Below are 58,553 nucleotides of genomic sequence, written 5' to 3' on the forward strand. Positions count from 1 at the left end.
AAGGAATTTTCAAGGAATTGCGGGGAAAATTGGAAACCTCATATAGGCTAAAGCAGCCCACTGTTAGGAAGGTAAATTTATAAAAATTGTATTTTTATTTGCTGCTTTTATTGTAAGAAATAGAGCTAAACAACTGACAGGGGAGGGAATGAAAGTTGGCTTGGTTTTTGGAAATGCTGGGTTCAAACACACATCCATCCACGCCACCTCTCGCATGGCTGCTACGTCCCTAATCCAGCAGGCAAAGGAGAAGGGAATGGAAGCCCTGAAAGATGGGTACTGCTTTGGGACTAAGCCTGGAGCCTCGCCACTGCTGCTATCCTGTGGTTGGCCAGGCTAGGGTTCAGTCAGCCCTCAGGTTGTACAAAGAAGGACAGGCACGTTGGATGCCTCTTCCTCTTCCCCCTTTTACTAAGAACTCTGGTCAGCAAACTACCACTCACAAACAGCCCATGGACCACATAAGGCCTATTTTCCCTCTTAGGTATAGTTCTCCAATGGAGTGCAAAGTGTGGGCGCTGCCTCAATAGGGAAGGTGCCTACATATATTTTAAATTTAAAATTAGCTCTTAAAAAATTCAGTTATTATACTGTTAATAATTGGCTCTATTAACTAATAGGTTTTCCGACCACTAGGTTAGGAATAGTGACTTATTGTCCCCCCCCCACTATTGTGTAAACAGTATTTTCCATATTGAAATGTATATGTTATTTCAAAGGCCTTTTGTTAATTCTTCTATTTGCTGTTTTATAGCCCTGTGATATTGAAATCTTAGTTTAAATACTAGAAATTGTTAATATATTTTATATAATGTTTAGTTTATCATTTTGCAACAATATTATTCAATGCTAGGAAATATAAGAAAAAGAGTTCTTTCCTGAAACTCCTGCAAATCTATTTTATCATGCTTTTGTTAAAATTTCTTTTGAATGCTAATGTACTGAGTTATTCAGCAGTGAAGAGACTCTGGAATTCTAAAGGAGACACCAAAACCTGTTTTTCTTGATTTAATCCAGCTAATAATGATTCTTTTGTCTTTTTCCGAAAGTTATATAGACAGAAAAGGACCCTTAAGCCCCTCAGCAAGATCTTCTGAGCATGGCTTTTAAGGTCTATAATGACCAAGAAAAGAAACAGAAAAGGCAAGTGGAGCCCAAAAGAGATCAGGAAAATACCAGCTTTTGGCATATACCTTTAAAGGCTTCAGTGCCCCAAAGGGGCTTCATAGGATTCCATCAGGGCTGTGCTTCAAGAGTGGAAAGAAAGGTCATTGAGCTGAGGCCTGCCAGGTTTCTCGGCCTCACCAGGGGATATGCCTTTGCTGTGGAAAAAGGGACATGAGAAGGTAAGCTTCCCCCTTGCTCCACGGAGGGAGGGTTCAGTTTCTTCCAACCCTTTCCACCTACCTGTGACCTAACCTTGCCCAACCTACTGGGACCTGCCACTGAAGGATTAAAGGTGCCCAAAGCCGTTGGCCCCATCTCACGACACCATGGATGAGCCTAGGGAATTTTTTCCAAGTAGCAGATAAACTGATCTCATTTCTTGTAAACACAAGAGGCCATTTACTATGCCTTGCCTGAATATTTAAGTTTTATTTATCCCTCGAAGATCTCTACTGTGGGTATTAGTCTAATTTCTGTCACTTTGTTTAATGTATAGTGTCTTCTTTATTCTTCTTGTCTCAATACCTCATGACTATTTTAGGCTGGGACCTGCTCCTTATTCCAGCTAGAAACATTAATCATTAGGACTTAAGACTCTAGCTGCAAAGTGTAGAAATGTGACCACAGTTCCAAAAGCCTTGTAGACTTTTCCTGAATATGTGTGACTCATGCTCTTTAGGACATTTCTCAGACTGAAATAGAAATTAGGTTACATTTGTAAATAATATAAAGCAGAAATAGTGTCAACATAGACTTAGTGAAATTATGTTAACATGTTAAGAACATTTGTAACTGTAAGAATTTTATTTTGGATCCTGTTATATTAGTTAGAATTTTATTTTTGTTTAATAATCTAGTAGGCTTTAGTCACTTTATTGCATTAAGACACTTGTTATAGTATTTGTTAACATTAGCTATTTCAGCTTTATTGTTCATTTTATATTTTTCCAGTCTGCCTCAAAATTGGGACATAAGAATTCAAATAGATAGAAAGATGCCACCCAAAACCAGTGGGGTCTTGGGACCCTTATTGCCAAAGGTTTATTCAAAACCAATTAGAAAAAGATTTTGAAAACAGGAAAAGAATAATTAGAAAAGCCAAACTTAGAATCTATTGCAGAAGGCATAATATCTGAGTATTTAGTTTGATCCAAGTGAATACTAAGCAAAATAAGGAAATTAAAAGAAACAAGAAAAAGGCTTTCCCAGGTAAACTTTTAAAATAGACTTTATTTAATAAAATAATTGAAAGTTGTTAAAAAGTTACTGTGTAGATTTCTTTCCAGTTTTAGCTTGCCCATTCTGGTGTTGGACCTACATTTGTATCCACAGTCTCAAAGCTAGTAGGAAAGGAACTCAATATTAATATAACAGAAGCTAATTTGAAGTTACATTGTGCCTACAGGCACCCAAAAGGTTCAGGGCAAATAAATGCATGAATCAAATAGTAAAAGAAATGTAACCATGCCTTCCCTAAGTACTTGCAGGATTTACAGGTTACTCAGCAACTGTTCAAAAGACTGTCCGAGAGGCACTTCCAACATTACCAGGAGATCCAGTACATCATCCAAGGACTGACTCTCACATGGGTGGGTCCACACACCGTGATCCTGACAACTCCCACTGCTGCTAAGGTAGAAAAATGGTGTGCCCTACTCCAACCACAAACAAGAAGTTGGTTGGTCTACGTATGGTGAATGCATGAAGAAACTTTCTAAGGACTCCCTTTTTAATCAGACTTTGGGAAAAGAGAAATGAGAGTAAAAAGAAAACCAGCTTAGTTGTCACTAAAAGTTAAAAGTTTTAAAATGAAGAGTTCTTACTAAAAGTAAATTGTTATAAAAGCAAATTAGTTTTATATAAGTTGCAAAAGAAAATTGTACAATCTATAGGAAATTAATCAATATTTGTTTCTTTAGTGAATTCTATTGCTATTAATACTGTCTGTTAAATATCTGTTACATGTTATAAATTAATATCCCTAGACAACAGCCTCATACTCTTCAGTAAATTAAGTCAAAGATTTGACTTAGGAAATAAAACCAGGGGGAAGACAAGATGGTGATGGAGTAGGTGGATGTACCAACTTCCACCTCCCAAAACCAAAGTGGATTACAAACTAATCTTAAGAGCCATTATCTGGAAAAACAAACTTTGGAATAAATAAGAGGACTCTTCAACCAAGGAACACTGAAGAAGGCACACTGAGACTCGTAGGAAAAGCGGAAACGCAGACAGGGCTGCCCAACTTCGTGGAGTGAACAGCAGCAGGGAGAAACTCGCGTGGTGGGAGTGAGTTTAGCAGAGAGGGGAGGGTCCTGAGTCCCAGGAACAAAGCCCCAGCCTGCAGCCCCAGAGCCTAGAAGAGCTGTATGGACAGTATTTAGATGGAAACAAGACAGGATACTGTTTGTGAGAAAGAGACTGATTTCTCAGATCCAAGATTCTTCTTAAAGGGACTGTACAGAAAACCTCACTCACAACCACTCACTCGGGGCTCTGGGGGATGGGGAGAGAGGAGAGGACTGGAGTAACAGGAAGAGAATGTAATCTAGGAGGCACAGGGAGAAACATTTTGAGAGACAGCCACCCTAACCTCTCGGATGAGTCACTCCCCAAATCTGAAGTGAATATTTCCCCTGGAAACAGCAATACCAGCAAAGGGAAGCAGGACACCAGCCAAACAAGCTCTCCCGCAGCACTCAGTGCAGAGCTTAGAAGAAGGGAGCTTTCAGGACTACAGTAATGAGTGTTAGGGTCTGAGCTGCAGCGCCCCCACCCACATGGCTGAGGGCTCGCCCGAGGGTGGGCGGCAGTGGGATGTGGAAGCATGGTTCCATCAGCAAGGGAGGAAGCCGGCTGGCCACCACTGAGGCCCAAGTGTGAGCTCAGTCTTGCCCAGCTGGGGAGGAGGGGACGTGCAAAAGTGGTCAAACCCAGTTGTGGGCCGCCTGCAATCCAGCCTGCGGGGCAAGGACGGGAACCCTGGAAGGGGTGGAGACCTGCCCTTGAGCAAGGGTGCAGGAGCACAGCCTTGCCCCGACCACGGAACCGAGGCTTGTAGCCTGAGTTGGGAGCCGGCTCCTCAGCGGGGGTGGAGCCAAAAGCCCAGAACAGGCAGAGTCCTGCTACTGAGCATGGGCACACAGTCCCGCCCGGCCTGTGGAGCCAAGGCTTGCAGCCCTCCCACGAGTGGGATTCTCCTACAAGGGAGGGGCAAAAGCCTGGAATCAGGCAGAGACCTGCAACTAAGCAAAGGTGCTCACCCCTGCCCTCAGGGCCAAGCATAATGCCACCTGTGGGGGTGGGGCGAAGGCCAACGCCACTGAGGCTTGTACACCTGAGCACATGATCAGAGCCACTCCTGTGAAGGAGAGGCGGAAACCACACAACAGCCACAGGGAGCAGACACCAGCAACGCCCATACCTGAACAACCTAGGCAGCAACAGCAGAGGGGGTGGTGGGCCTGCAGACAGACCACACCTAGGGAACACAGAGACCACACCCAGTGGACTCCAGTGGCCAAAACCTTCTTTTACACAGACAAAATGAGAAGGCAGAGAAATGCAACACAAATGAATGAAGAGAAATACCCAGAAAAGGACCTGAATGAATCAGATATAACCAAATTACCAGATGCAGAGTTTAAAATAATGATTGTTAAAATGCTCAAAGATATTAGAACAACAATAGATGGTCATTATGAACACCTAAATAAAGAGATAGCAAATATAAAAAAGGACATTGAAATAATAAAAAAGAATCAGTCAGAAATGACAAATACAATATCAGAAATGAAGAACACAATAGAAGTAATTAAAAGCAGGATAGAGGAAGCTGAGAATTGAATCAGCAAGTTAGAGGACAAGATAAATGAAGGCACAGAAGCAGAGCAGAAAAAAGAGACTCAAAAAGTCTGAGGAAACTCTAAGAGATCTCTGTGACAACATGAAGAGAAATAACATCTGCATAATAGGGGTTCCTGAAGAAGAAGAGAAAGAACAAGGGATAGAGAGTTTGTTCAAACATATCATAGCTGAAAACTTCCCTCAATTAAGGCAGGAAAACATCTCACAAGTTGAAGAAGCCCAGAGAACTCCATTAAAGAGAAACTCAAAGAAATCTACACCAAGACACATCATAATTAAAATACCAAAGCTAAGTGATAAAGAGAAAATATTAAAAGCAGCTAGAGAAAAAAAGACTATCACCTACAAAAAAGCCCCATAAGGATGACTTCCGACTTCTCAACAGAAACACTTGAGGCCAGAAGGGAATGGCAAGAAATATTCAAAGTAATGCAGAATAAGAGCCTACAACCAAGACTATTATATCCAGCAAGGCTATCTTTTAAAATTGAAGGAGAAATAAAAAGCTTTCCAGACCAAAAAAAAAAACAACCAAAAAACAAAAAACCCCTCAAGGAATTCACTACAACCAAACCAAAGCTGCAAGAAATGCTAAGGGACCTGTTGTAAACAGATCAAAGGAGAAAAAGAATATAGCAAAAGAGAAATACAGTTTTAAAGAATAAAATGGCAATAAACAATTACATATCAATAATAACCTTAAATGTAAATGGATTGGATTAAATGATCTGATCAAAAGACATAGAGTAGCTGCATGGATAAGAAAACAGGACCCATACCTATGCTGTCTACAAGAGACACACCTTAAAATAAAAGATGCACATAAACTGAAGATAAAAGGATGAAAAAAATATTTCACGGAAATGGAAGTGAAAAATAAGCTGGGGTACCAATACTTATATCAGACAAAATGGACTTTAAAACAAAGACTATAGTAAGAGATAAAGGTCACAACATAATAATAAAAGGAGCAATCCAACAGGAAGATATAACCGTTATAAATATCTACACACCTAATATAAGAGCACCTAAATATATAAAGCAGACTTTGATGGATATATAGGGTGAGATCAACAGTAATACTATAATAGTAGGGGATTTCAAAACCCCACTAACATCACTAGATAGATCCTCAAGAAAGAAAATTAACAAAGAAACACCAGACTTAAAGAACATACTAGATCAACTTGATTTAATAGATATCTTCAAAACCTTTCACCCTAAAGCAGCAGAATATACATTCTTTTCAAGTGCTCATGGTGCATTCTCTAGGATAGACCACATGTTACGGCACAAAAGTGGTCTCAACAAATTTAAGAAGATTGAAATTTTATCAAGCACTTTCTCTGATCACACTGGCATGAAACTAAAAATCAACCACAACAGAAAAACTGAAAAATACTCAAACATTTGGAAACTAAATAGCATGTTATTAAATAAAAATGCATTAACAATGAGATTAAAGAAGAAATAAAAAAATTACTAGAAACGAATGATAACGAGCATACATCAACTCAAAATTTATGGGATACAGCAAAAGCAGTCCTGAGAGGGAAGTTCATAGCATTACAGGCATACCTCAAGAAGCAAGAAAAAACTCAAATAAACAACTTGACCGTGCATCTAAAAAAACTAGAAAAAGAATAGCAAGTAAAGGCCAGAGGTAGTAGAAGAAAGGAAATAATAAAGATCAGAGCAGAAATAAATGACATAGAGGCTAAAGAAACAATACAGAGGATAATTGAAACCAGGAGCGGGTTCTTTGAAAAGATAAACAAGATCAATGAACCTTTAACCAGACTAACCAAGAAAAAAAGAGAGAGGACTCAAATAGATAAGATTAGAAATGAGAGTGGAGAAGTAACAACTGACACAACAGAAATACAAAATATTGTAAGAAAATACTATAGAGAACTGTACGCCAAAAAACTAGACAACCTAGATGAAATGGACAAATTCCTTGAAACATAAAATCCTCCAAAAATTAATCTGGAAGAATCAGAAAACCTAAACAGACCAATTACAACAAGTGAGATTGAAAACAGTCGTCAAAAAACTGCCAAAAAAGAAAAGTCCGGGCCTGATGGCTTCACAAGTGAATTCTACCAAATATTCAAAAAAGAACTAACTCCTATCCTTCTCAAGTTATTTCAAAAAATTCAAGAGGAAGGAAAACTTCCAAGCTCCTTTTATGAGGCAAGTATAATTCTGATTCCAAAACCAGGCAAAAACAACATGAAGAAAGAAAATTATAGGCCAATATTCCTGATGAATTTAGATGCTAAAATCCTCAACAAAATTTTAGTAAACCAGATCCAGCAATATATGAAAAAAATCATACACCATGATTAAGTGGGATTTATTCTGGGGAGGCAAGGCTGGTACAATATTCGCAAATCAATCAATGTGATTCATCACATAAACAAAAGGAAGGAGAAAAACCACATGATAATTTCAATAGATGCAGAAAAAGCATTTGATAAAATCGAGCACCCATTCATGATCAAAACTTTCTGCAAAGTGGGAATACAGGGAACATAACTCAACATGATAAAGGCCATCTATGACAAACACACAGCCAACATCATACTCAATGGGCAAAAATTAAAAGCAATCCCCTTAAGATCAGGAACAAGGCAGGAGTGCCCCCTTTTACCACTCTTATTCAACATAGTTCTAGGAGTCCTAGCCACAGCAATCAGACAAGAAAAAAAAAATAAAAGGAATTCAAGTTGGAAAAGAAAAAGTAAAACTATCATTATTTGCAGATGATATGATATTATATATAGAAAACCCTAAAGTCTCAGTCAAAAAACTACTAGTCCTGATAAATGAATTCAGCAAAGTGGCAGGATATAAAATTAATACACAGAAATCAGAGGCATTTTTATACACGAACAAGGAACTGTCAAAAAGAGAAATTAAGGAATCAATCCCCTTTACCATTGCAAACGAAAACATAAAACACCTAGGAATAAATTTAACCAGGAAAATTAAGGGCTTGTACTTGGAAAATTATAAAACATTGATTAAAGAAATCAGGGAAGATACAAACAAGTGGAAGCATATACCATGCTTATGGTTAGGAAGAATAAACATCATTAAAATGTCTATATTACCCAAATTAATCTATAAATTCAATGCAATACTGATTAAAATACCAATGACTTACTTCAAAGATATAGAACACATATCCCAATAATTTATATGGAATCAAAAGAGAACATGAATAGCCTCAGCAATCTTGAAAAGGAAGAATAAAGTGGGAGATATCACACTTCCAGATATCAAGTTATATGATAAGGCCATTGTACTCAAAACAGCCTGGTACTGGCATAAGAACAGGCATATAGATCAATGGAACAGAACTGAGAACCCAGAAATAAACCCACACTTTTATGGACAACTGATATTTGACAAAGGAGGTAAGGAAATACAATGGAGTAATGACAGCCTCTTCAACAAATGGTGTTGGGAAAATTGGACAGCTACCTGCAAAAAAATGAAACTAGACCACCAATTTACACCATTCACAAAAATAAACTCAAAATGGATAAAAGACTTAAATGTAAGCTGTAAAACCATAAGCATCTTAGAAGAAAACATAGGCAGTAAGCTCTCTGACATCTTTCTCAACGATATATTTGCCGATTTCTCTACGGGCAAGTGAAATAAAAGACAGGATAAACAAATGAGACTAAAAATCTTCTGCACAGCTAAAGACAATAAGAACAGAATAAAAAGACAAACTACACAATGGGAGAATATATTTGACAATACGTCTGATAAGAGGTTAATAACCAAAATTTATAAAGAACTTGTAAAACTCAATACCAGGAAGGCAAACAATCCAATCCAAAAATGGGCAAAAGAAATGAATAGACACTTCTCCAAAAAGGACATACAGATGGCCAATAGGCATATGAAAAAATGCTCAACATCACTAATCATTATAGAAATGCAAATTAAAACCACAATGAGATATCACCTCACACCAGTCAGAATGGCGCTCATCAACAAAACAACACAGAATAAAGTGCTGGGGAGGATGTGGAGAAAAGGGAACCCTCCTGCACTGCTGGTGGGAATGCAGACTGGTGCAGCCACTGTGAAAAACAGTATGGAGATTTCTCAAGAAATTAAAAATTGAACTGCCCTTTGACCCAGGTGTACCACTTTTAGGAATATACCCCAAGAACACCATAGCACTGTTTGAAAAGAAGAAATGCACCCCCATGGTTATGGCAGCATTGTTCACAATAGCAAAGATCTGGAAACAGCCCAAGTGTCCGTCAGTGGACAAGTAGATTAAAAACCTTTGGTACATATATACTATGGAATACTACTCAGCCATAAGAAATGATGACATTGGATCAATCACAACATGGATGGACTTTGATAACATTATACTGAGTGAAATAAGTAAATCAGAAAAAACTAAGAACTATATGATTCCATATATAGGTGAGACATAAAAATGAGACTCAGAGACATGGACAAGAGTGTGGGGGTTACGCGGTGTGGGGGAGGAGAAGGAGGCATTTGGGGGAGGGGAGGGGCACAAAGAAAACCAGTTAGAAGGTGACGGAAGACAATTGGATTTTGGGTGATGGGAATGCAGCATAATCAAATGTCAAAATAACCTAGAGATGTTTTCTCTGAACATATGTACTCTGATTTATCAATGTCACCCCATTAAAATTAATAAAAAAATATATATTAAAAAAAAAAAAACCCAGTGGGGATTGTTGTAAAATACCAAAAAGCTGCAAATTAATATTGATATTCTTGGAGGAAAAGTCAGGCTTTTCTGTCTCATTCCTGCTTTAGGGAGGGGAGGGAGAAGAAAGTACAATAGAAGTTTCTGGCTTACAAGAACAATGGGTCATTTAGTTTTAAATCTAAAATAAAGGTTAACTGAGAAACTTCTCTCTGGATAGGAGGCAGAATTGTAGTTCCTCCCCCTTGCATGATTGTAGTTCCTCCCCCTTCCTGGAATCTTGAGAATAAAATACCTCTAGGCTAGTGAGGGAAGAAGAACCCTGAAGGATTTGTAAGTATCTTTGATTGTGTTACCTTGTAAATCTTAATGTTTCTGTGTATAGACAAATGTTATAATCTTGTTAATGATTGTGCCGTAATGTCATCTCTCGCCTACCTGCATGTGATCAAGGGTTTATAAGCAGCCCCTGAACTATTTTGGAGAGTGCACGATTTGGGCCTGCAGATGCCCTGTGTCAGCCATATGCGGCCGGCATACTTAAAATTTCCTCCTTTAATAAAACTCTTCAAAATTTATCTGGACTGGGTGTCTCAATGTGGACTTGATGAAGTGAGGTATGGTGCCTTTCAGAATCTAGGGTGCAGTACTTTACAACAGGAACTAATTGTAATGAAAAGGAGATATGTAAGGGTTTAGGAAATAGCTAATCTGCTTGCTATTTTCTCTTAATGGCTCTCTGGCCTTTACTTTGAAATGTAGCAAATATTCCCCATGGCTCACCAAGTTTTTGATGACTGTCTTTCCCTCCAAGTGGGCTGGCTCGTAGGGCAAGGAGCTTACGTGGGCGGGAGATGAGAAGAGTTTCACTGAGGGAGAACCTGCCCAATATCTGATGACAACTCACTGAAGCACTCAGAATTGGCTAGGCTCCTTGAGAGCCAGGATGGTGACCTGCTTGGGTGCGGCATTCCTCGTTCCACGAATAGTTGTGCCCAGCTCCCCTGAGTACTAGGCTCACAGGGTGTGCATTATTGGGTTACAGAAGACCTGCGCTGCTTTAACCATGTGAAGAATAGTTCCTTTGCTGTCAGGGGAAGGACGTTAAAGGTCTTTGAGAGTAAGGTTTCTTCAGAGTGACTAGCTTGAGGATGGTAAATCCTAAAACTTAAGCAACCGCATTTCTCAGACTTAAACATATTTTGACCTACCCTCTCTTTATATGAAACATTATAGACACTTCTTTTATTTTTATTATTATTATTTTTTTTTTTTGCATTTTTCTGAAGCTGGAAACAGGGAGAGACAGTCAGACAGACTCCCGCATGCGCCCGACCGGGATCCACCCGGCACGCCCACCATGGGGCAACGCTCTGCCCACCAGGGGGTGATGCTCTGCCCATCCTGGGCGTCGCCATGTTGCGACCAGAGCCACTCTAGCGCCTGAGGCAGAGGCCAAGGAGCCATCCCCAGCGCCCGGGCCATCTTTGCTCCAATGGAGCCTTGGCTGCGGGAGGGGAAGAGAGAGACAGAGAGGAAGGCGCGGCGGAGGGGTGGAGAAGCAAATGGGCGCTTCTCCTGTGTGCCCTGGCCGGGAATCGAACCTGGGTCCTCCGCACACTAGGCCGACGCTCTACCGCTGAGCCAACCGGCCAGGGCCTAGACACTTCTTTTACTGAGTTTACCCAGGCAGGAATTCCCTGCCTAAGGTCACACAGCTAGTAATAGAAGAACAACCAGAATCAGGACCCTTGCCTTTCTGTCTCCCCCTACACAGGTCTCAGTGCTCGACAGGACTATGGAGGGTTAAGATAATTGGAGACAGGCTCTTTCTTCCAGGAACCAACGTTTGAGAGAATTGTATTACAGATTAATATAGCATTTTAGAAAAAAATTTTTTTTTTTTTGTATTTTTCTGAAGCTGGAAATGGGGAGAGGCAGTCAGACTGACTCCCGCATGCGCCCGACCGGGATCCACCCGGCACGCCCACCAGGGGTGATGCTCTGCCCCTCCGGGGAGTCGCTCTGCTGCGACCAGAGCCACTCTAGCACCTGGGACAGAGGCCAAGGAGCCATCCCCAGCGCCCGGGCCATCTTTGCTCCAATGGAGCCTTGGCTGTGGGAGGGGAAGAGAGAGACAGAGAGGAAAGAGGGGGGCGGGGTGGAGAAGCAAATGGGCGCTTCTCCTGTGTGCCCTGGCCGGGAATCGAACCCGGGTCCCCCGCATGTCAGGCCGACGCTCTACCGCTGAGCCAACCGGCCAGGGCTAATATAGCATTTTAAAAAGCACTGAATGCCTTATGTGTGCTCACTTCTTGCCAGGCCCAGGGAAGGTGTTCTGGATGTTCAGGCCCATCTCGACTGCAGTTTTGCCAAGTGTCAAAAGGACATAGAGACCAACTTTGTATGGTCTCTCCCATACAGTATATATATCTTTTTCACACTTGCCAGACTTTACAGGAAAATCTTTGTGTAGGTTTTACTTACAAAAGAATGTGTTTGTATCAGAGCCATGCCTGGGCACTGGGGGTGGGAAAGCAGTCATTCTATTTCCACCAGCTGTTAAACATGTCAGACTGTATCAGAAGCTGGATGGGCAACATATTTTGAAGCACTAAACCTTAGTTTTGTTAGGGGGACAAGTACACTATGCTAACTCTGAATTTCACACCCCATCCTCCTCACCAAGAAAAGGTGCTGAAACCTTTTCAGAGTGGACGGAAATAACTGTTTCCTATTGCTTTCACTTATTATTCAGGAAAAAAAAAGCCAACTAGGAGAGTGGGAGGTGTCAGGGTTCTCAGTGGGGCATCTCTGAGGAGGGGTTATTTGACCAGAGTCCAGAATGTAGGGAGGGAAGGGCTTTTCAGGTATAAGTGGAGAGGCCCCAGAGCAGGCACCAGAGGGCTGGGTAAACTTTTCCACCCACCTGATTCCTCCCCCACCCCAGAGAGTGAGAAGAGGATAATTTGCTTCTTTCTATATGGGTGTAGATTTCAGCTTTCTCTGGGGGTGTCTCAGAGCCCTGAACACAGCAGTGTCTTTAAGGCTAGGGCAAGGGTGTGGGTTAAGAATCCAAAGAGACCTCTTCTAAATGCAGCTACCACACCCTGACCCAATTCTGTTAATGTCCTCAGTTTCCTTTTCCCAGGGCTTTAAAGATTAAGGCTGTGTACAAAGACCCAGTGAGTCCCCTTGGGGTGGTCCCTGGGGCTGCCCAGGTCTCTTGCTGGCTGGCTGGGGCCCAGAAGAATTGGGACTGTTGAGGAGAGATAAAGGTGAGCCACTGGGCCTGGTGTCTCCTTCCTGTCCTGTTACCTGCCTGCTGTGCTCATGCTGGGTGACTGGTGCTAGAGCCTCTGGTCACATGGGGTAACCAGTAGTACCTACCTCAAAGGTCTATTGGGAGGATGAAAAGGGGACATACACACAAACACATGAGAGTTGTTAAATCAAAAATCTTTGATTTCCATGACTGAAATCTTTTGTTTACAGTTTTCTTGAGCCAAAATGCCAGCCAAAAGACCTGTGATGAGGCATGGAGACCAAATACCAGCAGCATAGCTAGGTAGAAAAGACATATTTACAAGCATTTTTTTATGCCTCAAGTGGGGATAAGGGGGAGAAGGAGAGAAATCTGAAAAAAATTTGCAGCATCTATAGGCAAAGAGCTGGGGGAAGATGAAGCAGGGCCAGTTCACTATGTACTGATGTTAACAGCTGGGAGACACTGCAGGGGTTACAACCTGGTTTGTCTTCTAGAAAGCAGCACAGGTGTCTGCTTTCCAGAAAAGCAGGTGGACCCTTCTAAAGAGGTGGCTAGGACCCACAATCTTAGGAGATTAGCAGAATGGTCCACTTCTTTAGTTACTACGGCTGTAAGGGTCAGAAAATTAGTGACATCTACCCAGGCAAGCTGCCTCTCAAGGACTGTGAGCTGGGCCAGCCTCCCCTTGTATATTGTCCCAGGATTTGGAAAGGCCATTTGATCCAATAGAAGTAAAATGTGAGCCACATTTGTAATCTTCACTTCTCTTAAAAGCAGGTAAAATGTAGTAATATATTTCATTTAACCCAGTGTACCAAAAATATCATTTCAACATATAATTAACAGTAATTTTTTTTAAGTGAGAGGAGGGGGAGATAGACTCCCGCATGTACCCCAAACAGAATCCAATGGCAACTCAGTCTGGGGCCCATGCTCAAATCAACTGAGCTATCCTCAGTGCCCAGGGCTGATGCTTGATCCAATCTAACCACTGACTGCCAGAAGGTATTGGATCCACCAGGTACAAGAACAAACGTTGGAGACTTTCAGGAGCTTAGATCGTACTTTATTGGCCAAGTTTAACCTGCGCAGGGGCGAACTCCCCAGATGTCCTGAGACACCGTACTCACAGGGAGATGCAAATGGGAGTCGCCCCTGGCACTTACAGCCAGGTCCTTATATATCCTAAGTAAGCAAGCACTATACAGAAGCAGATGTGGCAGTTACCTATTCGCTAAGGGGTCCAAACGCAGCATAGCAACAGGGGCTGGGTTTAGCTTAGTGGTGAATTTCAAACATAAACTTCTGATAAGGGTCTCTGACCAATGGAATGTAAACGTTTTCCCTCTTTTGTGCTGATCTTCTTTGTTCTCAGCCTCACAGGGGCTCTATCAGCACCTTCCTGTTCTGGCTCCTTCAATAATTACACTCTGGCAGTCTCAGCACCCCTTCCTGAATCTAACAAAGGGAAGAGGGAGAGAAGCTGATAGTTGCTGCTCATGTGTGCCCTGTCCGAGGATCAAACCTGAAACATCTGCACACCGGGGCCACACTTTATCCACTAGGCCAGGGCCAACACTAAACTTTTTTTTTTTAATTCAGTAAGAGGATGGGAGGCAGACAGACAGACTCCTGCATGTGCTGTGACTGAGATCCACCCAGCAAGCCCACTAAGGAACAGTACTCTGCCCATCTGCAGCAGTGCTTGGTTGCCAGCAACTAAGCTCTCTCTTTTACACCTGAGGTGGAGGCCATGGAGCCTTCCTCAGTGCCTGGGGCCAACTGGCTCCAATTGAGCCATGGCTGTGGGAGGGGAAAAGAGAAAGAGAGAAGTTAGAAGGGGAGGGGTGGATAACCAGATGGGCGCTTTTCCTCTGTGCCCTGACTGAAATTGAAGCCAGGATATACACATGCCAGGCCAATGCTCTACCACTGAGCCAACCAGGCAGGGCCACATTAAACATTTTTTTGTTGTTCCACTTATTTATGCATTCAGTGATTGATTGTTTATTTTAAATTTTTATTTAATTAATTGTGTTTACATAGATTCTAGGGTCACCCTGAATGCATCCCCCCTCCCACATATTTACCTCAACATCTTCTTTGACCTGCTCCCCATAGCACCCTCCCCCTTTCCCTTCAGGTTTATCCCATCCTATCGTCCCCTTTCCCTCTGTCCACTTTTTCACTGGTCCCTTTGATCCCTCCTCTGTTTCAGTTCCGTTCCTCAGTTCACATTGTTCATTGGATTCTTCAAATGAGTGAGGTCATATGCAATTTTTCTTTCTCTGCCTGGATTGTTTCACTCAACTTAATAGTTTCCAGGTCAATCCATGTTGTCCCAAAAGGTAGTATTTCCTTCTTTTTCATGGCCCCATAGAATTCCATTGTATATATGTACCACAGCTTTTTTTATCAGCTTGTCCAACTGACGGACACTTGGGTTGTTTCCAGATCTTTGCTATTGTGAACAATGCTGCCATAAACATGGGGGTGCATTTCTTTTTTTCAGTAGGTGATATGATGTTATTCCTAAAAGTGGAATAGCTGGGTCAAAAGGCAGATCCATTTTTAATTTTTTGAGGAATCTCCATACTGTTTTACACAATGGCTGCATCAATCTGCATTCCACCCAGCAGTACAGGAGGGTTCCCCTTTCTCCTTGCCAGCATCTATCATGTGTTTTGTTAATGGGTGCCATTCTGACTGGTGTGAGGTGGTATCTCATTGTGGTTAAATTTGCATTTCTCTAATGATTAGTGATGTTGAACATATTTTCATCTATTGACCATCTGTATGTCCTCTTTGGAGAAGTGTCTATTCATTTCTTTTGCTCAGTTTTTGATTGGATTGTCTTTCTGGTGTTGAATTTTACAGTTCTTTATACATTTTAGTTATTAACCCCTTATCAGACATATTATCGAATGTTCTCCCATTGTGTGGTTTGTCTTTTTATTTTGTTCATATTGTCTTTAGCTGTGCGAACACTTTTAGTTTGATGTAGTCCCATTTGTTTATCCTGTCTTTTATTTCCCTTGCCCGTGGAGATAAATCAGTAAATATATTGCTGTGAGAGATGTCAGAGAGCTTACTGCCTATGTTTTCTTCTAAGATGCTTATGGTTTCACGACTTAACATTTAAGTCTTTTTTTCATTTTGAGTTTATTTTTGTGAATGGTGTAAGTTGGTTATCTAGTTTTATTTTTTTGCAGGTATCTGTCCAATTTTCCCAACATCATTTGTTAAAGAGACTGTCTTTACTCCACTGTATGCTCTTACCTCCTTTGTCAAATATCAATTGTCCATAAAGGTGTGGTTTTATTTCTGGGTTCTCTGTCTGTTCCATTGATCTATATGCCTGTTCTTATGCCAGTACCAAGCTCTTTTGAGTACAATGGCCTTGTAGTATAACTTGATATCAGAAAGTGTGATACCTCCCACTTTATTCTTCTTTTTTAAGATTGCTGAGGCTATTCGTGTTCTTTTTTGCTTCCATATAAATTTTTGGAATATGTGATGTATATCTTCAAAGTATGTCACTGGTATTTTAATTGGTATTGCATTGAATTTATAGATTGCTTTGGGTAATATAGACATTTTAATGATGTTTATTCTTTCTAACCATGAGCACGGTATATGTTTCCACTTGTTTGTATCTTCCTTGATTTCTTTTATCAATGTTTTATAATTTTCTGAGTACAAGTCTTTAGTCTCCTTGGTTAAATTTACCCCTAGGTACTTTATTTTTTTGGTTGTAATTGTGAAGGGGATTGTTTCCTTAATTTCTCTTTCTGACTGTTCATGGTTGGTGTATAAAAATGCCTCTGATTTCTGAGTATTAATTTTATATCCTGCCACTTTGCTGAATTCATTTATCGGGTCCAGTAGTTTTCTGACTGAGACTTTAGGGTTTTCTATATACAATATCATATTATTTGCAAATAATGATAGTTTTACTTCTTCTTTTCCAACTTGAATGCCTTTTATTTCTTTTTCTTGTCTGATTGCTGTGGCTAGGACTTCCAGAACTATGTTGAATAAGGTGGTGAAAGGGGGCACCCCTGCCTTGTTCCTGATCTAAAGTGATTGCTTTTAATTTTTGCCCATTGAGTATGGTGTTGGCTGTGGGTTTGTCATAGATGGCCTTTATCATGTTGAGGTATGTTCCCTATATTCCCACTTTGTTGAGAGTTTTGATCATGAATGCGTGCTGAATTTTATCAAATGCTTTTTCTGCATCTATTGAAATTATGTGGTTTTAGTCTTTCCTTTTGTTTATGTGATGAATCACATTGAATGATTTACGAATATTGTACCAGTCTTGCCTCCCCAGAATAAATCCCACTTGATCATGGTGTATGATTTTTTCGATATATTGTTGGATCTGGTTTGCTAACATTTTGTTGAGGATTTTAGCGTCTATATTCATCAGAGATATTGGCCTATAATTTTCTTTCTTTGTTTTGTCTTTGCCTGGTTTTGGAATCAGAATTATGCTGGCCTCATAAAAAAGGAGCTTGCAAGTCTTCCTTCCTCTTGAATTTTTTGAAATAGCTTGAGAAGGATAGGAATTAGTTTTTCTTTGAATATTTGGTATTGTGAAGGCATCAGGCTCAGGACTTGTTTCTCTTGGGAGTTTTTTTGTTTGTTTTTATTTAATTTTTTATTTTATTTTATTTTTTTAAAAATTTTTTTTTTTTTTGTATTTTTCTGAAGCTGGAAATGGGGAGAGACAGACAGACTCCTGCATGCGCCCGACCGGGATCCACCCGGCACGCCCACCAGGGGGCGATGCTCTGCCCCTCCAGGGTGTCGCTCTGTTGCAACCAGAGCCACTCTAGCACCTGGGGCAGAGGCCAAGGAGCCATCCCCAGCACCTGGGCCATCTTTGCTCCAATGGAGCCTTGCTGCAGGAGGGGAAGAGAGAGACAGAGAGGAAGGAGAGGGGGAGGGGTGGAGAAGCAGATGGGTGCTTCTACTGTCTGCCCTGGCCGGGAATCGAACCTGGGACTTCTGCATGCCAGGTCAACGCTCTACCACTGAGCCAACCGCCCAGGGCCTTTATTTTATTTTTTTTACAGAGACAGAGAGTAAGTCAGAGAGAGGGATAGACAGGGACAGACAGGAACAGAAAGAGATGAGAAGCATCAATCATTAGTTTCTCATTGCGCGTTGCAACACCTTAGTTGTTCATTGATTGCTTTCTCATATGTGCCTTGACCACAGGCGGGCCTTCAGCAGACCGAGTAGCCCCTTGCTGGAGCCAGCAACCTTGGGTTCAAGCTGGTGGGCTTTTGTTCAAACCAGATGAGCCCGCGCTCAAGGTGGCAACCTCAGAGTCTCGAACCTGGGTCCTCTGTATCCCAGTCCGATGCTTTATCCACTGCACTACTGCCTGGTCAGGCTGTTGGGAGTTTTTTTGATAACTTTTTCGATCTCTTTTGTTGTAATCAGTCTAAGTTTTCTAATTCTTCCAGATTGATTTTTGAAAGATTATATGTTTCAAGAAATTTGTCCATTTCACCTAGATTGTCTAATTTTTTGGCATAGAGTTCTTCATAGTATTTTCTTACACCATTTCGTATTTCTGTTGTATCATTTGTTATTTCTCCACTCTCATTTTTAATTTTATTTATTTGAATCCTTCTCTTTTTTTCTTGGTGAGTCTCGTTAAGGATTCATCGATCTTGTTTACCCTTTCAAAGAACCAGCTCTTGGTTTCATTGATCCTCTGTATTGTTTCTTTAGCCTCTATGTCATTTATTTCCTCTGTGATCTTTATTATTTCCTTCCTTCCTTCTACTACCTCTGGGCTTTACTTGTTCCTTTTCTAGTTCTTTTAGATGCAGGGTTGTTTATTTGAGCTTTTTCTAGCTTCTTAAAGTATACCTGTAGTGCTTGGAACTTCCCTCTCAGTACTGCTTTTGCTGTGTCCCATAAATTTTGAATTGTTGTATGCTCATTATCATTTGTTTCTAGGAACTTTTTTATTTCTTCTTTGATCTCATTCTTAATCCATTCGTTATTTAACAACCTGCTATTTAGTTTCCATGTGTTTGAGAACTTTTGAGTTTTTCTGTTGTGGTTGATTTCTAGTTTCATGCCATTGTGATCATAGAAAATGCTTGATATGATTTCAATCTTCTTAAATTTGTTGAGACTACTTTTGTGCCCTAACATGTGGTCTATCCTAGGAAATGTACCACGAGCACTTGAAAAGAATGTATATTCTGCTGCTTTAGGGTGAAAGGTTCTGAAGATATCTATTAAATCCAGTTGATCTAGTGTGTTCTTTAAGTCTGGTGTTTCTTTGTTAATTTTCTTTCTTGAAGATCTATTTAGTGATGTTAGTGGGGTATTGAAATTCCCAACTATTATAATATTGCTGTTGATCTTGCCCTTTATATCCATCAAAGTCTGCTTTATATATATATTTAGGTGCTCCTATATTAGGTGTGTAGATATTTATAATGGTTATATCTTCATGTTGGATTGCTTCCTTTATCATATTGTAGTGACCTTCTTTATCTCTTACTATAGCCTTTGTTTTAAAGTCCATTTTGTCTGATGTAAGTATTGGTACCCCAGCTTTTCTTTCATTTCCATTTGCATGAAATATTTTTTTCCATCCTTTTACCTTCAGTCTATGTGCATCTTTTGTTTTAAGGTGTATCTCTTGTAGACAGCATATGTACGGGTTCTGTTTTCTTATCCATGCAGCTATCCTATGTCTTTTGATTGGATCATTTAATCCATTTACATTTAAGATTATTATTGATATGTAGTTGTTTATTGCCATTTTATTCTTTAAAGCTGTATTCCTCTTTTACTATATTCTTTTCCCACTTCGACCTGTTTACAACAGGCCCCTTAACATTTTCTGCAGCACTGATTTGGTTGTAATGAATTCCTTGAGTTTTATTTTTTTGCCTGGGAAACTTTATTTCTCCTTCAATTTCAAATGATAGCCTTGCTATCTCACAGCAGATTGTTAGTATATAAAAGTACTGACTCCTAATTCCTGTACTCTGGATCTGTAATATGTGATCAGTTTGATAAGGTGTGAGAAGCCTGCATATCTATTAAGAAACAAAAATAATGTATAAAACTCAGAGTTTATCTTTAATCTTTGAATGTTAACTTTCTCCATTAGCTGATCTTACTCCTTAGTACCTGTTTTATTAGTTATATGTTTAGTATTCATAAGTATTATATGCTTGAAAGGTACTACAATACTTTAAAGTTTTGAATATTTAGCAATTTTCACTAATTCACACATGATTATCCCCTTTGCCCCCTTTCTAAGTGTACCTTGTAGTTATTTTTATCCAAAGTAAGAGAAATTTGGTGGTATATTACTTCAAAACTCAATTAGGAAAGTAGAGGTTAGGACAGTCTAGAAATCATCCTTTTTTAGGGTACAGTAATAATTTTTCTGAGATTTCCTCCCAAGTATAGACCCCCTTGTTTTGCTTCCAGAGTAAGCTCTAGCATGGGGTGAGGTACAGAAGAGTCTTGAAGGGTGTACATCATACTTAAGCAGCAGATGAACACCTTTGACGAGGGTCTCTCTTACTCCACATCAGTAATGGGGGAAGATGGTATCTTTGCTTATGTGCCATTTATGTATGCATGTCTGTGTTGTTCTGTCTTACCTTCCTTGGGCATATACCCTGGGAAGCAGTGACCTGGCAGGTGTATTCCAGAAATTTGGCCTGAGAGGTGTCATGGTTCCTAGAGACAGCCAGGTGAGGTAGAGCACTAATCAGGACTTGAGCTTTGCTCTATTTGGCATTTGTGATCAACCACTGACTCTTGAGGGAAGGTTTTATTCACAAGCATTCCTTTGATTTGGCAACCAGCTAAAATCAGTCGCCCAACTGGGCTGAAAGTTCCTTCTGGGAGAACTGAGAGGCTCCCTCTAAAGTGTGCTCTGGCCTGGTCTGTGTTGGTGGATAGAATGCCCACCTGGAATGCTGAGGTCACAGATTTGTAACTTTGGGCTTGCCTAGTCAGGGCACATATGACAAGCAACCAATGAACAGCCAGAGGGAAGCAACTATTTCTCATCCCCCATCTCCCCCCTCTATGTAAAATCAATAAAATCTTTCTTTTAAATTTTTATTATTTTTTTAGTGAGGGAGGGGAGGCAGAGAGCCAGACTCCTGCATGTGCCCCAACCAGGATCCACCCAGCAAGCCCACTAGGGGGTGATGCTCTGCCCATTGGGGTGGTTGCTCTGTTGCTCAGCAACTGAACCTTTTTTTTTTCTTTTTTAGTTCCTGAGGTGGAGGCCAGGGAGCAGGATATTGGGTGTGTGTGTGAGAGAGAGAGAGAGAGAGAGGGTGGGGGGTGGATAAGCAGATGGTCACTTCTTCTGTGTGCCCTGACTGGGAATTGAACCTGAGACTTTCATACACTGAGCCAACACTTTATCACTGAGCTGACCAGCCAGGGCCCATAAAAAAATCTTTTTAAAAAAAGTGTGCTCTGAGGTCTATAGAGGGGCTCCTGTCCATTTGTAGAGTTTGCTTAAATCTCATCCTCTTTTAGTAAGATGTCTGGGATTTAAAATAATCCAGTTCAAAAAAAGGATGGGTAGTGTAGAGGCAGACAGAGTGTCAGTAGATAAAACAAGCAAAATGTTGATAGATGCTGGTGGTGGGTGAGTGCCTGGTGATACTTTCCTTGTTTTTTATCTGACAGTGGGCGGTTGATAATACTGTACTTGTTTTTTTACATTTTGAAAATATCCATTAAAAATTCCTTTCTCCAGGAAATATTTCCCACTTCATTCCTTCCCTGCTTCATTTTCTCGTGCTCAGTTTAAATCCACATTTTCCCTCTTACTTCCCTGCAAGGCACAGTACTTCCTACTCCAGAGGCACCAGAAGAGAACTGCCTCATTAGCCACTTTTTCCTAGGCGAGGAGCAGAAGCACCAAAGCTCATACCTACAGGTCTGTGGCTTTAAAGTCTTTTTCAATTGATCCCATTTGCATCCAAAAGAGGACTCCATGTATTGGGCATTTTTAACCAGAATTCTAGATATGAGAGTTAACATTTGCTACCAAGAAAATGAGTTCTATTTTATTTCCTCTCCCTGATTGTTGAGTGACACAGCTTGTAACTGATAGGGACTATACCTAATTTCCAGTGCCCACTGAACTGAGCTGGGTATAGACCCAGGGACCTTGAGGGAAACAGTAACTGGTGAGGACAGCCAGGTGAGGCTCGCAGCTTGTATGTGCTCTAACTCAAAGGCACAGGAGCTCCAGTGTACAAAGTCTGCCCCTGCCCCTGCCCCTGGGCAGCTGCCTGAACTAACTCACCAGTAAGATTTGGGGATACCATTTGAGATAAAGTATAGCAGAGCAGATTCTGTCCCCATAAAGGGGCTTCTCTGCTACTCTACTCCAGGTTCTCAGACCCTTGTAAGCAACTTGGAACCCCTGAGAATTAAAAAGGATGTCCTTCCCTTTTCCCCAGTCATCCTTGAAAATGTAAGAAGTACTCCTTGGGTAAGAGTCATCCACTTTTGATAATATTCTTTGTATATTTTCCATGCTCCCTTTTCACCCCTCTCCTGGGTCCTGAATTGCTTTCTAAAGGCTAGGCCAGGGATCTTCAGGGCTGTGGACTGATATGAAGTGATTATCTGGAACTGTGCAGAGCCACAGAGCAATATTTGGGGGTCTGTCAGAAGGGAAGGTAACCCCTTGCCCAGGCCCCAGCCCCTTGTGAGGCTTAGCCCAGGCTGCTGCTGCTGCTGGATTTGTTGATGCTTTCATCCCAGGCCTGGTTGGGTCAGGTCAGTGACTTAGAAAACCTGGGTCTCAGAGGAAGGTGTTGTTGTGGGCCAAGCCCATGGGCCTTCTCATTGCCCCCATTGTTTCTGAGAACATTTTCCAAGCCAAGACTCCTAGTCTAAGAATAGAGCTCAGACTGGGCAATCCTTCTCCCCTCTAGGGAAGGCTAGCTCCCCTGTGCGCTTGCTGATGGTACAAGTGCGCGCGCGCGCGCACACACACACACACACACACACACACACACACACACTTTGAGAACTACTATGGCTTTGCCTCTTCTTAGAGAATGGAATTGGTGAATGACCTGAGGGCATTACAGTCAATGGGGAATCTGTTTGCCCTTCTCTTCACCAAGCTGGAGCAGCTGCAGTTAGTGGTGGAGCTCACAGTGACCTCCTTCCTGCAGGGTGAACCTGTTTGTAGCCCACTTCCAAACCAGCCACAGCACCTGCCCAGGAGAGGAAAGAAAGAACCCTGAAACCCACAGGCTGGTTTTCCAAGCCTTAAGAAAACTGAATTTAACCCATAACTTCAGGAGTGGATCCCAGAGCCTGAGTGACAAGCCTCCTTGCCTGCCCAGCCCTTGCAATGTTTGCTGCATCAGAAGTGGTCGACAGGCCTTACGCATGCGATGAGTGTAGCAAGAGCTTCACTTCAGTTCTGTGCTACTGAGGCACAAGCACGCCCATGGCACTGACCACTGCTTACACTGCCTGGACTATGTGTGGCCAGCACTGCACCCGGACTACATCGATGCGGCCAAACTGATCATATGCTCTATATCTGCAGTGAGAGCCGAGCTTCTGCCTCAACAGCCACCTCAACCCGTCCCAGGGTGTGCATCGGTGGCAGCGCAGCCTTTCTTGTCCCTGTAGTGGCTGTAGCTGGCTGTCTCTTCCTACACCACTTGGCTTTGCTGTTGCACTGGTGCTGCGGGCACCCACCCAAACGACCCCATGACTGCTGCTGTGTGCCTGTCTTCCACACCCGATTGTGGTTGCACGCCTGCTGATCCTCCCCACTGCTACACAGTGCCACCAGGCCTTCTGCAATGGCGCAGGGCTGCAAAGCCAAATACACATCCACGTGTCCTGAAGCCCCAGTGACCCAGCTCCCCAGCAGCCACTCTCCCAATACGCACCCTTATGGCATGTGCGCAAGGGCTTCTTGGAAAGCGCCACGTTATACCCCACCAGTGCACCCACAACGAGAAACCCTATACATGAGGTGACTGTGGGTGCTGTTTCACCGCAGGCGCAGCCATCAGGGCATGTAGTTGCACAGCTGCTCCACAAGTGCCCAGGGCTTTAGTCAGCGCTCCAACCTAGTGGTGCATACTCATCCACAGGGGCAAGAGGCCCTTGCCATGTACCGAGTGTAGCCGCTGCTTCAGTGACCACTCGGACCTAACCAAGCGCCAGCACACACACACTGCCGAGAAGACCTATCACTGTGAGTTGTGCACCAGGTGCTTCACTCGGTGTCCAAGTTCAATGTGCACCTGCACAACCACGCCTACCACCAGCCCCAAAAATGCCCTGAGTGTAGGCTCCAAGCTAGTGCTGCACCACCAAAAAATGCACCTAGGCGAGTGGTTGGCACAATGTGCTGAGTGGCAAGTGCTTCAGCCACAGCTGCTTGCTGTTGCAGCACCAGGGAGCCCAAACACATGCTTGTGCTGCTGCCACCCAAGGCACCACAGCCTCTGCCCTCATCTTTGTGGGATAGGACAGCAAAAAACAGGGCCTTCTTGTGTCCCAGCTGAGGGAGCCTTGCTGAGGGTTCCCTGGAATGGACTAGGCAAGTGCCAGTAGAGTGTCACAGGGATGGTGGGCCAACTCACAAGGGGGGGTCTGTACAAAGACAGCACAGGCTGCCACCTTTAACCATCTCAGCTGGTAGCCCTTTTCCTGTCCTCAATCCCATTTCTTTGGGGTGGAGGTGGAGGTGTAGAAGTTAGTTAAAGTCCCCAGATCCCCAGGCTTTCCCAAGCCTGAGGACTGGGGTATCCCACAGCCACTATGCTCTCAGGTGTTTCTTTCCTGTATTCCCACTTCGGTGGTTTCCTCTGTCCCATCTTCTTTATCCAGCCTAAGTCTCCTCTACCTCTCCTGGCTGAGTACTCTTGATGTCCTGCCTGCTTTACCTGATGGTATTAGGTGCCTCTCAGGACAGTATTCTCCAACCAGATGAGGGCTGTTAGTCCTGGGACCTAGGCCAAGACCACATGGGTCCCCAGAGCCTGGCACTGCCAAGTGGAACACCTGAATCAAGCTCAGAGCTTCACAGATGCAACAAGGCAGGGTGGAAATTTCCTGGCCCATCAGTTTTCTGCTATGGTTAGGGAAATGAGAGAGGTGTGTGTCTGGGTTCTGGATGCCAAGAACCTCCTCTGTCAAACCTGAGGCCACTGTCTCTACAGACTTGAGGAGTGATCTAAGATTCCAAGTCCCTATGTCTTGCCCTCAACTCAGCAATGTTGCATACATAACCCTCTTGATTATGGAAGGCAAGATTCTTTGGGCCTATACACTTGCTTCTCCTGGTTAATGGACAGGACAATGTGGACCAGGGTCAAATACCTGTATGCCTGTTCATCGTACCCCTGAATAACCAACTGCTCTCCCTGCTGTCATGGCCTGCCCTGCAATATTTTAAGAGTGGGTGTGATACTCCACAGGAAAGGACAGTAAAGTGCCCAAATTGGGAAAGCTGGGTCCTTGACGTGGGCGTCCACAGAGAAGAATAGGGCTTGCATCTGTGCTGAACATCTATTAGAATGCTTCCAAAGGAATCAAGATTTCTGTGCCTCAAACGCAAAAACACTCACTCTGCCCACACGTGTCCATGTAAAATACTGGGTTTATTCTGTCCTGTAGAAAGACTAAACTGGCTGCCCTGCACTCCCCATCACCCTAGTTTCCAGGAACCAGGCATCTAACCTTTCTCTTCAGTCCCTATGGTTACTGCTTAGGGAAGCAGGGTCAGAGCCTAATGAACTTGAGAGGGCCTGCACCCATCACTGGACCCCAGGAATGCAGGGGCAGAGATGCTAGAACAGGGCTTCACTGGGCTGAGTTGTTCTGATGGGGCAAGAAGCAGGGCCGGGTGGCTTTTGCTGCAGTGAGCCACGACACTGTCTGGCTTCTCAAAGCGCTTGCCACAGACCTCACAGGGGAAGCGCAGGGTAGCTACTGTCTCCGCATGCTTGCGCCGATGCCAGTTCAGGGAGGCCTTCTGGCGGCAGGTGAATCCACAGATCTCACACCTGAGTCAGGGTCAACAGAGGGAAGTTATAGACTTCAGCCCAGTTGTCAAGAGTGTCCTACTGGTCCCCTCCTCCAACAACCCCACACTCACTGCAGGGGTTTCTCTCCAGTGTGGATGCGCCGATGGATGACCAGGTTGCTGCTGGTGCGGAAAGACCGGGCGCAGAATTCACAGATGTAGTCCCGGGTGTCTGCGGGGGAATGGGGAAACCCCAGCATTCATCCTCATGCTGTGGCCCCTCCTTGGCTCACCCATCAGCCCCCACAGGTGTACTGCCCCTATTCCATCCCAGCCCCCAATGGTGCCCTGTGGCTGTCAGCAACAATCCCCTTTTTTTATGGAACCTGCCCTCCCTGCCACCTCCAAGCCTCTCAAGGCATTCTTTAGACCTCTGTCCCAACACTACGCTGTATGCCCTGCTCTCAGACACCCCCCCTACACACACCAGCAGCCTTTAGCCTCACACTCCCCTGTGCTCCATGTAATACTGGCTCTAGGCCTTCTCTCCAGCCATTCTGCTATTAGTTTTCCTCCTACTTGGCCAGCACTCACTTCTCTGTTCCCTGACCTTCACTAACCTGGCCCTCCATTATTCTCAACCACCACTCACAAGACGTGCTCCATCACAATCATTTCAATCATCTGAGTTCCAGACAGGGAACTGGCTATAATACTCCACCTTGTCCTGCTGTGATAATCCCATGACTCCAGGATACCAGTCCAAGGCCCAATGCCTTCCCACTGTCCTCTGCCCCTCCTTGCCCAGTACTGTTTCAAGGGTGGCTTTGTGGCCTTCCTTCACTTGCTCCAATTCACCCATTCCCTCTATCCCTCAGGTATACCTGCTAGGCTAAAACCAACACAGGATACTTCTGTTCAGGTAGCTTAGTTGGTTACAGCAGTGTTTTTCAACTGCTGGTCCACAAAAGAGTTAACAATCCTGATATAAGATTATAGACTCAATGATCTTAGTTGAATTCGCTTATGCTCACAATGATTTCTGCGTTAACAGGCTTCGAAATATCTGTTTTTATTGGTCCCGAATGTAAAAAGGTTGAAAACCACTGAGAGCATTATCTTGATTTGCTAAGGTTGGATCCTTAGTCAGGATGCATACAAGAAATCAACCAATGAATGCATAAGTGGAACAACAAAATAATGTTCCTCTCTCTCTCCCTTCCTCTCTCTAAAATCAAAAACAAAAGACAAACCAACAACAACAACAAAAATGCAGGATAAACACAACCCTTGGCCTGCTCCAGGCCTGCACACTGAGGGGGCAGAAACACCCCGCCCCTCAGCCTTAACTTTCATCCAACACAAGTCTTAAGGGCGCCCACATGCCTCTATTTTCCTGGTCAGCTCACTCTCCCTTCTCTGGAGTCCAGAAGGCCATGTTCACACCACCTTCTTTCCTGCAGCCCTGCACTCATTTTCAAAGTCACCAAGAAGCGTGAAGTCCAGAGACTACTGCCTGCTCCTTTGTGGCACCCCTGCAACTGTGCCCGAGACATCCCCCCACTGACCAGAGGTTGCCCACTCCACCCAATTCAGCAAGTATCTCCTCTGTGGGAGGTCAGTCCCATCTCTGTGCTCTAAGCTCAAAGCCCTCTTAGCTGAGACCCCAATTCTCTGCTTGTTTTCCCAGCAAAACCCAAACCCCAATGAATTGTCTCTACTTGCTGTCTCCACTTCCTTCGCTCCTTCTTGCCAGAACCATTCTGGCTACCATCTCCCTTGTCACAGACCATCTGGTCAAGGATGGCTTCCCAGCAGCATATCTGGTGGCCTGTCATCCTCCTAACTCAGTTGGTACAGGCACAACTCCCCTCCCTACTGCCCCAGCACTCTGTCTGTTTGGTCCTTAGATACGTTTCCTCACCTGCCTCACTGGCCCTTCTGCAGCTGCCCTTTCCACCTGCCTGCTCAAACCTCTTCACTGAGGCTCACTCCATGTGTGAGCATGCCACCCACAGCTGCAAATACTACTCATGTGCTCATGACCTACACATTTTTTTTTTTGCTCATCTCTCCCTAAATCCAGATTACATTTTCTGGGATACCTAATTAGCATATCCCAAATAAAATGTCCCTTTCCTGTTGTCTTGTTTCAAGAGGCCACATCACCTGCTGCCCAGCTGCTCAGGCTGGAAACCTCAGGTCACCCGACTCCTCTCTGCCCATTCCCACGGCAGCCCTTCTGGCTCCACTGTCATGCTATCATCAGCCTCCAGACTGCCATCACTGCATGCTGTACTTTCCGGCAGTCCCCAACTCCACATGGCAGCCCCAACTCTCCTTTTAAAGTCAGCTGTGTCCCTCACTTCTCAAGACCCTGAGATGGGGCCCATATCATTTGACCAACAGCCAAGCCATCCTCATTGTAGTTTTGGGCACACCACCAATCTGTCCTCTCTTCCTTCCTATTTGCTGCCTGTAGAGGTAGACAAGTCTCCATTTCTCCCTTCACTGAGGTCTCTACTCCAAGCACCTTCCCCTTCTACAAGTCAACTCCTCCCCCATGCTCTCCTCACTTCCTTGCTTTCACATCACCATGCTCCGTATGAGAATGGACATCTTTCGAGGTGAGGACCGCCTGCTTTTGTTCACTGAGGTATCCCAGCACCTATAACAGTCTCAAGCAGGCATGTGCTCAACACACAGGGAACGCAGGGTGAGTATGTGAGTGAGTCATCTACAGAGGGTGTGAGGGGAACTGTAGGTAGTTGACAAGCCCTACAGGGGGAAGTGACAGGACCCAGAGGAGGATGTGACAGACCCACAGGGGGACGTGATAAGGCCCACAGTGGGAAGTGAAGGGGCAGATAGGGAGGTAAAGGAATTCACAGAGGGAGACAACAGGGCCCACAGAAGCAAGTGAAGGGACCCACAGAGGTAGGTGAGGAGGAGGCATTTCCCCCACTGACCACTGTGTAGTTTCACATGCTCCTTCAGGTGTTTTTTGAAGTTGAAGGACTTCCCACAGGCTGGCTCTGGGCAGGAGAAGGACTTCTGGTGGATGTGCTTGTACTTCTTATGGTGCTACGGAATGAAGGTAGTGGTCTCCTCAGGAAGACCCCAGAGCCAACCCAGCAGGCAGGCTCCTTGTCCCCAGTCTACCACCATCGAATCTCAACACCTACACATGAACATCCCTATCCCATCTCATCCTGACTACAAAAAGCCCTCATCCTATTGTACCCTTGACTTGTGACCCACCTCCTTGCCACAACCTCCCCTTGCAATGCCCAGTTCCCTCACTATGAATGTGTTGTCTGCCCGGGATGGAATAGATTGTGGTGGGCATAATTATCCTCTTTACTTCCAATATTTAAGTACAACACCACCCAGATGGCCTACTTTTTAGTAATAGATCACCACAAATATATACATACATATGATTTTCTCCAACATCTGGCTTGTACACACACACACACACACACACACACACACACACACGCTCTAACCTGGAATACTCTTCAGGGTAGTGTGTTCTTCAACCTTGACTCTCCAAGTAATTCTAGGACATATTTCTCTTCTTATGTGGCCCAGGTTCACATCCTGCCTCAATAAATCACACGGGCTTCCCTCTCCAAAATCCCACTTTCTGTGGTTAAACTGCTGCGGGAGGCTGTTTCGGTCTCCTCTTTGAACAGGCTCAGGTGTAACTGACCAGCTCTGCTGAATGTCCACAGCCAGAGCTTCACTGCCACTTGGGGACTCTCTTCTACTTCCTCCGATCTACTCATGCCTCAGCAGACTGTGTGTGGAACCTCCTCAGTCCCCAAACCTGCCCTGAGGGCTCTGGTTGAATGTGGGGGTAGGCCCTGCCTTCTCTGTGCCTCAAACTTCTCCTGCAATTAAGGTGGGGACAAGACTCAAGGACTCCAATGCTATTACATACTTGCTAAGGAGCCTTGGTCAGTGCTTAACCTTTTCCTCATCTGCAAAGTGGGAACAGTATCAGCACCTACACTCTAGGGACGTTGCAAAGATCAACAGGTGAAGTACTTCCAACAGGCACTATCATCCAGAGAACCTGAGAATGCCACCATCATCTCCTGTGGTCCCTAGAGGCCACAAAACAAGCAGTAGTGGGCACTGGTCATGAGTCCAAGGCTGGGTTTTCTGCCTTCTCTACTAGTTTCCCGGTTTAGTGATTCACTGCAGGTAAGCACTGCACATTCATCCCAACCCTTCTCTTCCTAACTCCCAATCCCCCCCTTACCCCAGACTTCTTCACCTCAGCTTCACTTTCAGCCTTTCTCCTGAGGCCACATGGAACCCAACCTGTGCCCCTCAAATCCTCACATTCAAATACTGCCGGTTGGAGAAGATCCTTCCACAGCCAGGGAAGTCACAAGGCAGCAGCTCCTTTTTAGCAGCTTTCCTGGGGGAAGAAAACAGGGAGAAGTATAAAGACTCCTTCAGGCTCTCCTCTGCCTCCCTTCCCCTCTCAGCCCCTCCCAGGTTCCCTCCGCTTGCCTTACCGAATTCTCTTGGGGCTGATCTGTGCACTGTCCTCATCCCAGGCTACAGCCAGAGCAGACTGGGCCTGACTCCCAGGGCTACGAGCAGCAAACAGGGAGCAGAGGGTCTCAAAGGAGGGCCATATCCCAGGACACTCCTGCCCTCTGTCCCTCTGTCTCAGCTATCAGGTTACCTGGCTAGGGGCTCAGTTTGCTGGGATGCTTGAGTGTTCCGATTGAGCTCTGGTTGCACCTCGCCTTCCACAAGTAGAGAAGCTCCAGAACCCAATAAGGATGCTGATGAGGGTGGCAAAGCAACAGAAGTGGGGGCAGCTGCAGGAGCTGGGGGCGTCTCTCCCTCCATAACTGCATGGGTGACAGGGGAAGGGGGTAGTCTGGGGGCATCTGGCTCACAGCTGAAAGAATGAACAGGATGACATTACTTCCTTGAGCCCTCAGCCAGCCCCAGCCTGACCCCTAAATCGCAATGATCCCAAACTCAGAACAATCCCATTCTAGCTTCCACTTACATTTGCATTGACTTCATTCTCCCTTAGAGCCTAACTTCAACCCTTTCTAACCAATCCCAAGCCTCCAGGTCTTTCTGCCCTCCCCACCAAAAAGCCCTTTCCTCAAGTCTGCAAAGCTCTGCATCCGTGGCCAGCTGCCCCTCCCCGTCTGCTCTGCTTAGTGTCCTCCCTCAGTCCCAACTTGCTTGTCTGATGAGGAGCTGTAGGTCCATGGGCTGGCATCACTGAGCATCTCTTCTTCACTCTCATTTTCATCCCCCCCCTTATCTTCTCCTGGAGGCAGAAAGGACTCTGGTGGGGGTCTCATTTCACTGCAGGGGCAAAGAAAGCAAGCCTGAGGTTCTAATCCAGTGGTTCTTAAGCTGTGGGTCGCGACCCCAGCGGGGTCGCCTAAAGCCATCGGAAAATATATAATGCATATCAGGTATTTACATTCTGAATCATAACTGTAGCAAAATTACAGTTATGAAGTAGCCACCAAAATTATTTTTTGGTTTGGGGTCACCGCAAGATAAGGAACTGTATTGCAGGGTCACAGCATTAGAAAGGTTGAGAACCACTGTTCTAATCCCTCACTCCCACTGTCTACCCATCTAACCTGTCCCTTTCCCCCCCAACCTCACCTGGGCAACCTCGCCTCTTGAGTCTTCTCCTCAAGCTCAGATTCCAAACCTATTGGCACAGGGAAGAAACTCTGGGCTGGAGGGATGAGGGCAGGTGGGCTCTGAGGTCTGAATTCGTGAGAGGACTTTAAGGAGGAGGAGGATGGGACAGAAGATGCTACAGTGGGAAAGGTATTTTATTTTAAAGATGATACATTCACCTGATTCCAAAAAAAAAAAAAAAAAAAAACAAGTATAAAAAAGTATACCGTGAAAAAGTCTTCTTTTCAATACTGTTTCCCAGTGGCCTAGCTCTTCCCACAAGCAATCTGGTTTCCATTTGTCCTCCCAGAAATATTTATTTCATTTATGCAATAATACTTTCTTCTCTTATTTTCCCACCAAAATACCATACATCCTATTCTCTATTTTTCTTTTTATACCTAAAAATGTGTTTAAGGATTTATTTCCTTGACAGCATAGTTTTTCCATTGAGAAAACATCATTTTTAGAGAAGAGGGTTCTGAGCTCAAGATGAAAAGTCTTTTTCCTTCTTATTCTCCACCACTCTTCTTTCCCCAGGCCTACCTGCAGGCTCCTGTCCATTCCTGGACTCTGGGCACCAGCTGCTTTGGAAAGTACTTGGAAAGAGGGCTGGCTTGGGCTCCACTGGAGGTGTGGGGCCTGAAGAGGGGCCCCAGGAGAAGGTGTGGCCCGCTGAACACTCCCACACAAGCCCACCATCTCGAGCCCCAGGCCTCCGGAGCCCAGGTACCAAGCTGCACTCTTGGCTGTGGGCATGAGATAGGAGTACCAGATACTGCAGACCCTTGTGGGGCAATGACTTGGGACCTAAAGGGTGAAGGTGACAGTCAGGGCAAGCTGAGGTGCCCTGTACTCTCAGCCTTAAGAGCCACATACAGATAGCCTTGCCTCGCAACACCCCTGGGCAACCCTGGTCCCCAGTCCAGTTTACCAGTCTTCAGGGCCCAGAACTCCAAGGTCCTGAAAAACTGCTCCCTTTCCCACAGGATGTTCCCATCTAATTGCCTTGGGCTCCCCAACTCTTCACATCTTCCCAAATATGCTTAAGGTTCCCTCTAATCCAATCCCCTTAGGGAGGGTGTTCTTGAGTCACTCCACTAGCAGATGCCCCTCTTCCTTCTTTGGCTCCGAGCCCCTTCCCCCAGCTGTTGCCTACGCACCTGCACAAAGCACACAGCCTGAAGAAGCGTACCTGACAGGGGGACAAGAGGCAGGTCAGGTCAGGTCGGGCCCCCGTCTGACAAATGCCTTCAGCTATAGGCATTCACACACTTAAGGAACAAGCACTTACGGCCCCTACTGGCTTGGGGGCAAGACCTTAGGAGACCACAAATCACACAGGCCATACTGCTGAAGTAAGAAATGAGCCAGTAAAAAAGAGCAGTGGGCCAGTACTTGGGGTGGGGGGCGCTAGGTGCTGCGCTGGGTGCCCCACCCCCACCCGACTCCCGATCCCGGTAGGGCCCTAACCGGTCCAGCAGAAACTTGGCGAGCTGCGAGTGCAGGGAGAAGCCCAACCGCTCCTTGAGCAGGCACCACTGCTCCATGTGGCCGCCCAGTCGGATGCGACACTTGCTGCGGCGCGCGTCCAGCTGCCGCCGCTTCTCCCTCCGCCTGCGGCATGCATCTGCCGGGGACGCAGCCATGGGCCCGCGACCTGTGGGGCAGAGGACGAGCATGGGTCGGCCTAACCCTCCACTCGCCCGCCGGCCTCCGTAGTTTCAAAACCGTTGCCATAGCACTCGCTGCGGTCGGTGGGAGGGAGAGCACCGAGCCACCGAGGAGCAGGAGGGGTGGGCAGGTGCGCGAGCCTTCCATGGGGCGAAGAGCGGGCTCGGAAACAGCTTCAATTGCAAGGGTGCGTCGTGAGCGCTGGGGCATTCAGCACCGTCAGGTCGTCGTGCAGGCGGAGATCTGCAGGGAGCCCCGCCCTGTCTCGGTCCGCAGCCCTTAATGCGTCCAGTTGGCGAACTAGGAACTGCAAAAGCCACTCCCGGGCTGCCCGGAGCTCCCTCTTGGCCCAGCCTTACCTGCGCCCCAAGGCGCCTGCGCCGCCGCCAAGCACGGGCCTGACAACGGCTGGAGGACCCGGCCTACCTCCGCACGCTGCCGTCGTTTCTCCTTTAAGAGCAGCCCGCCCCCTAGCGCGTTGCTGACCCGGGAACAGGGAGGAAGAGGTGGAGGAAGGAGGCTGGGGCGGGGAAGCGCGCCTGCGCAATGCCACCCACTCAATGCACGTCCGAGAGCTGTGGTTTCCGCAGCAACTGCACCCACGTACTGCGTGGTCGGGGGTATGTCGCTTTCGTGGTGCGCTTCTGCTCTTGATGGCCAAAGGCTTGGACGAATGGTGTGCTCACCCAGCCCTCTAGTCTGCCTCCGGTGTGTTGCCTACCCATTTGTTCTACGTTGTACTTCCCCCTCAATTCCGCCTCCCCTGTTGCCACCACCAAACACGTGCTACAGAATCAGCCTCCTTAAAAACCAAGAGCCTTCTGTGCACCAAAAGGCCACTGCCAGCCATAGCACACTGCATCTGTGCATCAGGGATCCTCAGAAAAGTTGCCTACATCAGTGTTTTTCAAGGGCGGGTCTGCAGACTAGGCCCCCAGAAATTTCATACCAGTCAAGGAGTTAACCACCTTGATGGTGTATGAAGATTATAGACCCAATGATCTTAATTCACTTATGCTCAGCGTGATGTCTGCCTTATCCGTCTCTGAAATAATTCTCCTATTTTCACCATTCTCAAGTGTAAAAAGGTTGAAAATCACATAAGGAAGGAGAAGACAGGCCACCTACCCCTCCTTCCTGAGGAGGAAGAAACAAGAAGAATGCAAGGGAAGGGAGCCTGCAGGGGCAACTGAGTCAGCCAATTATAAATGAACTACTTCCAACAGTTTGCTGAAAGGGTGACTGGCGCCACTTGCTACACAGAGCAAAGAAGATAGAACTTATCTGAAAACCCCTTCCCCTTGTCTTTTTTATTTTTATTTATTTTAATTTACTGTGTTTACATAGATTCTAGTGTCCCCCTGAATACATCCTTTCCTCCCTGGTGTTCCCCAGTACATCCCCCCTGTCCCCCCTCCCCCATTCCCTTCAGGATTTGCTTTTCTGCTCTCGTCCCATACTATCATCCTATCATCCCCTTTCCCTTCTGCTTTCCCTCTGGATCCTTTGATCCCGCCTCGGTCTCTATTCTGCTCCTCAGTTCATATTGTTCGTAGGATTCCTCAAATGAGTGAGGTCATGTGATATTTTTCTTTCTCTGCTTGGCTTATTTCACTTAACATAATAGTTTCCAGGTCAGTCCATGTTGTCGCAAAAAGTAGTATTTCCTCCTTTTTCATGGCCCCATAGTATTCCATTGTCTATATGTACCACTGCTTTTTAATCCATTTGTACATTGTTGGACAGTTGGGCTGTCTGCAGATCTTGGCTACTTGTAAACAATGCTGCAATAACTATGGAGGTACATTTCTCCTTTAGAATCATTGATGTGGTGTTCTTGGGATATATTCCTAAAAGTGAGATGGCGGGGTCAAGAGGCAGTTCCATTTTCAATTTTTTGAGGAATCTCCATACTGTTTTCCACAGTGGCTGCACCAGTCTGCATTCCCACCAGCAATGTGGGAGGGTTCCCTTTTCTCCACATCCTCGCCAGGATTTATTCTGTGTTGTTTTGTTGATGAGCGCCATTCTGGCTGGTGTGAGGTGATATCTCACTGTGGTTTTAATTTGCATTTCTCTAATAATTAGTGATGTTGAGCATTTTTTCATCTGCTTATTGGCCATCTGTATGTCCTCTTTGGAGAAGTGTCTATTCATTTCTTTTGCCTATTTTTTGATTGGATTGTTTATCTTCCTGGTGTTGAGTTTTACAAGTTCTTTATAAATTTTGGTTATTAATCCCTTATCAGACATATTGTCAAATATGTTCTCCCATTGTGTGGTTTGCCTTTTTATTTTGTTCATATTGTCTTTAGCTGTGCAAAAGCCTTTTAGTTTGATGTAGTCCCACTTATTCATCCTGTCCTTTATTTCACTTGCCTGTGGAGATAAATCAGCAAATATATTGCTGCAATTGATGTTGGAGAGCTTATTGCCTATGTTTTCCTCTAGAATGCTTATGGTTTCATGACTTACATTTAAGTCTTTTATCTATTTTGAGTTTATTTTTGTAAATGGTGTAAATTGGTGGTCTATTTTTATTTTTTTGCAGGTAGCTGTCCAATTTTCCTGACACCATTTGTTAAAGAGACTGTCTTTACTCCATTCTATGCTATTACCACCCTTGTCAAATATCAATTGTCCATAAAGATGAGGGTTTATTTCTGGATTTTCTGTTCTGTTCCATTGATCTATATGCCTGTTCTTATGCCAGTACCAAGCTCTTTTGAGTACAACAGCCTTGGAGTATAACTTGACATTTGGAAGTGTGATACCTCCCACTTTATTCTTCTTTTTCAAGATTGCTGAGGCTATTCGTGTTTTTTTTTGGGGGGGGGGGGTTCCATATGAATTTTTCGGATATTTGTTCTATATCTTTGAAATATGTAATTGGTATTTTAATAGGAATTGCATTGAATTTATAAATTGCTTTGGGTAATATGGACATTTTAATGATGTTTATTCTTCCTATCCATGAACTCTGTATATGCTTTCACTTGTTTGTATCTTCTTTGAATTATTTTATCAATGTTGTATAATTTTTCGAGTACAAGTCTTTAACCTCCTTTGTTAAATTTACTCCTAGGTACTTTATTTTTTGTTGTTGTAATAGTGAAGGGGATTATTTTCTTAATTACTCTTTTAAACAGATCATTTTTGGTTTATAAAAATACTTCTGATTTCTAAGTATTAATTTTATATCCTGCCACTTTGCTGAATTCATTTATCAGGTCCAGTAGTTTTTTGACTGCGACTTTAGGGTTTTCTATGTGCAGTGTCATATCAACAGCAAATAATGATAGTTTTACTTCTTCTTTTCCAATTTGGATGACTTTAATATTTATTCTTGTCTGATTGCTGTGGCTAGGACTTCCAGAACTATGTTGAATAAGAGTGGTGAAAGGGGGCACCCCTGCCTTGTTCCTGATCTTAAGGAGATTTCTTTTAATTTTTGCCCATTGAGTATGATGTTGGCTATGGGTTTGTCATAGAAGGCCTTTATCATGTTGAGGTATGTTCCCTGTATTCCCACTTTGCTGAGAGTTTTGATCATGAAAGGGTGCTGGATTTTATCAAATGCTTTTTCTGCATGTATTGATATTATCATGTGGTTTTTGTCCTCTTTTTTTGTTTGTTTATGTGATGAATCACATTGATTGATTTGCGAATATTGTACCATCCTTGCCTCCCCAGAATAAACCCCACTTGATCATGATGTATGATTTTTTTCATGTATTGCTGGATATGGTTTGCTAATATTTTGTTGAGAATTTTAGCATCTAAATTCATCAGGGATATTGGCCTATAGTTTTTTTTCTATGTGTTATCTTTGCCTGGTTTTGGAATCAGAATCATGCTGGCCTCATAAAAGGAGCTTGGAAGTTTTCCCTCCTCTTGGATTTTTTGAAATAGCTTGAGAAGGATAGGAGTTAGTTCTTCTTCGAATGTTTGATAGAATTCGCCTGTGAAGCCATTTGGCCCAGGGCTTTTGTTTGTTGGCAGTTTTTTGATAACTGTTTCTATCTCATTTGTTGTAATCAGTCTATTTAGGTTTTCTAATTCTTCCAGATTTGTTTTTGAAAGATTACATTTTTCAAGGAATTTTTCCATTTCACATAGGTTGTCTAATTTTTTGGCATACAGTTCTTCATAGTATTTTCTTACAATCCTTTGTATTTCTGCTGTGTTCATTGTTACTTCTCCACCCTCCTTTTTAATTTTATTTATTTTAGTCCTTTTTCTTTTTTTCTTGGTGAGCCTGGCTAAAGGTTCATCGATCTTGTTTACTTTTTCAAAGAACCAGCTCTTGTTTTTGTTGATCCTCTGTATTTTTTTTTTTTTTTAGTCTCTGTCATTTATTTCCACTCTGATCTTTATTATTTCCTTCCTTCTACCTCCTCTAGGCTTTACTTGCTGTTATTTTTCTAGTTCTTTTAGTTGCAGGATTAAGTTGTTTATTTGAGCTTTTTCTAGCTTCTTAAGGTATGCCTGTAATGCTATGAACTTCCCTCTCAAAACTGCTTATGCTGTGTCCCACAGATTTTGAGTTGTTGTATGCTGATTTTCATTTGTTTCAAAGAAATTTTTTATTTCTTTCTTGATCTTATTGTTGATCCATTTGTTAATTAATAACATGCTGTTTAGTTTCCAAGTGTATGAGTGTTTTTCAGTTTTTCTATTGTAGTTGATTTCTAGTTTCATGCCATTGTGGTCAGAGAAGATGCTTGATATGGTTTCAATCTTCTTAAATTTGTTGAGACTTGTTTTATGCCCTAACATGTGGTTTATCCTAGAGAAAATACCATGTGTACTTGAAAAGAATGTATATTCTGCTGTTTTAGGGTGAAAGGTTCTGAAGATATCTATTAAACCTAGTTGATCTAGTGTGTCCCTTAATTCTGCTGTTTCTTTGTTAATTTTCTTTCTTGGGGATCTATCCAGTGATGTTAGTGGGGTATTGAAATCTCCTACTATTACAGTATTGCCATTGATCTCTCCCTTTATGTTCATCAAAATCTGCTTTATATATTTCGGTGCTCCTATATTAGGTACATAGATATTTATAATGGTTATATCCTCCTGTTGGATTGCTCTCTTTATCACTACGTAATGACCTTCTTTATCCCTTATTATAGGCTTTGTTTTAAAGTCTATTTTGTCAGATATTAGTATTGCTACCCAAGCTTTTTTTTCATTTCCACTTGTTATTATTGATATGTAGTTGTTTGTTGCCATTTCTTCTTTAAATCTACCTTTCTCTTTATTTATATATATATTCCCCCTCACCACCACTGTATTCTGTGTTCAGCAGGCCCTTTAATATTTCTTGCAGCATTGGTTTGGTTGTGATGAATTCCTTGAAGGATTTTTTTTTTTTTTTTTGGTCTGGGAAGCTTTTTATTTCTCCTTCAATTTTAAACGATAGTCTTATTGGATAAAGAAGTCTTGGTTGTAGGCTCCTGTTCTGCGTTACTTTGAATATTTCTTGCCATTCCCTTCTGGCCTCAAGTGTTTCTGTTGAAATGTCAGATGTCATCCTTATGGGGGTTCCTTTGTAGGTGATGGACTGTTTCTCTTTTACAGCTTTTAGTATTTCTTCTTTATCTCTTAGCTTTGGTATTTTGATTATGATATGTCTTGTTGTATGTCTCTTTGAGTTCTTTTTAATGGGGTTCTCTGTGCTTCTTGAACCTGGGTGACTCTTTCCTGCATCAGTTTAGGGAGATTTTCAACTATAATTTCTTTAAACAGTTTCTGAATTCCTTGTTCTTTCTCTTCTCCTTCAGGAACCCCTATTATGCGGATATTGTTTCTCTTCATATTGTCACAGAGCTCACTTAGAGTTTCCTCAGACTTTTGGTCCTCTTTCCTTTTTGCTGTTCTGCTTCTGTGCTTTCACTTATCTTATCCTCTAGGTTGCTGATTTGATCCTCTGCTTCATCCAGCCTGCTTTTAATTCCTTCTATTGTAGTCTTTATTTCTGATATTGTGTTTGTCATTTCTGTCTGGTTCTTCTTTATGATTTCTGTGTCCTTTTTGATGCTTACAGTTTCTTTATTGAGGTGTTCATCAAGCCCATCCATTTTAGTTTTGAGATCCTTAAGCATCCTAACAATCATTATTTCATACTCTGCATTCGGTAATTTGATTAATTCCATTGCATGCAGGACGTTTTCTGAGGATTTGTCTTGTTGAAACATATGCCTTATGTTTCTTTGCCTTCCCATTGTTCTGTGTATGGCTTGTAGGCTAGTTCCAGTTTTTGTCTCCTTACCTAATAGAGCCACTTTGAAGTCTTGATTTGTTTGTTTTCTTCTCAGTTTTCTTAACTTTCTGGTAATCTTATTTACTGATCTCAGCAGTGGGCTTATTTGAAACTGTATCCAGGAATGTGGTGGGTGTGACCTCTGAGACTCTGTATGGGGGTTCTTCCAGCTGCTCTCTGGGGGCAGGGCTTTTTCTCAGCTTCAGTAGGGGGAGGTGTATCTCAGATCTCCATGGAGGCCTGAGTTACTGTCCCTTCTCCCCACTTCCTGTTTTCAGCTGTGTCTTGTTGTACTGATTGGAGCTGGAGAGCTTTCTGGAGGTGGGTCACCCAGAACCACTTTAGGCTTGTGGTGTGTGGAGGGATCAACCCCTCCTCCGGCTATGGCTGCCTCCACACTAGATGAGTCAGCTTCTCAGGTCGTCCCAGGCATTCCTCTGCCAGTAACCATCTGTCTCGCTCTCCCTGCTTTCCTTCTGGAAGATAAGCCAGATCTCTCAGCTCCCTTTGTCCCAAGGACCCCAGGCAAGTGGATGATATTTTCTGTTCTGTCCCTTTAAGGCACCCCCACCTCTTCCCACTTACAGATCTTTGCTCTTTTCCATCTGTCTCCTCCAGTCTCTGGATTTCTAGGCTGGGTCTCCAGTTCTGAGACCGAGGGCCCCTGTCTCTCAGGGTCTCAATCCTTGTAATGAGAGCCCTCTGGGCTCGCAGCCTCACCATCCCTTCACTCCTGGAACCAGGGAATCCCACTGCACTTCTGCACTCCTTACCAGGCTTGGAGTGGGTTCTTTGCTTCTTGGTTTTTGAGACCTGTTCTTTTAGTCCAAAGTTGGTTTTTCATGCTGATTTTTTCTAAATTAATTTGTAATCCAGTTTTGTGGTGTGAGCCGAGAGTCTTTGCATCTGCCTACTCTGCTTCCATCTTCCCCTTGTCTTTTCTTAAAAGCTTTTAAGGAACAATGTTTACATACCTTAATTTAAAAATTTCAACCCTTGTCTTCTGAACCCACCTAAACTCACCCTCCCATTCTGAAGTCATAAGAGTAATGTATACCTCTACACCAGTGGTTCTCAAAGTGTGCTCCAGAACACACTGGTGTGTCCTGGAAGATTTCCAGGTGTGCCCTATGGCAGTGGTCTCCAACCCCCAGGCTGTGGACTGGTACCAGTCCGTGGGCCATTTGGTACCAGTCCACAGAGAAAGAATAAATAACTTACATTATTTCTGTTTTATTTATATTTAAGTCTGAATGATGTTTTTATTTTTTTTAAATGACCAGATTCCCTCTGTTACATCCGTCTAAGACTCATTCTTGACACTTGTCTCGGTCACGTGATACATTTATTCGTCCCACCCTAAAGTCCGGTCTGTGAAAATATTTTCTGACATTAAACTAGTCTGTGGCCCAAAAAAGGTTGGGGACCACTGCCCTATGGTATTCCAGAGAAATATGTGCCTTTTGGGGACCAAAAAACCAACAGGGATTTTGGCGTTTAGATTTTGGGGGGACAGAGGTGTGGGGAATTGGCTAGAAGCTGACAGTCTGCCCAACCCTCCACCTCACTTGCCTGATTAGGTTTTAAAAGGCTGTTAAGCTGTGGTGCTGGATTGTTTACACTACCTCTCATGTTCCCCGGAAAGACTGGAGGCAAATTTCTTCTATCCTTTGTTTGATGTAAAGTTAAGATGATATGTATGGTGGGGATTTTCTGCACTCAACACAATTAAGAGTAAAAAGAGAGGAATTCTTCAATGTATTAAAGAGGAAATGAGAGTTTGCCTTTCAAATATATGCCCAAACATCGAAGAAATTGCTAGGACACATCAGGTTCATGTTTCTCATAAACACAATAATGAAAAAACTTAACACATTTGCATCGGGACCTACCAAATTTACTAAATCTTACTAAAAATGTATCAATATATAGATAACTTTTTTGTCGTTTTTTAATTTTTTAACCCCTCTTTTTTATAAATTCTAAAAGCATAACCAAAAAAAAATGTAACAAATGTTTTTTAATATCAGAATAAATTTAATTTTGTTGTATTTATTTCATTTAATTACCACAAAAGCATGCTTGGACTTTATATTTTTTCTTTAATATTTGACTTAATTATTATAACATATTTCTCAGAAATTTGTATATAGTGCACCTACAATTATTTGTAGGATTTTAAATGCACCCCAACTTCAAAGTTTGAGAACCACTGCTCTAGACAAAGGAATCACGAGCCCCTTGCTTGAAAACCTGCATTCTGTAAAGGTATATAAGATGTAAAAAATCTAACTTTGGGGAGCATATCCTTGGATGCCTCTTTTGGGGTCATGCTGCTCTACCGGCTAAATAAATCCCACGTCCTTCATCAAGTTGTCTGGGCGTTTTTGTCCTCTGATTCTTGCAAGACACTGGCCTAGATTTGCTCTGGTTCCTTCATTTGCCATTCTTTCTACACTAAACTAAGAGAGCTTTATTTGCCACCAAATCACAAGAATGGCTTCTCAACAGTGGCTGAGGCCATGATGCCAGATGCAGTGATCAGTTCTCTGCCTCTTCACCCTTAGAGCAACATCTGAGGATGTAGATCCTTTTCTCCACAACACCATCCAGCTTGCTTCTGTGAGTTCACACCCTTCTGCTATTCTCCCTCCTCTATCTTCCTCACCTTTGTTGGACCCTCCTCTATTGTTACACTGAAACACAGATTGAGTGTCCCCTGACTCGGACCCTGGACCCGAGTTATAGAATTGGCTCCATGGCTTTAAATACAACTAATGACTCCCAGATTTATTTTCCCAATCTAGCCTTGTTTCTACTCCAACTTCATATTTAATTGCCCACTTGACTCTCCATGGATAACTGAGTTATGAACTTAGCAGTGATACATGCTACCTGATATTTTTTCAAACACAACTATGGCTAACATATAACACAATTTTTGCCTCCCTCTCCTATCTCAGTAAATATTATTATCATCAGTAACCCACTGCAAAGAACAAAAATCTGGGAATCATCCTGGACTCCTCCTATGATATCAACACCATATACAGCAGCTAGTCCTGTTGATACTATCTCCAAAGCCAGATCTTGAATCCAATAAGTTTTGGCCCTCTCCAGTGGTAGAAGTCAGCCAGCATATGGTTGTCCCAGTTTCATTCCAGTCAGGGCAATACGAGAAGCCACTTCTCTTCTCCTTCCTCTCCCTCTTCTCCTTCTCTTTCTCTTCCTCTCTCACAGCTAGTGACTCTATTGGTTCCAACATTGCCCCTGGCACCAAGGTTAGCTTGGTTGACTCGAGTGGGGTGCATGTGAAGTCTTTCTATCTCACTTAAAAAAAAACAACTGAAACAACAAATTGATGTTTCTTTTTCTCTTTCTCTCTCTCTAAAATCTATCCATCAATCAGTTTTACAGGTACAAAGACTAAGAGAAGATAAACAACTTGTATTCAGCTCAGAAAGGCACAGTTAGCAGTTGAACTTGGCTCCACCTGACCATGAACCTGGCTATCACTCCTTCTCTGGGTAATAACCAATAGAGAAGTAGAGTATATCTTTTCTTTTTTAATTTTTATTTATTTATCAATTTTAGAGAGAGAGAGAGGATGGGAGAGAGAGAGAGAGAACCACCAATTTGTTTTTCCCTTTATTTATGCATTTGTTATTGATTGAATTTTGTATGTGCCCTGACTGAGATCAAACTGGCAACCCTGGCATATGAGGAGCATGCTCTAACCAACTAAGCCACTCTACCAGGACCAAGGGTATCTTGACACAGTACTGGCCTGGAGGTCTAGAAAAGATCGCCAGGTCAAAATGAATACTTTGAAAACAACAAATTAGGCACAGAGATTCTGATACGTGAAGTAAACTGTGGTTATAAAAATGGATGAACTTCCTGTGTGGAGAAAGACCAGGAGAAATGTACACGCATAGCTGCCACCAGTTGCTAGAGCAGGGATCGGGAATCTTTTTGGCTGAGAGAGCCATGAACGTCACATATTTTAAAATGTAATTCCGTGAGAGCCATACAATGACCCATGTACTTTATGCATTATCCAATTAAAATTTGGTGTTGTCCCAGAGGACAGCTGTGATCGGCTCCAGCCACCCGCAACCATGAACATGAGAGGTAGGAAATGAATGGATTGTAATACATGAGAATGTTTTATATTTTTAACGTTATTTTTTTAAATTTATTTATTAAATTTAATGCAGTGACATTGATAAATCAGGGTACATATGTTGAAAGAAAACATCTCTAGATTATTTTGACATTTCATTGTGCTGTGTACCCTTCCCCCAAAGTTAAATTGTCTTCTGTCACCTTCTATCTGGTTTTCTTGTTCCCCTCCCCCAACCCCTCTCTCCTTCTTCGCCCCCTCCCCCCTCCCCCCACCCCCCATCCCTGTTGCCATCACATTCTTGTTCATGCCTCTGAGTCTCATTTTTATGTCCCTTCTACAATATGTATGGATTCATATAGTTCTTAGTTTTTTTCTGATTTACTTATTTCACTCCGTATAATGTTATCAAGGTCCATCCATGTTATTGTAAATGATCCGATGTCATCATTTCTTATGGCTGAGTAGTATTCCATAGTATATATGTACCAAAGTTTTTTAATCCACTCATCCTCTGACGGACACTTGGGCTGTTTCCAGATCTTTGCTTTTTCTGCATCTATTGAAATTATCATATGGTTTTTCTTCTTCTTTTTGTTAATGTGATGAATCACATTGATTGACTTACGAATATTATACCATCCTTGCCTCCCCAGAATAAATCCCAGTTGATCATGGTGTATGATTTTTTCCATATATTGTTGGATCCGGTTTGCTAATATTTTGTTGAGAATTTTAGCATCTATATTCATCAGAGATATTGGCCTATAATTTTCTTTCTTTGTGTTGTCTTTGCCTGGTTTTGGAATCAGAATTATGCTCACCTCATAAAAGGAGCTTGGAAGTCTTCCTTCCTCTTGAATTTTTTGAAATAGTTTGAGAAGGATAGGAGTTAGTTCTTTGAATATTTGGTAGAATTCTGTTGTGAAGCCATCGGGCCCCAGACTTTTCTTTGTTGGGAGTTTTTTGATAACTGTTTTGATATCATTTGTTGTAATCGGTCTGTTTAGGTTTTCTGATTCTTCCAGATTGATTTTTGGAAGATTGTATGTTTCAAGGAATTTGTTCATTTTATCTAGGTTGCCTAGTTTTTTTGGCATACAGTTCTTCATAATATTTTCTTACAATATTTTGTATTTCTGTTGTGTCAGTTGTTATTTCTCCTCTCTCATTTCTAATTTTATTTATTTGAGTCTTCTCTCTCTTTTTCTTGGTGAGTCTAGTTAAAGGTTCATCAATCTTGTTTACCTTTTCAAAGAACCAGCTCCTAGTTTCATTGATCCTCTGTATTGTTTCTTTAGCCTCTATGTCATTTATTTCTGCTCTGACCTTTATTATTTCCTTCCTTCTACTACATTTGGGCTTTACTTGCTGTTCTTTTTCTAGTTCTTTTAGATGCAAGGTTAAGTTGTTTATTTGAGCTTTTTCTAGCTTCTGAAAGTGTGCCTGTAGTGCTATGAACTTCCCTCTCTTAGTACTGCTTTTGCTGTGTCCCATAAATTTTGAGTTGTTGTATGCTCATTGTCATTCATTTCTAGGAATTTTTTTATTTCTTCTTTGATCTCATTCTTAATCCATTCATTATTTAACAACCTGCTATTTAGTTTCCATATGTTTGAGAATTTTTGAGCTTTTCTGTTGTGGTTCATTTCTAGTTTCATGCCATTGTGATCGGAGAAAGTGCTTGATATGATTTCAGTCTTCTTAAATTTGTTGAGAGCACTTTTGTGCCCTAACATGTGGTCTATCCTAGAGAATGTACCATGAGCACTTGAAAAGAATGTATATTCTGCTGCTTTAGGGTGAAAGGTTCTGAAGATATCTATTAAATCGAGTTGATCTAGTGTTTCCAATAAGTCTGCTGTTTCTTTGTTAATTTTCTTTCTTGAGGATCTATCTAGTGATGTTAGTGGGGTATTGAAATCCCCTTTTATTATAGTATTGCTGTTGATCTCACCCTTTATATCCATCAAAGTCTGCTTTATATATTTGGGTGCTCCTATATTAGGTGCATAGATATTTATAATAGTTATATCTTCCTGTTGGATTACTCCCTTTATCATTATGTAGTGGCCTTCTTTATCCCTTACTATATCCTTTGTTTTAAAGTCCAATTTGTCTGATATAAGCATTGCTACCCCAGCTTTTTTTTCATTTCCATTTGCATGAAATGTTTTTTTTCCATCCTTTTACCTTCAATCTATGTGTATCGTTTGTTCTAAGGTGTGTCTCTTGTAGACAGCATATGTATGGGTCCTGTTTTCTTATCCACGCAGCTACCCTATGTCTTTTGATTGGATCATTTAATCCATTTACGTTTAAGGTTATTATTGATATGTAGTTGTTTATTGCCATTTTCTTCTTTAAAGGTGTATTCCTTTTTTGCTATATTCTTTTCCCACTTTCATCTGTTTACAACAGGCCCCTTAACATTTCCTGCAGCATTGGTTTGGTTGTAATGAATTCCTTGAGTTGTTTTTTGTCTGGGAAGCTTTTTATTTCTCCTTCAATTTTAAATGATAGCCTTGCTAGATAAAGTAGTCTTGGTTGTAGGTTCTTGTTCTGCATTACTTTGAATATTTCTTGCCATTCCCTTCTGGCCTCAAGTGTTTCTGTTGAGAAGTCGGATGTTATCCTTATGGGGGCTCCTTTGTAGGTGATAACTTTTTTTTCTCTTGCAGCTTTTAATATTTTCTCTTTATCGCTTAGCTTTGGTATTTTAATTATGATGTGTCTTGGTGTAGGTTTCTTTGGGTTTCTCTTTAATGTAGTCCTCTGTGCTTCTTGGACTTGTGAGAGTTTCTCTTGCATTAATTTAGGGAAGTTTTCAGCCATGATATGATTGAACAAAGTCTCTATGCCTTGTTCTTTTTCTTCTTCTTCAGGAAACCCTATGATGCGGATGTTATTTCTCTTCATGTTGTCACAGAGCTCTCTAAGGGTTTCTTCTGACTTTTTGAGTCTCTTTTCTCTTTTCTTCTCTGCTTTCATGCCTTCATTCCAGTTGTCCTCCAACTCGCTGATTCGATCCTCAGTTCTATCTATTCTGTTTTTAATTTCTTCCATTGTGGTCTTTATTTCTGATATTGTATTTGTCATCTCCAACTGATTCTTTTTTATACTTGCTATTTCTTTATTTAGGTGTTCATAATGACCATCCATTGTTGTTCTAAGATCCCTAAGCATCCTTACAATCATTATTTTGAACTCCGCATCTGGAAGTTTGATTATTTCCATATCACTCAGTTCATCTCCTGAAGGTGTCTCTTGTGGTTTCATTTGGATTGCACTTCTTTGTCTTCTCATTGTCTGTTTTTGGGTTTTTTATTTGTAGAGTTGGTTGAGTCTAGGCTTGGTGTTGTCTGCCTCCAGTTTTCAGTTATTTCTAGGTCTTCTTGGATTGGTATCAGCTGTTATCTGTAATCCACTTTCAGATTTGGGCAGCTTTGAAGTCTTGATTTGTTTGTTTTCTTAACAGGTGATAGTCTTTTTACTGATCTCAGCAGGGGGCTTCCTTGAAACTGTATCCAGGAATGCGTTGGGTGTAACTTGAGACTCTGAAGGCCTCTTTAGCCAATTAATCTCTCTGGGGGGCAGGGTGTTTTCTCAGCTTCAGTAGGGGGAGGTGTATCTCAGATCTCCATGGAGACCTGAGTTACTGCCCCTCCTCCCCACTTCTTATTTTCAGCTGTGTCTTGTTGCGCTGATTGGAGCTGGATAGATGTCTGGAGATCTTTGATCCAGAAGCAATTCAGCTCTGTTTTGTGAAAGGTTCAGTACCTCCCCCAGCTATGGCTGCCTCCAGCATGGATGAGTCAGCTTTTTTAGGTCATCTCCTTCATTCCTTAGCCCCTCACAGTCTGTCCCTCTCTCTTTCCTTTCCGCTTGGGAGATAAGCTGGTCTTTTCAACATACCTCACTCTCTGGTCGCCAGGCAAGTGGCTGTGAGCAGTAGTTTCTGCCCTTTTCCCTTGTGTGAGATCCCCTCTGGGCTCTCAGCCTCACACCCCCCCCCCCCCCGTTCCTGTAAGCAGAGGAGATTCAGGCGCTCCCTACCAGGTTTTTTGTGGCTTCTTTGCTCCTTGGTTTTTGAGAGCTGTTCTTGTAGTTCAGAGTTGGTTTTTCATGCTGATTTTTCCTAAATTGATTTGTATTCCAGTTTGGTGGTGAGAGCTGGGCGTCTGTGCGTCTGCCTACTCCACTGCCATCTTTTCAGTCCTTTAACATTATTTTTTATTAAAGATTTGTCTGCGAGCCAGATGCAGCCATCAAAAGAGCCACATCTGGCTCACGAGCCATAGGTTCCCCACCCCTGTGCTAGAGGAAAAAGAACATGTCAGAACCCACACCCCCTTTTGGAGACCAGAAAGCCCGAAGGTAAGGAAATACCTCAAGTCTGGTGCTTTTAGATCATTCAGCCACTCTGCCACTTCCCTTGCTGAGTCCTGTGTAGCTTACTTGCCTGACTGCTACCTGTGCCTGTGCTTGTACCAGGTTCCCTGGCAGGACTGGGTCTGCCAGCAGGACTGGATCTGATGGGGAGGCAGGCTGGGGCTGGGAGGTGGTTCTCCTAGCCAGGCCACCTAGAAAACCTGAGGGGCCATCAGCTCGGCCAGCTCTAGGGAGCCTGACCCTGCTCTTCAGGGATCCAGCAGCCCAGGCAGAGAGAACTCCAGGTGGCTGCGCACTGGTGATCCTCTCCATTGTCTCATCACCTTGGACCCTTGGTTGTAGGGAGGGCACAGGCACTGGGAGAGCAGAGGGGACACAACTATTCTAGAGGCTCAGTGGACTCGGAATTTTGGCCGGCAGGATTTCGCTTGTGTGTTGCCCGGCCTGCGCGCCGGCGCTGCAGGAGGAGGGAAGATGAAGTCCGCCACAGGGGTCTGCTGTTCTGTAGAGCAGGTTGGAATAGATGTTTCCATGCTGGCCTCTGTGAGTGCTGCTGCGGAGAACGGAGAACGCAGGAAGGAGGATACTGTGTGTGCAGGCAGCTCAGCGCCACTCCGGAGGCGCCTCTACAACGCAGATGTGACCAGATCCAGGGAGCCATTGGATAGAATCCTGGAGGAGGGGGCCTTCAGTGCTGAGCAGGCCGCGAAGTATGAGATGAAGCGAGGACGGCAGCTGAGAGGCTGCTGCAACTCCTGGCTGGGCAGAATGGTAGCAGACCAGGTGGTGACAGTGAGTTTTGAGCCAACAGGAATGGGTGACATGCAAGAAGTGGAGAGGTGGCCTGTAACTCGAAGATTTTTGGCTTGAGCAAGGGAGATCCAGCTGTTCTCTGCTGAGACAGGGGAATCTGTCAACAGGCAGCTTTCCGCCTTGGAGTCTAAGATGCTGTCAGAGAGGAACCAAGTAAGCAGTTACATACAAGCGACTGGAATATAGGGCACAGCGCCAGTGGGCGGCATAAATTGAAAGGTTGTGAACCAATAGCTGGTGTGTAAGACCACCAAACGTGGTGAGTTCACTAGGAAAGTGGGTATGGAGGTCAGGGACTCAGCCTTTGGATCCTGGGATAAATTGAGAAAGAAGAGGAAGCAGTCTTAGAAGGCTAAGAGGGAACGGCCACTGAGGAGGAGAGAAACAGGACAGTGTGCTGTTGTGAAAGCTGTGTGGAGGACTGTGGACAAGGGAGGATCCATAGTCCAGTGCTTCAGAGGGAAGAAGATGAGGCCCCATTGGAGTAGCGTTCTGTTGAGGATGGAAGACAGACAAGGCGGTGGTAGCAAATATGTATTAATGTCCTTTGGGAGGCATTCTGCTATAAAGAGGATCTTCAAATTGAGATGCTAGTTGCAGGAGATCACAGGATCAAGGAAAGATTTGGCTTTGTTTGAAAAATAGATATTATAGGGTGTGCTGTACTGATGGGAATGATTCAGGGTTGTTGGGCTTCTCAATGTTTTTGGACCCCTTTGGCTCTGTGGTGAAGCCCACAGAAAGCTTTGTAATGGGAAAAATGACTTGTAGGTCCTGTGTTGCCTGTTGCTAATGTTAATCCTAATCCAGAGGGTCCCAAAACATTGAAGACACGAACAAAGTCCGTCGATTATACACCAAAGCTTTATTGTCTAGCTTGGCCAAGCGGTGGCTACTCCTACAGAAATCTGAAGGAGAGTGTGCCAGCCCTTTGTCCTACTTAGTTTTTATAGTTTTGTAAGTGGGAGGTACAGAAGCAAAAATTGTAATTAGGAGCCCCTTACCACTATTGGTTATAGTCATATGTCCTTTAACATGATAGGACCACGTTCAATTTGCAAGCCATACGTCCTTTTGGAGAAAACAATATTTACAAATCAACACAATGGTAGAAAGATGTCTCTTTACATATTAAAAGGCATTCCTATAGTGTTCATCCGCCATCTCTCTGTCCAGAGTCAGACGTATTAACCACATTCATTTACATAAGAGAAGTAGTTTCTGTGGGTACAAATGCCCGAAAATGGCTCATTGCTATAAGAAAAGGTTTATTTTTGGCTTTTCTCTCCCTGCACCTGGCTAGCCATTCACCCCTTTCCCCACAGGTGTGGTGGAATGTCTGGGGATCCATGTTTTCCTTCCCTTTGCATTTACAATACAATGCCAAGGGCCATCCTGGTTATGCCAATCACACAGTACAGAGACTATTCTTACAATTTCTCTGCACACCTTAACCCAAATTAATAAAATGTGGATCAGACAAGGTAGAGAGAAACCCGGGATTTTATAGATTAGAACATGGCCTGCTTGATTCTTATGCAGGGCTATTATGATAGGAACAAAAGGATAGAAACTAAACAGAACTCTCTCAAAAAGGTTCAAGAATGGCCGTTTATGAGATTCTGTTTAGCTACATCCAAACAGGCGTTCTCTTTGCTCTCATTTCAGGCATAGAACAGTAAAGAAATAAAATGAGTTTAGAGAAAGAGAATAACTGGAAAAATCTGCAACTTTCCCAAACTCTTAAGTATTTCCATTTACCAAAGAGAATCAGACAATAACACAACTTCAAAAAGCATCTCAGTCTTCCAATCACTCACAAATTCCAAGAGCTGCAACAACCAGCAGCCAAAATCCATCTCAACCCTTGCTGAAAGGCAGGTCCAGCCCATTTGGGAGGGGAACACTCTCCCCACTCCTCCCCTGGGGCCAGGGCCCCCAGCAGAGCCAAACCTCGCTTGCACAAAGGTCAGCCCACAGTAGAGCTGCTACCCCCGTGGCCACAGGGACCTGGGGCCCCAGGCCTTGGAGGCGCTTTCTCCGCCCGTGAGACACATCCCGTCCACCACCCACACGCACTCGTGTTCTTCACCACCCACATGAGTGGCCGCCTGCGTGTCCAAAAGGGGACCATGGCCAGGTTGCCTGGTGGCCGCTGGGACCCGAGGTGGTGTCCGGAGTCTTGTACCTGGGGTGCACCCTCCCTGCCGCACACCTTCTGCATGTGGACTCCAAGCACCGGCCAGAGCCCTCCCCCACCCCACCTCGGAGGCACGGGGCAGGGCAAGCCGCAAGGCCAGCACAAAACCCAGTCCCAGGCGGCCCTGTCCCGCAGCTCCACTGGACCTTGGCCCATCGCCCCTGCCTGGGGAGGCCAGCCCTCCACCCCCCAGAGCCGAGACCTTCAAGGGCCTGAGACAAAGGCCCTGGGAGCAGAGGGCTACAGTGCCGCAAAGTTTAAAATGGCCACAGCTGTGACACTTCCATCTTCTGAGTTACTCTCAGACCTCAAGCCTTTTATATTTACATTCCTCTGTTTCTACCTCATTCTGATTAAACAACTTATTTGCTTACAGAGGGCAGGCGGCAGCGGCAGGCAGGCGCTGGGAGGGGCGGCTGGAACGAGCGAGCGCCCGCGCATCTGGCGTGAGGGGAAGCCGCTGCCCACCCCCTTTCCCCACACTGTACTTAAAAGCTTCACTCTCTAAAAGCTTTGACGAATGCTGTGACAAAAACAGATAGACAAACAGCAAAAAACCCCCAGACAAACAGCAAAAACAGATAAACAAACAAGAGCCACCTTCCCTCAAGTTTGGAATATCTAAATTCAAATGGGGTTCCCTAAAAATGGGGTGCCCTTCCAAATCTCCCAACCTCACATCCAAAGGGAGATGGCCAGCGGCCCTTTCCCGGCCCGGCAACCAGGGCTCACGTGGCAAACAAACGATCGCGACCTTGTCCTACTTACCCGGGTTTGAACAATAAAACTTCAGTGTGCAGACCGACGGAGGTCCCTTGATCCCGGAAAAGCCCCCAAAATGTTAATCCTAATCTGGAGGGACCCAAAACATTGAAGACACAAACAAGGTCCATCGATTACACACCAAAGCTTTATTGTCTAGCTTGGCCAAGCGGTGGGAACTCCAACAGGAATCTGAGGGAGAGCGTGCTGGCCCTTTGTTCTACTTAGTTTTTGTAGTTTTGTAAGTGGGAAGTACAGAAGCAAAAATTGTAATTAGGAGCCCCTTACCACTATTGGTTATAGTCATATATCCTTTAACATGATAGGACCACGTTCAATTTGCAAGCCATACATTATTTTGGAGAAAAAAAAATTTACAAGTCAACACAATGGTAGAAAGATATCTCTTTACATATTAAAAGGCCTTCCTATATTTTCTAGTGTTCATCCACCATCTCTCTGTCCAGAGTCACATGTATTAACCACACACATTTACATAGGAGAGGTAGTTTCGGTGGGGACAAATGCCCGCAAATGGTTCATTGCTATAAGAAAAGGTTTATTTTTGGCTTTTCTCTCCCTGCGTCTGGCTAGCCATTCACCCCTTTCCCCACAGGTGTGGTGGAATGTCTGGGGATCCATGTTTTCCTCCCTTTTGCATTTACAGTACAATGCCAATCACACAGTACAGAGACTATTCTCACAATTTCTCTGCACACCTTAACCCAAATTAATAAAATGTTCTCCAAGCCTCTTAAAATATTAATATTAATTCTGTAGCTTTTGGTACTTTACAACACCTGTGGGTGAAGTGACTCAGTGGCTCCTCACCTACTTTATAGAGTTAATGGGTTCCAAAGAGATGTCTGATGATCCCTAACTCTTTGAGATGGGGGATAACTTTTTTCTCCTTATTACCGTTTGAAGCTCTGATACGCAGAAGTCCACAATGTTTTCTTTGAGTTGTGCCTCAACAGTCTGAATTCGGAGGTGATGTGACAGAAACACATATACCAGCATGCTGGCAGCCCCCAACCCCAGACTTGGATAAGCACTGCCAGTTAATGACTTTGAGTGCTGCTACTTAGCAGACATTGTGAGAGTGTCACCTTGCAACTTCTCCGTTTGAAGTCTGCCTCCTTTTGCCTGGGTGCAATCAATTAAGGGTTTTGATAGGACCTACTGTTGCTGAAGAAATATGAACCAGAGGTATCTTAGTGGTGGTTTCAGTGTCTCATACAGGGATTCCTACACAAGGTGACACAGGAGTGCAATTCCATAGGGAGAGATTCCTTTGGATACTTCTAAGACTCCGGTGTTCAGTTAATAATGATGTGAGATGAATGCTTATTGTTTGTGAAATGGCCTCTGCTTGCCTGTCTGTGAGGCCGTACCCCTCATTGAGAAGACTCACAGCTTATTTTAGGGGTTCTCCTGCTCTGTGTGAGCCATTCATCCAGTATTGACAGGAATGAGATGCCATGTGCCATGACCCCTTGTCCCTTGGTATGTGTGCTCTGTCTTGGTTCTTCCGCAGAGAAGGAAGTGATGGCATCTTTTAATGCAACATGAGCTTTTCTTCTGCTTTCTTGACTTTAATCACTTTTTCTGCTGTTCAGTTGAGGTGTAGCTGAAGAGAAGGAGGGTAAGTGTCCAGTGCTGGTGGGGGCTGGTCTTCAGCATCAGCCATCGCAAGTCCAGCTGGGACTGCAGTCAAGGCCGGGGTACTTGGACTGATGTGTGTGAGAAGGTGTCATGGGTCTGGCCTCAGAGCAAAGTCCAGATCACAGGCCTGGTACCTGGGGTCTGGCTGTCAGGACCTTGGGGTTGGGTGAGGTCAGGGAGTTGAGGCGGTTCCAGGAGTTTTCTGCAGGTTTGATTGTCTGGTGTTGCGGTTTAAGTGGGTTTAAATGCGCATGTGTGGGCAAATTGCTCCTTTTGCTGGTGGCCAGCAGCAGGGCTTCAGGAAGAATCAGGATTTAGACATGGAATTTCATGCAGTGCCGTCACGTTAGGGCCACTGCCTTCATGTTGGCATAGTTCTGGATGTGTTTACATTTCCCTACGTTTTCGATTCTTTTCATCAACCCAGACGGGGGATTATCTCCTGTCAGGCCGTGAGTCTGGATCCGGATTATGAGCTAGATGTTTAATGTCAGAGCATGCAGTCAGGGTGGGGTCATGGTGATAAATCGTACTGATTTGATGGTTGAATTTCATTAAAATAGGAAACTTTGCATATATCAGAGCGCATAAGAAAACTACTTGGTTTTGTGCGGAGAATGACAGACTGAAAAATGGAGGCCCAGGCTGAGGTAGGTTGTGCGTGCCTTTACGTTAGGTGTTCACTCTGACAGGACTGTTGCATTTTCCAGTGGAATGCCGGTAGATGCGGGAAGTTGTCATGGTCTCAGTGATGAGGAGAAAGTTTTCTTGTGCACTGACTGAGGGGCAGAGAGGAAAGGCTTCAGGTGTGGTGACCAGGGTATTGCATCGTTTGTAGTTTTGACTGACTGCCTAGCATTCCCATGCACATTTCTGCTTAATAAAGAGTGGTGTCTTGGTTTGCATATTAGGCAAATTATGGAAGCAATGCAATTCTCTCATTTTGATTCCAAGGGGTAAAATTTCTCTGCGCCTTGACCTGTCTTTCACTGACCTGGCTCTGTTCTCTGAGCTCTCTTTTACTACCCATGGACTTCACGGACTATTGTAGGTTTTGTACAGGGATCAGGAATGGTCAGTTTTGTATTTAATCTCATTCTGTCTGCTTCAGAGGGCGCCTTCTCCGCATCCCAGTCCGACGCTCTATCCACTGTGCCACCACCTGGTCGGGCGAGAGGGCGCCTTCTTTTAGGGGTTGAGGGATGGGTCCTTTCTGTTGCTGTTCCGTGTTATCTTTTCTTTCAGTGTTGCGATGCGTGTTGGCAGAATTTCCTGAGAAGTGTGTTTGGGGGTTCCTGTTCATGGAGCCCTCTTCTTTTCATCTGGTTCTTGATTCCTCGATTCACAGAGGTGGTCAGAAATAGAGTGAAACCCATCTTCCTAAAAGTTTGTGGACACTTGATTTAAACCTTGATATCCCTTCACAGCTAGGGTGCTGTTGGTTTGACTCACTGCCGCCCTCCTGTGGATATCTATAATTATTACATGGTATTGTCATTCACCAGGTCCCTTGGTAGGCTGCACTGTGGGAATGCGGCAGGTAGTCTTCAGTGGAACCTTACTTAGAGTGCTTAGAGTGCATCTTTACGTTCCACTTACATTTTCCATGATGTATTGTGTGAAGCCAAGGAATACAATATCTGGTATTTCAATCCTTGCAATTTCATTGCAACCGTCTTCGAAGTCCAGCATGGTCTGAAAACGCTTTTTAAGTGAGAGGTCCCAATCCCAGTGTGAGCCTTGGCTCTGCTGTTAGACTTGTCCAGGTACTGATGAAAAGCATTTCTTGTTGTCCCCTTGTAGAGATCAGAGGACTTTCCTTTGTGACAGGGACAGCTGTGACAGTGCTGCCTCCTTGCCCTTCTGTGCCTGTGAGATCATCTTATAGCAAAGGCAAGACAAGTTTTATTTTCTTCCCTAAATGTTCATGTGTGGCCATGCAGGGTTGGCTGGGATCTGGAGGCTTTGCACGTCACCCTTTTATGTTGTGTCTTCACCTTGGCTTTACAAAGCAATTCCAAAGGCGGGCATTTTGAGGTAGGGTCATGGGTTTCCGCATTTGTTCTTTTGCTTGCTATTCAGTATTTTTTTAAAAAAGAGCGCATGTAGTATTAGATTGTGGTTCAACTCCCACATTAGGCATCTGGGGGTCCTACCTGCCTCGATTTCCAAATTTCTTGGTTTGCTCTCTTGGCTGCAGAGGTGGGTTCTTTCTGCAGGGTCTTCGCTTTGCAGTCTGTTATGTTCTTAGAATATGTGTGTCTACTGTCCTGGGATTTTTTTTAGTGTGGTTTCCTGTCCTGAGTGTCTGTGTAGGCTGCTGATTTAAGTGCTGATGTTTGCAGTGAGGCACGAAGGTCTGAAGTCCCACTCTGCCATCTTTTTTCTGTTTTTCTGGGTTTCTGATCTGGATGATGTCTGGGTATTTTCTTTGATTGCGAGGTACTTTGACTTCAAGTGTGTTTTCAAGCATTGTCAAGGGATGAGGGTATGTGCCTGGGGTATTTACATCGGTTTTGCTGACTTGGTTCCGCTATGCCTTCTTTGAGCGATATGCCTCAGAAGTGGTACAACAGCATCTTCTCTTATATCTGGGTGTTATTCTTTATGTCAGTATAATCAACATTGCTATGCAGTTTGCTTTTTCGGAATGATACCAGAGATGAGGTCGCTTACTGGGAGAAAAACAACTTTTTTGCTGCCATCCTGTGGGCATTTTGGGAATAGAACTGGTGAAGGGAAACTTTTACTGTTTGATGTCATTAGGAAGGACCTTTTAAGCCACAGGGTAGCTGCAGGCATCAGTGTCTCTCATTGTCTCCAGTGCTGTCTGTCTGGTGCAGGTGTCAGTGCCTTCTGTCGGTGGGGTATTTCCAAACACAACACCATCTACATGACTGTCTTAGAGTTGGGTCATTCCCTCCTCCTTTGTCATTCCTGAAGCTCATCTGTATCATCACGCTGTCTCCCAGATCACTGAGGGTTCAGGGATGTTTCTTTCTTGATAGGAGGAAGTTCTGATATATTTCCAGCCTGTTGGGTTCTGTGTGTATGTGAACGTCAATATTTCCTGCCTGGAGAAGAAGTTATTTCAAGCTATTTTTTCTTTAATGGTTGATTATGTCGCCGAGATAGGATATATTCTGCTTCTTTCCCTTTCAGACATTTTTCTTTGCTGAGATAACTCCGCTGTGGCAACAGTGACAGTGCAGTATTCTGTGTGTTCCACTGTGCTTGACAGCTGAGTTTTTAGACAGCAGCCCGAGACGACACCCATGAGTGCTACTCCTGCTACCAGAACAGATCTGTAGCCACAGGTCTGCTTCAGGGAGACGGTCTCGCCAAAGTCCACTCACTGTTTACGTTGTCAGTCTCAGCAGCTGTTCGATAGCTTGTTACTTTCGCCTCCCATGTCTTATGTTTTGGGGTTTGCCTGCTGAACGTTCACATGGCAGTCCTGTTCTGGCCTCCAGTTGTAGCTGTATGTTGCCTGTTTTTTCTCTATGACTTCTGAGCTTGTTAGGTCAGTCCATCATGTTTCCCATTATGTACAGTGACATGGTGCTTTCTGTACTTCTCTGTGTACGGGTTTCCAATGTTTCTTTCAGCTGATGTAGACCTACCCATTCGGATGGGATCATCAGTACAGGATGCAGAGATGAGTAGGTGTCGAGGAAAATAACTGGCTCTTCTTTATTCCCTGTGTGCTCAGAAGAGCTGGTCATGGAAGATGGAGGGCTTGCCTGCTATGAGTTCTGAAGGTGCTCTTGGTGCAAGATCGGGAAGGGGCTCCTCTTAGTTGGGGAAAATAAGTCTGTGTTCGGTTCGTTGGTGTTTTCTGTGTCTAGGTGCAGGCTGAGATGGAATGTTGATGTTCAGTGACTTCCATGTTCATAGGATTTCTCTGCCATGGTAAGAAAATGTGTTGTTGAAGGTTTCCAAGTGGACGTAGGGTCACTGCCTCCCCTGTGTCTATTTATTTGTTTATTTTGTGTGCTGTTCATTGAACCATGGGTCTGCAGGAGGATCTGAGTGTTCCCTGCACATGGCACCATGTGGTGGGTTGTCTGCTTTGCCTCTGGTGTATTGTGGACAGTGGTGGGTTTCTCCTGTTGGCGAATGTGGTTTAATGTCCTTTTTGCATTCTCAGTATGGGTGTCTGATGTCCTAGGCTGCTTTGGAATTGCCTTTCAGTTCTGTGTTTCAGAGTTTGGGCCCTTGGTGGTGCATAACTCAACTCAGTTCTGATGGATGTAAGCTGGTTAGAAGGGCTTTGACATATGTCTCCACCGTGTTCTATGTGCACAGTAGGGTTCGTGTTCTGCTTCATGTCTGGGCACCTGTTTGGGGTTGGAAGCTGATGACCTCTGCCTGAGGGTGTGTGTGTGGCTTTCTAACATTGTCCCTGATGTTGGTTGTGTGTCACAGCTTGTTCATCCTTTCATACAACCCAGATCTGCAGCCATAGGCTCCACTTCATGGTAATGGTGTGATCACTATGACACTGGGATCTTTGTTGTCATGGTGTGTGTACCTTTGAAAGGACTTTTTAGTATAGGCCAACTGGGGGAATAGAAAAGGGTTGCCGCAAAATCTGTAAATTGGGGAGAGCGCCAGAGCCAGGGAACCTCCATTGCGATTTGTTGGTGTTGGTTTTTGGCATCACTGTGAGGCCCTTAAGGTTTTCTTCCATGACCAGGCACAGAAAACTGTTTCATGTGGTTATGTTTCCAGTAGATTTCTGTTGAGTAGTCCACTTGCTAAAAATAACAAAGTGCTGAGGAAAATGAGCACTTAGCATTGTGAAGTGGAGGCTGCAGCAGTTGTACACGCTGAAACTACCGCCTCTCTGGTTTTCCAGGACCTGCAACTGCTGTGCTCATGTGTTCCGTTACCTTTTTATTAGAGTG

At 43.8% G+C, this 58,553-nt stretch overlaps 1 protein-coding gene and 1 non-coding gene across 13 annotated transcripts; both read right to left on the bottom strand.

Annotated features, from left to right (window-relative positions):
* Positions 1-11,948: 11,948 nt before the first annotated feature.
* TRNAV-GAC (transfer RNA valine (anticodon GAC)) lies at positions 11,949-12,024 on the bottom strand. The gene has a single exon. It is a non-coding gene; the product is annotated as a tRNA-Val (tRNA).
* A 13,653-nt stretch (positions 12,025-25,677) lies between these two features.
* On the bottom strand, positions 25,678-33,926 carry ZNF692 (zinc finger protein 692). Of its 12 annotated transcripts, none has more exons than XM_066353296.1 (12): positions 33,780-33,926; positions 33,220-33,406; positions 32,910-32,941; positions 32,293-32,495; positions 31,726-31,882; positions 31,288-31,413; positions 30,767-30,988; positions 30,594-30,671; positions 30,415-30,493; positions 29,031-29,145; positions 26,194-26,293; positions 25,678-26,101 (listed from the first exon to the last, which is right to left on the bottom strand). In XM_066353296.1, the coding sequence occupies exons 2-12, from the start codon at positions 33,370-33,372 to the stop codon at positions 25,825-25,827; spliced, it is 1,542 nt and encodes a 513-aa protein (XP_066209393.1). In that variant the 5' UTR covers positions 33,373-33,406; positions 33,780-33,926; the 3' UTR covers positions 25,678-25,824. The 12 variants fall into 12 exon arrangements, with proteins under 12 accessions (XP_066209393.1, XP_066209356.1, XP_066209363.1 ...); XM_066353259.1 differs by having other exon boundaries at positions 32,293-32,556; XM_066353266.1 differs by lacking the exon at positions 32,910-32,941 and having other exon boundaries at positions 32,293-32,556.
* Between the last annotated feature and the right edge of the window lie 24,627 nt (positions 33,927-58,553).

Source organism: Saccopteryx leptura, chromosome 1 (assembly GCF_036850995.1).
Source record: "Saccopteryx leptura isolate mSacLep1 chromosome 1, mSacLep1_pri_phased_curated, whole genome shotgun sequence".
NCBI classification, from domain to species: Eukaryota; Metazoa; Chordata; class Mammalia; order Chiroptera; family Emballonuridae; genus Saccopteryx; species Saccopteryx leptura.

Excerpts from the sequence above, each read along its gene's own strand:
- ZNF692 (XM_066353233.1), bottom strand. The coding sequence starts at position 33,630 with ATGCCCCAGCGCTCACGACGCACCCTTGCAATTGAAGCTGTTTCCGAG. Across the intron at positions 32,496-32,909 it reads AGGCTGTGTGCTTTGTGCAG|CCAAGAGTGCAGCTTGGTAC; the intron begins GTGCGTAGGCAA and ends TCATGCCCACAG. Across the intron at positions 26,294-29,030 it reads GCATGTGAAACTACACAGTG|ACACCCGGGACTACATCTGT; the intron begins GTCAGTGGGGGA and ends ATTCCCCCGCAG.